Source organism: Rhea pennata, chromosome 3, assembly GCF_028389875.1.
Source record: "Rhea pennata isolate bPtePen1 chromosome 3, bPtePen1.pri, whole genome shotgun sequence".
NCBI lineage: Eukaryota > Metazoa > Chordata > Aves > Rheiformes > Rheidae > Rhea > Rhea pennata.
In genome coordinates, this window is record NC_084665.1 from 90,280,240 (window position 1) to 90,341,187 (window position 60,948).

At 43.2% G+C, this 60,948-nt stretch overlaps 1 protein-coding gene across 1 annotated transcript; it reads right to left on the bottom strand.

Annotated features, from left to right (window-relative positions):
* Positions 1-51,511: 51,511 nt before the first annotated feature.
* Positions 51,512-55,798, bottom strand: LOC134138895 (T-cell activation Rho GTPase-activating protein-like). Its single transcript, XM_062573088.1, has 10 exons — positions 55,530-55,798; positions 55,213-55,389; positions 54,330-54,564; positions 54,060-54,126; positions 53,622-53,797; positions 53,268-53,429; positions 52,851-52,960; positions 52,558-52,753; positions 52,250-52,352; positions 51,512-51,957 (listed from the first exon to the last, which is right to left on the bottom strand). The coding sequence occupies exons 1-10, from the start codon at positions 55,796-55,798 to the stop codon at positions 51,512-51,514; spliced, it is 1,941 nt and encodes a 646-aa protein (XP_062429072.1).
* Between the last annotated feature and the right edge of the window lie 5,150 nt (positions 55,799-60,948).

Consider the following 60,948-nt stretch of genomic DNA (forward strand, 5'->3'; position numbering starts at 1 on the left):
TAGAAAATGCTTTTCGACTTTTACCATGGAAAGAGATAAAACGCAGTTCTGATTAATACATTTTAACAGATATTCCTTTGGGCCTGAAATAACTCTTGAGAGGTCACTTCTGGTTCCAAGATATTCGCTCCTTCAGGAAAACAACTGAACATTTGGAGTAATTTAGCACCTACAAAAAATATTGCTGGTGCAACCTAAATGGTTTGCAAACACTTACTGGAATTATTATAAGTGTGCAAACACTTTTTGGAATTATTAGTAATCTTCAACACATTGATTCATTCCAGTTTGGACTCCTTAGATGTGAAAGAACTACATAAAATTCAATCACTCGGTAATGAAGAAAGATGACAAAAAAGTAAAAGCATTTGGGGCCAAGTTCTGCTCTAAGTTAGCATTACTACCTCACTGGTAAGAGACAGCGTTGGGCTTCTACCACTCTTAGTGAGCCCAGCATTTGTAGCAAAAAAAAATGAAGTTCAAATAAAGTATATTCCCACTTCTAATAAACAGATAACTGCAGCTATGCTGAACTTTGCCAAAGGCTTCCCTTGGTACAATGTTTATTTTTTATTCCACCTTCCAGCAGTAGCTGGGGTCTCTAAATCCCACAGTGCTGTAAAAACAAGACTTCTGGAGTTAATGTCACAATATCATCTCCTTGTAGGATGATCATATTCCCAGAGAAAGACTTTCTCCTTTCATTTCTTGATGCCTTCCAATCTGCTTTTCCTTCTTCACTGAAATTAAGATAACAGTTTTTTTGTCATTCAGCTATAAGAGCTTAGACCAATGTTATTATTTAAATAAAAAACCTCTATACTTTTATTTGTATGTCAGGGAGCCCTTTCTTAAAAAAAAAGTTCGAAAAATGATGCTATTCTTCATACGCCTGTACAAATTCCGTTATTTTTAGGACAGTGTGTTCAAAGACTACATATATTTTTTCCCCTGGTTCTTTGTAAAGCCAGTTCTGTTGGAATGAAAGATTCTTTCTGTAGTTAGTCTGAAATGAAAATCAGTTTTTCAGTAATTACTTTTCTTCTTCTTTTTCTTAATACACAAACAAGGAATATATAATGAAACTGCTAGGCAGCAAAAAGTGAGCCCATAAAAAGAGAAAAGCTCCTGGTCCTGGTCTCACAGCACTGGTCTGATAGGACAGCTCCTGTTTTCTAAGACACTTTCAGGGCAGTGTCAGAAACCCCCTACTACCTACCTCCTCCTTTGTATCAAGCCCTTTCCTCCCTCCTTCTCTCTCTCTCTCAGATCTTCTTGGCTATTTCTCAGTCTTCCTGAGTCCTAACATTTTGTTCCCTGGATCAGCAGGTTCCTGGCGAAAGAAGGGTCCATTCGTGAACTACAGTCATGTCACATCTAGTTTCTCTGCCTAACATGGGTCCCAGACCCATACCCAGAAGGTAGAAAACCCAGCATAAGTAGGGCTCCATCTCTCCCAGGCACAGTTCCGTGTTTGCATATCCTCAGAGTGAGGACTGGAGCTTGTCTCAAAAAAACAAAAACAAAAACAAAACCCCAAAGCTTAAAGTTAAAGCTGAGTGTGAGTATCCCATCTGGTGCCTGCTCTGACCAGGGTGCCTTCAGGGTGCGTTGGTCCCAGCAATGGAGAGAATAAGTGAAGGACAGAAAAAAAGTAGGAGGAAATATGAGATGCTGAGGAGAAAAACAGAACTGCCAGTGAAAGAAAACGAAAGAAGAAAAGACAGAAGGAAAAGAAGAAGGGAAAAGAGAACACAAAGGAAATGTGCTAAAAAAAGGAAAGCAAGAATGCAGAATAAGAGGTCTGTGAAGCAAAAGACTTCAAAGGCAGCTGGTAACCACAGGACGGAGAGAAACAACTTCCAGACACCCCTCACTCACTTTTAAGACATCAAAATCCACAAATGTTAAAGTTGGTTTCTGAATTACCAAGTGCTTTTTCCCTTGGTAATTTTGCCTATTTTTGTCTAGAATTGAAAAATCACTGTCTTGACAATTTTATTTAGATATGTTTCCTGCTTACTTAGACACACGCAGGTATGCACATATGAAACTATGTGCCAGCAAAGGCAAGAAAAATTATTCACTTACTCCGGGAAAAAATGACTTATTTTAATCCCTTTTCTTGCAATTAGTGAGAAGCATCCTGACTCACATGTCTTCCTCCCTTGGTATGCCCTGTCAGCTGTCAGCTTTCCCATAACCAGAAAGAGCCTACTGAGCATGCTGATCTGAATGAACCGGCATTTGTGGATTACTGCACACTGTAACCGAGCCTTTTCTTGGAAGTCCTATGAGAATGTGTAACTTGCAGTCTACATGTGGGCAGATGAACCAGAAAAAGAAGCACACGGTGATTGTTCATACAGAATATACTTTCACATGCATGGTGATTTAACACAACTGCTGTTCTAATATTTTCCAGAGTCGCTATTTAGTATAAAATGTGCAAAGCATTTTCGTGAGCAGATTAATGATCATGCTTTCTGCCTCATTTGAGAGATGCTCCAGTGCTTTAATCATATTTGTGGCCCTTTGCTGGACCAGTATCTGCATGCTCTCTTGTACTGGGGAGTCCAGCACTGGACCCAGCACTCTAGATGTGGCCTCACCAGTGCTGACTAGAGCGAAAGGATCACCTCCCTTGGCCTGCTGGCGATGCTCTTCCTGATGCACCCCAGGATGCCATTTTTTTAATTTGCCACATTGGGCAATTGTGCACAAAGAGCACATTGCTGGCTCATGTTCAGCTCGTTGTCCACCAGGACGTTCTTGGCAGGGATGCTTTCCCACTGGTCAACCCCGAGCCTGTATATGTATTCATCGCTTCCTAAATTCAGACACTGTAGCAAGTAAAACAGCTTCAACACAACTCCTAGCTTCACTCCATTGTCCAAAGCTTTAGTCTTTAGGCCTTTCCAAGATATGAGGCCAAAGGAATACACTTATTCAAGGAGGTAAAAAAGGCCAGGTATAAAAAGGATGAACATTCATTATGATTGGAAAAAATAGGCAATGTGAAAAACAAGTGTCTTTCCCCCACCACTATTGTCATGATATTACTGTAGATTCAGATATTCCAGAAAATAACTGTCTTGTCACATACAGCAATATATCTTTTAAAGAGAAAAGCATAATGTTTCACATGCTATATACTTGTGGTCTTGTTACAAATCACCTATAAAAACACCTTTAATAATACCCTGCATTTGGTAATATGACACCTTTCTTTGAGTCAGCACATATGAAATGCCATTTCTCAGACACTATTCAACATATGGCAAAGTTAAAGGCATATATGCGTGACAAATATGGATTACACAGAGCTACCTGAAATCAGGAGCAAATTACACCCTTGTCTCTACCTTGGCCCTGCTGTGAAATATAATTCAGTACCAAAAACTGTATCAAATAGCTTGCAATAAATCTTTTGTGCTTAGAGATATGCTGGGAAATTATCCTGTCTCTAGTAGTTTCAACGTATTTTCCCAAATTATTTTAACAACTTTTTCTAATATGAAGCACCCTCTATGACAACCAATAAAAAAAAATAAAAAAAAAAAAGCTAGTTCTTTGGGAATGCTATTTTAAATAGGTCTTTCTTAAGCTAAGTAGACAAAAAAGCAACCTTGCATAGGGCTTATGGTGTACAACAGTTCACAGCAGACCACCAGTGACACGGACACTAACAGCAAGGGAGCTGACCTCTGCTAGATTGCTTTAATCTCAGTGATTACTGGACAGCAAATACTATAGCTTCATATCAGTCCAGCACACAGAGCTATCTGGGGCCCCATGCACCCAAAACAAAAGCCCCTTCCTCCTGAACTAGAGTTAAATCTTTGTAAAACTTCAGCATATGAGATCCAAGTAGCAAAAAAGGGGGCAGAAAGGAGCTATTTCTTTCCCACTGAAAGATCTTCCTTGGCTGTTTCCTGTACTAGCCTCCTGGGAGCATCATGTTATAACAGTTTACGGTTAAGATTTATAATACTGACTCTTGAAGAAATACAAAGAGTGCAGGATTTTCACAGCAACTGTAGTCAGTCAGCTGACTGCAGGAAACATTTAAAATGTACAGAAAGCAATATGAGGAGCAAAGAGATGACGCTTTGTATTTTGCCCCAGCTAAAGTGACTTCATTCCAAGTAGGGCAAAACCAGCCTAGCTGGGACCCAGGCCAATAGAGATCTCCTACGTATGAGGAGACATCTTTTGGCCTATATAATTTTCAGTTGTGAAATGTTGCTCTTATCGAAATAAATTTCTTCTGATACAGCAGAGATGCTATATCAAATCAAAATCTTTAAACACAAAGGGCCAAATCTACCCTAGATGCAATTTTAATGATAACATGAGATTTGGATGTTTAGTGCTACAAGATTTCTGCTTTTTATGAATCATGAGTATAGGGCAGAAGCAATTTTGTGTGTGGCCAGCAGTTCAAAGCAGTGTTCAGTAAGTGGCATCCTCTAAAGTAGCTGTTACTGTAATTCACTGTTGGATGACAAAGAGTCCATTGAAAGAAACTTCTATTTCTCCCAATTCGAGTGAATTCTATTAAAAAGAGACAGGAGATGTCTTCTAATCACAGATTTTTATTATGTTCCAACTGCAGCTTCACATCAGCTGGCAATCTAAAACTCTAGACGTGTTATTACATTTCACTGCAGGGCACAACAGAGTTCGGATACTTTTGACTAAGAACAAACTGGTAAAGTTCTCTGGCTATTAATGCAGAAGAAAGAAAACCTCTGTGCATGCACTAACTATTCACTGGCAAAGTATAAAGGAAACTAATTATTCCAAGCCATATCAATTATTTTAGACTGACACAAATAGTTTTTTTATGAGCTTTTTGTACATCACTCAAAAGCTTTATGGCTTAATTACATGAATTTTGGAGAATTAAAGCAGATAATTACTTAACTAAAAATAAACCCAGAGCCTATATATCCTAATGCCATCCAGGACATTAAAATTTGATTGTGATACTTGTAAGGAGTTTGATCCATAGCCCACTGAAGTTAGTGTGAATCCTTTCATCAAATGCAGTGGCCTTGGATCCTGTCCTTGATATATAAACATAGAGTTCAGAAGGAAGATGATCAAACAATGAACTAGTTTGATCTAGGAAAGAATATTTTTAATTTCTTGTATGCTTTTGACAGTGATAGTGAGATAGTGAGAAGTCAGCTCAGAATTACCTCTATGCTATACGACTTAACTATGCACATCATGGAACAGCCACATATTCTGCTCATCATGCAAGTAAGTTCCTTGTCTGCCCATTTGGCATTTTAGTTGTGTTTTTTTTGGTCTCTGAAAGATGGGAACAGAGTAACTTCTTCAAAGTCTGTTCTGCAATTGCTCTCTTCAGTCCTTTCTATACTCCAGCTGGCCACATCCTGCTTCCTTGCAACTGCTCAGAAACTGGTTTTATTACAACCTCCTATCTGTGACCTCCAACATACTTTGTCAGGAACAGATGGAAGCTGTAGAGAAAGTGTCATGACTTCTGATGGCATATTTGGGATTTCTAACACAAAAATATTCTTTTGCATCACTTGAACATCTGAAAATTCATGAGGCCTTGACTACATCACAAATATGAAGCACCTCTATAGGATGATGTCTCATCCATTTATCTTTGTTATATGGAGATGGATAATAATTTTCCTGAAGCTCCACAATTCCTTTCCTCAGAAAGAGGGGAGTAAAGAGGATCTAGTTATTCAAGGGTAAAAAAAAAAAGAGATTATCATGAAGATCCTCTGGAATTAATCTTCTATGAAGAAGTTGAACCTGCAGGGATGCTGAAGCAGCTGTGTCCTATGGCCAGGAGACGTTGCCATGACATTGCTCTCTCCTTCAACATGCAGAAACGTTCTCGGGAATTGCTGAGCTTCCAAGTAGTCTTCTCAGGTCTATTAAACTTGGTGTAGTCTTCTTCTGTGCTCTTACTTGGGATCATGTTGTCAAGAGGGCAGGTTAAGTATGTCTGAGTAGGTGCAAGTGTGTTTGTGCGTGTACACAAATCACAGAATCACAGAACAGCTGAGGTTGGAAGAGACCTCTGGAGATCATCTAGTCCAACCCCCCTGCTCAGGCAGGGTCACCTAGAGCATGTTAGACAGGATCGTGTCCAGCTGGGTTTTGTCTATCTCCAGAGAAGGAGACTCCACAACCTCTCTGGGCAACCTGTGCCAGTGCTCCATCACTCTCAAAGTAAAGAAGTTTTTCCTCATATTCAGATGGAACTTCCTCTGGTTCAATTTCTACCCATTGCCTCTTGTCCTCTCACTGGGAACCACTGAAGAGTCTGGTTCCATCCCCTTGACACCCTCCCTTCAGGTACTTGTACACATTGATAAGATCCCCCCTCAGTCTTCTCTTTCCCAGGCTGAAGAGGCCCAGCTCTCGCAGCCTTTCCTCATAGGGCAGGTGCTCCAGCCCTCTGATCATCTTCGTAGCCCTACACTGGCCTCTCTCCAGTAGCTCCATGTCTCTCTTGTCCTGGGGAGCCCAGTACTGGACACAGTACTCCAGATGAGGCCTCCCCAGGGCTGAGTAGAGGGACAGGATCACCTCCCTTGACCTGCTGGCAACACTCTTCCTAATGCAGCCCAGGATACCATTGGCCTTCTTAGCCACAAGGGCGCATTGCTGGCTCATGGTTAACTTGCCCACCAGGATTCCCAGGTCCTTCTCCACTGAGCTGTTTTTCCAGCAGGTCAGTCCGCGGCTTGTACTGCTGCATGGGGTTATTCCTCCCTAGGTGCAGGATTTTACATTTGCCCTTGTTGAACTTCATGAGGATCCTCTCTGCCCTAGGGTGTGCACCCTTCCAAATTTGTATGGTGTGTTAGTGATGCCTCTTGCAGCCTCCAGCCCTTGGGGATGATTTGATTCATGCCTTAAATAGTAGAAGGCCCTTCTGTCTCTTCCTGCATATTTGTTTAAGAAACAAACACTTGGGCTGTAATTGCAAAGCATTCTGTATATGTACTTGTGATAGATGCATGTTCTTGCCTCTGCTAATAGTATGTTTGACTGAGGAGATGTGATAACTTCTGTCTTTAGAGAAACTGAAGAGAGACAAGTGATTTGTAGACTACTTGTCTTCTTTGAAAGGTGGAGGCTTCTGAGATACATGAGAGAGTATATTATGATAAGCAGAATACAGATGATCTTGTCCTTCCTTCATTAGGTAATGTAGAGGGAGAAGGGACAGGTCCAATGGCATAGACTCAGAGGATGTATCATGACATCTCTTCTTGGTATCCCATATAGCCTTCTTGCACAGAGCTAATGAAAATTGCTATCTTGTTTTGCCAAGCTTTCATTTTTGGATCTTTTATGGTGTTCCTAACCACAGCAGTGAAAACTAACTTTCCATGTGGCCAGGATGCAGCCTTCTCCTAACTCTGACACTTGTTATGTGTGTAACTCAGAACAGGAAATGCGGTTCAGTGCCTTTGGATTGTTTGCTGCCATATAATTACAATATTATAGAAGTTGCCTATGTGCATCGCACAATTGTCCCAAGGCTTGGCATGACCTAAACTTTACAAGCTGACTTGACTACTGACTTGATCCTTCTTGTTTTCCTGACAAATTTACTCACAGTACTAGGACTCTTGTCTCAGTTCTTTCACTTGCCTTAAGCAGAAAACACTAATGGTTTATTGTTGCTGACTCCAGAGCTAAATGAGCTTTTTCTGTAGCATGTCTGGTTGATTTAATGTTATAGTAATATCTTAAGCATGGGCTTTAACCTCTGAAATGTTGTAACGCTAGAATAGTTTTATTGTTTTTCAATTTCAATAGTTTAAATTTGCTTTAAACTTCTAATCATTCTTCCAATATTACAAGCTAAATGCAAAGCTACTGCTCTCTAAAGAGCTATATGCAAGAAATTTGGACTGGAGTTCAAAAGGAAGGTTCCTATTTTTCAGTAATATTTTTGAAGACTTGGAGTGCTATTTGTATAGAAGCTATTTATGACAAGATAGTGCAGAGCGGGCTATTAAAAAGAACTAAGGAATTTTGAGTGAGCTTCATAGATGTCTGGAAGCTGTGCGCGCTATTAATGGAGTGGTCTTCACAGAGCATAACCGTGGGAAGGACTCAGTGTTTAGATCTTCTTCCCTAAAAATACTGTAACGGTGTTGTCTTTCAGAAGCTGGGAAGATGTAAATAGTAAAAACAGGCTTTGAAATCAGAGTATGTTGCATTAACATGATGACGAACATCCTCTCTAAAAGTGTGGCTTCCTTGCTCTGTAGCCAGTAGCTCTAAGCAACAAAGTAGATCCTAATGTTTCAGTAAATGGGAAGTAATGGACTGGGAAAGCATTAAACTGGGTAAATATCAAGAGAAATGTTTTGCTTGTCTGTTCATTTAGCCATCATATCTTTTAAAAAGACTGTATTATCACCTCTCTCTTTTGTTTTTCCTTTTTATGAATTTCTGTTTAAATTTGCCTTTTCTTTTTATATTTTACCAAATTATTAGTATTTCTCAGTGTTTCTACGGAAGACTCATACATTTTTAAGAGAAGTGGTTGCAGACAACAGTAGCGACTGCACTTATTGCACGCTTTATCGCTACGATTTCTAAACACAAATAATACTGTTTTCCTGGGGAAACAGCTGCAAAGCCCTGCAAGTGCAGCTGCTGCTATAGGTGTGGTTATACTGGCTCAGTACTGTATTTCATGGGGAAGAGGAGGAACCTGGAATAAACTAACAGCCCAAGAGCATCTTTGCTGGGGTGAGCTACACTCATTGTGAGTGCTTTGCTTGACAAGCTCTATGTGCTGTATCGGGAAACCTATAATGACAGTGCTTCCTTGAGCAGGCTTGAGCTACAGGAGACCGGAATCTGATTCACTGCTTTTGCAGAAACACTGGGCTCCAAGCACTGTAACCTTTCTCCGATATCATGGTTCAGGATCAGTAGGCAGAGATGGAGGTGTAACAAAGCATGCCACACTATTAATGAAACTCATCAAAAGGAGATCACAAAATCCTTGAGCTGCATAAATCTCTAGAGGCTATCTACAACTAATTTTCTCAGCTGTGTTGTTTCTCCAAGCTCCCTACAATAATGAAACAGCACTTATACCTTTTAAACAACATATTGTATAAATTATAAGTGACACATAACTCTGCCAGCAAACCGAGGAAAATGACAGCATTGAATTCCCAACAGCTATCAGACTATATTAACAATTTTAGAAGAAAATTACTTTTGAGAAGACAAATTTTAAATGAATAAACATGAATATAGAAGGTTTCATCAGAGCATGGGATTCATCTTCAACATTTTGCTTCTGGGTCACATAACTCCCTCCAAAGCAAAGCAAAACCAGTCTTGATTTGAAAGATACTCATGGTTACAAGGAACTAATCTCAGCTCTGATCACAAATTTGTCACAGCTCAGAAGAAATTTTTGTTTGAGTGAGACTGAAGAACTTATCAGCCCCTGTCACAGAAAGCAGCCCCCTTCGCAGCCGCAGAGGGAGAGGTAGGTAATTGAGGCACAGCTTTGGCAGGTTTGGGTGCAGTATCTCTTCAATTGCTGCTCCGTCCTGTGCGCTCTACCTGTCAGTGTTATGACATGACTTCCAAGTGAGCAGCTTTGCTACAGTAATAGTCTAAGTCACATGCATCAGTCTGTTTGGGTCTTAAGCCTGGCAAAGAAACAGCACTAAATAACCAGGCGACTAAGAGACAGCGGGCCACCGAGCCTGCAGTGGTGAGCCAACGCGGAGGAAGGCTGCGCATTTGTGACTACCTGCTCAGTTCCCGCTGGGAGCAACGCTGATGCTCTGCATTGCTTTTCGGCTTCAGTAGCTGATAGTTGACTCTGTGTCTGCTTTTGTTACTAGTGAAGGTGGCTGGGGAGTTTTACACTATACTGTAGAGGGGCTTGTGGCCACTCATTTTTGTTGTCTAGGTGATGTGAGTTCTAGGCTCCGTCTGCCAGAAACACGCAGTGACGAGCACTTTCTGAGGAAGGTGCCACACCACTTACACTGGCCTCTCAGTAATATACACAGGGCTCAAGGCTAAGGCTAAAAACTGCACTCCTGTACGCACCTCCCAGGTATGGTATAGGCAATACATGGAGCAACTCAAAGGGTCACTTTGGAAAGACTTGAATGTAGAACAACCTTTGGGCTGCAAGAACAGTTGAATTTCAGGAGGGCACTGATGATGTTTAAGGCCAGCTTAGGTCCCTTAGCCCTGCACTCTCAATCTAACATCATGTCTCTGCATTGCTCTGAATATGTCCCTACAGCTTTTGCACAACGCAGCAAGGGAAGCCTGCTGAATCAGCAGCTCTGGAAGAGCAGAGTTAGGCTGAAAAGGTTTCAGGGCACCAAAATTCCTTACAAGCAGTGGCACAGCATGGAAAATAGAAAGTGCTCAGCAGTAAGGTGCAGGTAGCAGGCTGGAAGGCATTGCAGATTACAAGTCAGTCTTGTACAGGAGCAAAAGGTATGTGTAAACTGCCAGAAAAGTCAAAAGTGCCATAACATGGAAACAATGCAAATAGGTCCCCTGTGAAAGTGCGTTTTCTATGCAAAGCGGCAGATAAGAAGTGAGGTGATCCAGTCACTATTCATGAATAGAGCAAAACATGCTCATGGGAGTCCGTACAATTGATAGACAGACTAAGCAGAGACCAAGGTCATTGCTGTGCAACTGATACTTGTATCAAAACAAGTATGTTGCAGAACAGCAGATATTTACATAAGCAATGAAAAGCTGTATGACCCAGACTGGTGTTAAGAAATATTCAGAGCTCAATTATTTAAAACCTATAATATGAAATTGAGAGATCGAAATACTTAGCACAGTCTGACATACTCAGCACAGTTTGAAATATAAGAGCAAGAAATTTTAGTGTGCTGGGATTAAAGAAGAAGCTGCAAATGCAGACTACGCAGATTCCAGGGAAACACAATGCTGAAGAGATAGAAACTCAGATGTTCAAATGGATGCATAACTCATTGTAACGGAATACAAGTTGGCCAGAGCTCTGAAGTGGATCTTCCCAAAATAAACTCTCCAAAGGAGAGTAGAAAGCTTTTAAACTCAGGAAACTCAGATTTCATTAGACTATAAACTCAATTTCTTAAATTCTTCAGCAAAGAAAACCCATGGGATTAAATCAGGCTGAAGAGAAATTAAAATAATAATAATAATAATAATAATAATAATAATAATAATAATAAAGGATATAAGAGACTCTTCTCTCTCACCCATTGTGTCTTTGCAAGGCAGACACCTGTTTCTAGGCTTTTTTTTTTTCAGTCAGTTCTGGAGAAATCTCCCTCTTTCTCCCAGAGGGTGATGCCTGACCCAGCAACTATCTCTTAGAGATATTCGAAATCTCTGATAAACCAGTTAGGGAGGTTATTTATGCATCTGATTTTTTTAAAGCAGGAAATAGAAAGGGGCCAGTGAGTGAAATCCAAGCTTAATTAGATTAAACTAGAGATATGCACTTTAAACTCCATACTCTTGAATGTCAGGGTAGTAAGCCTCAGTGATAATGTCATTATGAAATCGCTGGAAGACAGCAAATGAAAACAGTCTGCCAAAAATCATAAGAGAGGTAGAAAATGTAGTATCAGAAAAGCAACAGTGGTCACAGGACTTCACATCAATAAAGTTAGGTCCAAAGTCATATTTGTATACTATTGAGTAGACCAGTATAAGCATACCTAGCAGCTAATAGGCATAAATATCTGCAAGACATGCACTGTAAGTTCTTAATAGCATTCATTACTGTTAATAGCTTGATGAAGAGAGAAATCCTGCTGTCTCCCAACAACTCCAAAGATTTATGAGGATCATTATAAGACCTGTGAATATACAGCATTTGAAAGTAATAACTGTAAAAATATTAAGAAAGCAGAATGTGACAGATGAATACCTCTGAAAATGAAGAATTTCTGGCAACCTTCAGAGAAAAAGATACGTGGGAAAATGTTTTAATAATCATCCAACAGATTTTTCACCAAAAGTTCTCAAATAAACAAAGTTGCTATTGGATAAGAAGAAACAGCCTCACATAGATGAAGAACTAGTTAAAAGAGAGGAAATGTAGTTGATATGAACAGTCAGTTTTCATAGCAGGGGGTGATAGTAAATGAAGCCCTACAAGGATCTCTGCTGAGGCTTGTGCTGTTCAATATCTTCAAAAATTATCTTGAGAAGAGGGTGAACAGGGAAGTGAAAGCATTTGCTGATGGTATTAAGCTTGCAGGATAGTTCAGATGAAGCCTGATTGTGAAGAACTGCAGAAGGACCTTGTGGTACTGGGCAATAAACGTGAGTTAAAATTCCATAAAGGTACACACAAAGTGATTTAAAGGATTGTAAACAAACCCAGCTTCACATGCAACACAATAGGCTCTAACTTAACAATTATCTCTTAGACAGATCTCAGAGTTATAGTAGGTATTATGAAAACATCACTTCCACACACACTGTTGGTATAAATCAAGCGTTAAGGATTGTTAGGGAAGGAAAAGAGAACAGAAGACTGCCACTATGCAAGTCCTTCTGCACTCGTATCTTCAATGTTGTAATTTGTCTTCCTCATATCAACTCAAAACATAAGTGGAAGAAGGTGCAGAGAACAAAGATGATCATGCTTCAGTATAAGAAAGTATTGAATACATGAGGAGCCCTCAGCTTAGAAAAGAGATGACTGAGGAAGACAAGACAGACGTCCACAAGGTCTCGAGTGGCAGGGTGGAAATGGCTACACAGTGGCTGCATTTCCAATGAGGAACTAAGATGCTTGGAATGAAACCAGCAGAGCAAGTGCTTTGCATGATGGATAAGCCATGGAATTCCTGGCAGCTCCTGGCTTATGTCCAGGCTTATTCCATGCAGGGCCTCTCTGTGTCTACTCCTACCTCTTGCTTTAACACCTTGGCCAAGGATCCCTTACGTGTCCCCTGGGGAGTCCAGCTGGCATAGCAGGCATAGAAAAGAACAGAAATATCCTAATGTATGCCAATGACAAGTCCCGCTTCGTGACAGAAATGGTATGAAGAGTTGCTGGCATCTACTCCTTTTGCTGAACAGAGCATTTCTCAAGATTTGGATTTGAAAGTTAAGTGGCAGGTGCCCAAAGAATGGAATGATCAAAACAATCCCAAAGGGGCACGTAAGAACCTATATATCACAGCAGGTAGCAGTGTGTACCTCACATTCATTATCCTCTTGTCATTCCTTCTCTCATAATGACCGTGGGTAGTATCTTCTCTCACCACTTCACACTGCTCAAGTGGCTGACGCCTGCAATGCATTGCTCATCGAGCCGCAAACCCTTAGCCTGCTGCTGGCATGCTGCTCCTGGCAACGTGGAAAAAAAGACTGTTCTGCACAATGGCATTTTTCCACTGGTGCAAAGTGCATTTAGTAGCAGTCAGGATGTGAGCTGAAGTTTTTAAACTAGCTGTTTATTTGGAAAGTACACAAAATGAAAGGCACATCCATCCTTTCAAGCGCTCGGCATTCAACTCAAGGAACATGAGAAGCTATAATCCACCGACTGTTGCTTTGAGGATGTTCGTTCTTACATCCCCACTTTCTTTTAATGTATCATTCTTTAGCAAAGCCAAGCTCTTTCATCAATTTCCAGGTTCTGCATTCATGTTTCAGCAGCACCAACCTGCAGATGCTATTTATGTCTGGCAATGACAGAACATTTGAAACCGATGGCACATTTACCAAATATTTAAAACCGCCATCTTTCCCCAGGGTAGCCAAGGAATACCTGAGGTAGCCCATGCAGTTTGGATTGTTTGGACCGGTATAATGCCATAGTCTCACTGAAGTCAGTGGTGTTACGTTAGCGGTGGATACACTTTTGAGGCAGTAATTCAGAAAAAACACTTAAATATTTGCTTAGCTCTTGTACTGTTTGGCCTGAAGCCAAAGCTAATTTTGTATATGAAGATACCCTGGAACAGAAATACATGAAATTACAGCTAACATTGTGGCTCAGCTTACAGGTGGAATCAGTTTCAGGTTATTCTGCCACAAAATTAGCCCTGCTCAAAGCAAAGCACAGACCAGAGTGCTTCAGTGAAAAGGAATAAATTATGGAATTGATGCCTTAAAATTCTACTCTTGCCTTTACAATAGTAAATACAGGAAATACTCAGTTAATGCAATAAATAGCTATGTAGCCGTGCTAGTCACATTGGATTTAGAAATATTTCATTTTTAAATAAGCAAATAGTGTTGGAAACAGACATTAATTGGGGTAGTTCAGAAAGGACGTATTAATTTATCAAAGATCTTGGAAAAGCTCCCATTATTTAATTAAGTGATAAAGCAATTATAGCAACAATAGGCCACACATGCCTGTAAATGTAGTACTGTATTATTTGGGGTAAACCACAGATGTCATACATACTATGGTGCATACATGCATGAGCTGACAATTTTTAACTCCAGATCCTAGAATTCTTGTATTTGTAAATTAGAAAAAGAATGAAATAAAACGTAAAACATTCATGGAGTATCACTGTTAAAGTTTTACCTATTAAATTGCTTGTTTAAATTCTATGGAATTATGTGGCTTTATATGAGTGCCAGACAGATCCTCAAAAATACCTCAGCAGTTTCTTTTCAAGGACATCTATAAAATGTTGTTTTTTCCCCATTTATTGCCAAAAAAGTTTTAAAGCATCTCTGATCCTAGCACCTCAAGCAATGACCCCTATTAGAGCTGCAGGGTATAAGTGATATCAGATGTTACGCTTCATTGCCTATGGAACAAGAAAGCAGAATACTGAAGCCAGGCACATGCTAATACTGGTAGCTAATACTAAAGGGAGCTGTTTCATAAAACCTGAAGAAACATAACCTTGAGTGATAAATGTGTGATTTGCATATGGTAGGAGTGTGCTGAAGACTGCCAGCATAGCAAAATAAAAAGTTTGCAGCAGTGTCATATGGCTTATCTGCTATGTAGAAGGCTGGACAATTTTGCTGAGTGAAACTTAAAATTACTGTAGTTTTACTGCAAGTCCTGTTAGGAAAAATTACCTGTGCTACACCGAGTTCTTACTATAAAAATAGTATGAGTTTCATTTAGCACAGTAAAATTTTAAAAATTGACAAGTAAAAATCACAGTGGAAATCATTATAGAGATACAGGCAGATATTCAAAAGTAAATTCATCAGCAGGACACTATTAAACTCATGCAAAACTTTCACTCAGACAGGGCTTCGGCTATATGTTTTGTTATAAGTCTGACATTCAACTCAAGTCTATAGTGCACCATTAGAGCAGTTTGAGAGGAGAGACCAACTTAGTATTTTGTGGCAAATGAATATGAAGAAAAAGAACATTGTATGGAAAAAAAAATGGGGGAAGACTGATGTGCAAAAGTACTTCCACCAAGGAGGTGCTTCTGAGTACAGAAGAAATGCTTCATTCCTGGAGCATCTGCCAGGCTTTTGGTTATATATATGCATGTCTCTTCCTTTCTGAGATTAGGGCACAACAAAGTCACGCAAAAATCCTTGTGGCTTAAAGCAATAGTGTGCCTCAAATTTCATCTGACTTTTAAGATTAATCAGTGAGAGGGTTCTCGCACATAAATCCTTAATGTGATGTGATTTATTCCAGTTTCTCCGCAGAGCCCTCCTGTGTTAGTCGCACACATCTCCTCAGACGCACTGCTATTCCTTTCAGGTGCAGTTTCCCTAGTCTTTGCTCATCTGAAGTCTGCTTGACAGCAGCACACTCAGACTAAAACAGGAGCTTCTCTCTTTAAATCACCTTTAATCCCTCTCTGGGAAAATAGTAACAACCAATGCTAGTCTGGCCCAACCAAGGAAGAGCAGCCAGGCCCAACTTATTCCGCAGCCCCAATATGCTCTGGAATATCATGGAAGCAGCCTGCTTGAAGGCCTCAAAAACCCTCAACTCTTGCAGCATCCTCCAGTGCTGCAGCAACATCCCATTGCCAAACTTTTGCATTTCATGACATTGGCTGAATTAATGGAGCTGCTCCCCCTGCAAAAGGGGTGCAGTAGGTGCCCCCTCTGCCCTGCTGAGCCCCGTGCTGCGAACAGTGTAAAGAGCTCTGATTGCAAAAGCCTTCAGATCCAGCTCTCACAATAGGCTGTGCTAAAATAGAGGATCCAGTGCATGCCTGGTGCTCTCATGGGCATAGCTGGCTGATTCAAGCATCAGCCACAATATTTGGTGGGGTTGAGAAGAAGCAGAACATGGTAGATGCCCCTGTGATTTACATTACCTGTCAAAGCTGGTACCAGATGGTCAAAGCTACTTCAGATGGTAACTGGGGAGAGACTGTCTCAGAAGCTCTCCTGAGCCTACTAGTCTGGGTGAAACTTCTGTGCCAAAACTGCAATATCCCTTTCTTTTTTTTTTCTTTTTCTTTTTCTTTTTCTTTTCTTTTCTTTTCTTTTCTTTTCTTTTCTTTTCTTTTCTTTTCTTTTCTTTTCTTTTCTTTTCTTTTCTTTTCTTTTCTTTTCTTTTCTTTTCTTTTCTTTTCTTTTCTTTTCTTTTTTTCTTTTTCTTTCTTTTTCTTTTTCTTTTTCTTCTTTTTCTCTTTTTCTTTTTCTTTTTCTTTTTCTTTTTCTTTTTTCTTTTTCTTCCTTTTCCTTTTCCTTTTCTTCTTTTTCCTTTCTTTTTATTTTTTTTCCTTTTGTCTATTCCGCTTGTTAGCATGGCAAGGTGAAGGCTTTTTTTCATCTTGGGAAAACAGAGAAGTGAGCAGATCTGTGAACAAAGGCATTTTTATGCAATTGCAATCTCTGGCAACTTCTGATATACAAACAGCAGTAAGAAAAAGTCACAATATCTCTATATCTCTAGATGACTGTATATTCCACACCCTGTGCATCTCCTTACCACCGATGCTGAAATGAGGGACTACTCTGCTGAAGTAAGGAATTGCTCTGAGGCAGTTTAAGCATTATGGAAGAAAAGACTACCATCTAGCAATGGAAAAATGTATCTACTTAAAAAAATAAAAATATAAATACAGATGATTCATCAATGTCAATAATACTTTGCCTTCAACTAATACGTTTGTAAATATTCTGGGTAGGAACAAAACTCTGATTCAAGATTTCACATACAAGACTTAATGTTACATCAAATGACAGCATAGAGCACTAGAGAGATCCAGCTTTATGTACTAGAGAGATCCAGCGTGCACTGTACTGAGCCTTCTTGCCTACTCTCCTTGATTTCTTTCTCAGACACTAAGTCGAAATCTGACAGTGAAAGGACTGCGTTAACTTTCAAATATTTGGTATCTCAGTTCTCACTCAGCAGCTAAGAAGACTACGTGATAAAGAGGGCAGTTGGGTTTAATAAATCTGTACTTGTGGTCATAGATCTGAACAACACAACAACTTTGGGAAGCAAATACACAGAGGTACTCAGCTTTAGAATGAACACAATTTATAAAATACAAAGACTATTAAGTTTGTGTTTTCAAAAATCCTATTAAAAATTTTTGTATTATCCACATATCAAATTCTGCTTCTGCGTGACTTACATAATTATGGAAGTCAGTGTATCTGTTCCCATGAAAAAGAGAGAATAATTCAGCTTTTTTTTTTTTTTTTTTTTTTTTTTTTCCTCAAAATACAGTTTCTTGATGGTAATGTAATGCCAGGACACTGTTTATTACACTGCCAGTGATGCTGCTTTGCCACATTTGTTTGATCTGTCTGAAGTGCTGCATTTGATTTACTACATTATGTAGTCTTCAATGGATTCAATTTCAAATCAGATCCAAAGCATACCATGCCTGCTTCTGGTACTGAGTTGAATTTACCTGGTAGAAATTTGGTTCTTTATGCAACTCTAAAGAGTGGATTCAACTGGCACATTGGACGATGTGCAGAACAGTATATTATGCCATCCATTTCCATGGGAATTCACTTCGGTAATTTTTTTTAAGGGATTACAGTACTTAGGAGCTTCCAAATACTTGCACATTGCACCGCTCTTGAAGTTAATCATGTGTATAAGCATTGCCAAGTCTGAGCTCTGTACATGAAATACTAACGGATTCAATTATGAACTGATCTAGTAACCTCTGACATCAATAGACAGATTCCTACTGTCTCCAAAAGGTATCAGATAATGTGGCAGGAATTCAAATACAGAAAGAAAATCCAGCTTCCTGTTTCAAGGGTATAACCAGCGGGTTGTGAAGACTGAAATGAAATTCATCATCTCCAAAACAAAGAACCATTTAGAATCAGCATTACAAAAGATCCATCTCCTTCTAGAGTATCAAAAATTCACCAATGTCAAAGCCAGATCAGTCATCCAATCTAATTTAGCAAATTACCCAGATTAATAGTTTGATTTTAACAAGATAGTTCCCATAAACTGGTTATTCCTGGTATGAGACATTTAGTTAAAAATCAAAGAACTCAAAGTCACAAACAGTCTCTATAATTCATCCCACTGTACCTGGGTTTTTGAAGCCGACATTGTTCCACAATGCTAGCTTTACAGTCAGTTTGATCAGTCCCTATTTTAGTAATGTAAAACTTTACCTCTGAAGATTACTAACTTTATGATCAATGGAGGCTACATGAGTCCAGGGCTTTTAAACTTCTTCCCTGAATTATTACAGTATATTCTAAAACTATTAAAAAAAAAAAAAAAAAAAAAAAAAGACCCCAAACCCTGCCTGAATCTGAACTCTAAACTACACAAGGGTCCCTTAAATAAAGAAATCTTGACTTGATCCCCAATATAGCAGCTAGAAGGGCTACAGTGGCAAAAAGGAGCCCTAACTACCCTGGAGAGAATTGACCTGCATAGGTTAGGGTAGATGCTGTAAATTAAACAAGTCCTGCTTATCTAAACTGCAATGGGGTTACAATGGTAAACTAATGTAGCCCGGAAACTGGAGATCATCCCAAGACATCTGTGGTTATCCCTTTGCACCATATCCACTGCCTATGATCTCGTCTGCTCTTCTCAGAGCCACCCCACAAAAGCCTGTGCTGCAGCAATAGGCCTGTGTGATAAACAGGCTCAGATCCTGACAGTTCTGGGTTAAAAGATGTCATACGACCTGTAATAGAAATCCAGCACTTCTGAAAGGCGTCATTCTCCCATAAGGACCTACAAGGAAGCTTATCTGAATGTTAATTTTCCCCATAGACTAGAGTTGCTTCAGAGGAAATTGTTAAAATAAATGCAATTAGTACTTAAAAAGCTAATTTTTGATCTAATAGCCAAATAAAAATTCCCATTTGAGTCTAACATTTAATTATCACATACCAGACATACATTTATGTTGTGCAGGCCCATGTCATCAAGTTAGCAGTCAAACTGAACATCAGCCTTCCAGTGAACCAAGCTTAATGTACTAATGCCAGTAGCTCCTTAGATATAATCCTGGTGTTGACATTGAGTTGCTCTGTTTTAAACAGCTTGCTTTGCCTCTGCATTCATTCTCCCCCTCTCAAATTCAGAGTTGTTAAAAATAGACCTGTTGACTAATTGTTGATATGGACTAGTGAAGTACTCTGGATACTTAGAAAAATAACTAGTATTGCCATTACCAAGACTGATTCCAGGTACAGACAAAGAAGGCGGATGTCTACAGCAGTTGCTGCTTAGAGGACAAAACAAGTCAGGTTCTCCTCCCTTTTTTGTCCATGCCAGGGTGAAGATGTGTGAGAGAGTGGGTATGATGGTGGCAGTTCCAGGCAGGCAGAGGGCAAACCTCTCCCTCAGGCATCCATCACTGCTCCGTTGTTCCCAGTCGCTCAGGCATGACAGGCATAGCAAAATGAGCTCTTCAGACTTATTCTCCAGCTCCCTTTGCTACCAGCCTCCTCCAGTTCTGGACTGCAGCAGTTTAGTTACGTGCCATTGGGGCAGCAAAACTCAGTATTGCATACACTTTTGGCTACCTTCAGATACTGCAAAGTATGTGTTTATATGTCAATTAATGAGCCACACTTGAAATAAGTGTGTGATTTGGATAATTAATGGTGTTTCAAGATTAATCAAAATCTTCTCTTTGACTGAATATCCACTCCCTTCACTTGTGTAATCTGCTCGTGATATTTTTCCACTCCGCTTCAAAATGGTTCACACAGATGGCTTGTTTTCCCAAGCGTGCTCAGCTCTTTCTGCACACCTTGTAAAATGTCAGTGAGTTACTATTCAAAGTCATGTTACAAGGTCTTCATTCCTTTTTTTTCTTGGAATTTTTCTGTTCTGGAGATCTATTTTGCTATAAAGCATGTCTCTACTCTGTGCACTACTGCTGGGACAGCAATACTACCAGCTGCCAGAAAAATAACAGGGAAGAGTTCAAGATGCTCTTCTAACTTATTTCAGACACACAATCCTCAGGTACTGTAAGAAAGAGAAAAGGGTAGGTATTAGTGCTATTTCTCATAAAGGGAACCAGATGTACTAGGATAAACATGCTGATGGCACAGTCAACAATCAGGAAAGGCTAATTACACCATGATGCTGCATCACACACATGCACATCCAGCTTGCCACTCCTTGGTGGCAGCTATCAGACAAGCAGCAGACTCTGCCACATGGCTGTGTCCTGCCAGAAGATCCTTCAGTGACCAGATACCAGCAACTTTTCCAATTCTCCTTATCTGAAAAGCTCAAAGGAAGGGCTTTCTTAGCAATTTTTGCAAGGCCTGGTGCCCAGTCTGCCCCATCTGGCAGCAGATGAGGATCATCTACTGAGGATCCATCATCATGAGGATTTCACTGTCTCTGTGGGATGAGACACTGGTCTCCTTTGCTTTCATGGTGGTAATGAAGTGCTAATGAACAGGGTGGGACAGATCTACAGATAGATGGTAGAATCCCATTAAACATTCAGGTCATCATCTACGAAGAGGAACAAAGACTATAATGGTACACAGACCATGGATCTGTGCTATTATAAACTAGGATTCAACCTTTAGTTTTCAATATTGGCATTTTTTAAAGGCATCTATCTAAATAAGCTGTGAATGCTGTTAATAAGCTGTTTCAGCTCAGAGAAGCTCTCCCTTGAGCAATATTACAGATAGTATTTTTCCCTATTCCTTTTCTTCTTCTTTTATTAAAGGAATATAAATGATGTATTAATTATTTTAAATGCCAAGCAATTAAAAGGAAAGATGAGATTCAAATGTAATGATCTACGGGTCTTAATACTCAGGATTTGTGCATTGCTTAATAACAAGAATCAGAGAGTTTGTTTCAAGATATTTTCTACTGTCAGATATGTTTGGCAGTGTTAGGTGCTGGATATTTCTGCAGTTTCTGCTACTGGAGTCAAAATGCACATCAAAGTACTTCAGCCTTTACTTGTTGGCTGAAAGGCCAGTAAGTAAATTTGCTTTCATGAATCTTTCTGAATCTCCCTGTCAAGGGCATAGAGATTCTTCCACTTTGGTCTCTTTACGCTGCTGTATGACTGGATTTTCAGAACAGACAAGTATTTAACATCAGCTTTGAAAATTCTTAGTCATATTTTCAGAGAATGACGATGCACTTATCTATTTTCTTAACCACAGTGTGCCTAAGTTTCTGAAATATTAATTGCACACTTATTTAGAGTATCCTCTAGTGAATGGCATTCTTGTCCTTTTAGATATGGAACAAATAAAACTCCTGGTTTCTGAAGAATCTGAGCTCTGAATATGTATATTATTATGACTTCATTTATTTATATTATTTTTACAACATTAATCCAACAAGAAAAAAATAATTCTTATATTACCCTTGGAAACATACAAAGCACTTAAAGAAGTATAAAGAAGTATAGAAATACGAAGCACTTTCAGCTAAAAAGATAAGAAAAAATTAAAAGGGCTCAGAGCTTTGAAATGTAAACCGGTTAACATAGTGACATTGCAAGGTTATTATTGGTTCTTTTGCAAATCGTTTCTGAAATCAGCACCGTTAACTCATCTGAGATGATTAACAAATTTTCTTCCACTAACAGGAGGGCCATCCCATAGCAGGAACACCTGTGATAGCAGTCCCTACAGCACTCTTCTCCCAGGGAGTTCGGGGAGGCCTCAGAAAAAGAATTTTAATCAGATGTAGCTGTTTGTTGTCCTCCGGTTGCTTACGGACACCGAAGCACAGAGAGATGACGTGGTTTCCCAGGGGCAGGCAGCTGTCAGTCTAAGAATAGAGAAATGTCCTTGCACTACCTGCGTGCCAGTCCAGTGCCCTAGCCATGAGCTCATGCTACCCTTTAAGACCCTCATGCAAGTAGAAGTAGTAGCAGCGCAAACATTAGGGACTTGTTCGTGGTAATGCATTTCTTCTATCCTTTAGGCAGAGAGCAGAAAAAGCAACACAGAAGAAATGTCAGCTGATATCCCCAAGAGCCTGACTGGCTGCCCATGCTGAACAGACCCTGTTCTGGAAAGGAGAAATTTCAGAGAGCTTTCTTTGACCTTCTGCAGCACTGAAAACGGTGGATGTATCCCTGAGAGCACAGTACCCCTTCTGTGCTTTAATAGTCCAAGCAGGCCCTTGCAAAAGTTTTACGGACTAGCAGCCACAGAAACCAATTTTAGCTCGTTCAGGCCCTTTAAATAGAAATAAATCCTTCAACATCTGCTATCAAAGGTAATCTTTCCTTACAAGTCGATATGTCATGTAAGCATATAGCTTGTGTTAAATTGCCCCCTAGAGGAGACAAAACGGATGCAACAGAATAAATAAATGGAAATACATTTTAACAATTTTTTGAAAGAGCAGGAATGATAATGCGGTAGAGCCTTTCTTTCAATAAATCAAGAAAGAAATCTCATTGTGTAATAATGCTTTTTTCCATTTTGCTTCAAGGGAATAAAAATCACATATTGTAAAATGAAATTATTTCATAGTTTCAAGATTAGAAGGCAAATCTTCATTGATCGAAGATAGAGATCTGCTTTTCAGATAGGGAGTTGCACTGTTCACTTGTAATTACTTTTAAGGAGCACAGGACAAGGTTTTGATTAGAAATATATTGTTACTGGTCAGACTCAACTCTTTCTGTAGTTATACATCCATTCAATTTGAAGATAGTACTTAAAGCTTTAGTGTGTCCTCTAACCATGCTTAATTGATAGATGGCTTTTGCAAAAAGAATGTCCTAGAAAACAAAGTTTTCTGTTTTACAAAAAGTTTTCTTTGAATTTTAAATAATGGCTATGATCCTTACATAGACCTTTCACTGTTACCAAGCCTGCCTGCCTGTGTCAAAAAAAGAAACTAATAGTATTATGCACCTTAGGGTAAAATATGTGCTGTCAATTGTGATACGGGCCATCTGTTTTTGTTAAAAAAATGAAGTAGCAAATCAAAATATTCTAGTCTTTTGTAACCCCCTGAGAAATACATTTGTATTAATCTAATTGATATCAATGTTGTCTGCGTAGCACTAGTTGAGTGGAAATACAACATGCAAAAGCAAGGAGGATTTGGATAAATGATTTGGATAAATTGAGGTAGAAGAAATAAAGAAGAGAATTCATTCATGAGTGGGTGGGTATCTGGGGGAAAATTCATCCCTGCTGAAAGCTTACTGTGATGAATTTACATCAGGGTTGAATTTGGTTCCTTTTCTGGGAAACCACAAAGATGTACATTGTCACATAACCTAAAACAAAATATCGGTCATATCTCCTTACAGGCAGTTAGGAAACTCATTAATCCTTTAATGCAGTATTCTAGAGAAAAAGGAAACAATTCTGGTTGCTATAGATGTCAACACTCATGAACCACGGCTATTTTACCAAAATACAACAGCAACATTACTGCAGACTGCAAACGACCAGACTCTTAAAAAGAACAGGGGAAGCTGGAGATCCTAAGGTCTCTGATAGATAAATGGCAACATAATAAACTAACCGGCTGTCCTGGCTACCTCCCCCAGACGTCTGCTCTGCCCCTCTGATGGATTTTGCTACCCACCGAGGCAGGGAAATCTGATAGACTATTAATTAGTCCCCAAATTACTGGCAGTTTTCATATTCAAGAAAGATGATTCTTTTTTCAATATACCTTAATATAATGGGCTCTAGCATTCCACGAAAATCCTCATGAAGGGATTGGATGCCCCTTGTACAGGGATGGAGCACCTGATAGGGATTTTATAAGTTTCTTCTGTGTTGAATTTTAAAACCAGAATTTACAAAGTTAATTACATTATTTACTTGTGTGTTCACCTACCAGCCTTTTAACATTATTTTCTAATGTTAGTAGTTGTTTCAACAAAATTACACTGTTGCTGTATTTGAGAACAAAGACCTGTTCTAAATTGCCCCCCTTCATTCATCTATGGGAACAGGGGACACATCATTTTGAAATTTAAAATAATAATTCTAAATATAGCTCTGGAGCCCACAGTCTATTCTGTAATATTTTTTTTTAATTACTTCAGTCCTAGCACCTATGGTAACATAGGGCAATTCGCATTCTTCAGAACCATACCCAAATACAAGCATTTCTAAATGCTTGACAGAACATGAATATAGAAAGAGCAACATAACAAAGAATGTCATCTCATAAATCTGATGCAGAAAACACATCACCATTCTTATAATCCATGAGAACTAACGGCATAATATTTTGATGGGAACATTTCTAGAACTGTACGTGGTATCTCTCGCTTGCCTCTACACATGGCAGTTACGGAGACTTTATTATTGTGGTAATGAGAAAAATGAGTTAAGGAGTACATTTCGCAAAGCATTAAAATAGAACCATAACATCAAATTGGTGTGAGCTGCTGTAGAAAATGCATTACAGAATGCCATCAATTTAGCTTTAGCCACAACTTTGCTGTGAAGTTATCTCACATTTCCACACAGGCTAATTTGAGTTGAGCTTTATTTGAGAGATTTAATCCAGTCTTCTCCTTTTAGTAATATACTTTCTGGTTGCTACCACTCAGCAATATGAGCACTCTTTGAAATCTTTCACAAACTACTCTGGGAAATGCTGCCTATTCTTTCCAGGAACTAGAGTGGAAATCATTGTAGCACAGCAACTCATTACCATTCTCCATGCTCTAGTGAGGTTCTTAATCATCATTTAATGTACCAAATATTGACATTCATTAAATTCTCCCCACTAACTAAACAAAAGAGTATCACTATCTTCACAAAGTGAGAAAACAGCTGAAATGCCATCAGGCAACATGTCAGCTAGGACAGTCTACGATGCCATTGCACTTCTCAAGTCAAATTAGGCAGCTCTAGGATGCACACCACTCCTGCCTTACCAGTGGGAGGTAATATAAGTTATCTAGGAGCATGTACACTCCATAACAGTTTTATTTTGTGCTGCAGAATGGGATTTCAAAATCAAAGGTTTAAATCTGGGGAGTGGTGGCATAAGGAAATGCAGGTAGAGCAATACAGACGACTAGTCAGCTGTTGGCCTTCCTCTCCTCCCTCCTCCCATGGATGAACATTGGTGGTTGAGTACAGGAGGGAGACATCCTGCTAAGGATGCTGGAGACAGCTCAGCCCTTACTCTTTTGGAGAGATCTTGGCCAGCAAGTCAGTATCATGTATGCCACTCTAAAAAAAACAGCGTAAATATTGCCTTCTCCCAAGACAGACAATATGGGGATAGCAAAAAGACAGAAGCTAGAGATACTGTGGAGAGGTTTAGGGACTATAGGCAGGAATGAGAAGTTTGCTGTGGGAGGGAATATGAGGGATCTGAGTTACTGTAATGAGAAGGAACAGAATTTGCAAGATAAAAATTTGTAGAAAAGCAGGCTTCAGCTCCTCTGGCTGCAATGGGTTTCTATCTCCTATAGTGTATTATTTTTTTTGGTCAAAATATGAACAGGACATAATAGGTACATCTGTCTGCTGGTGTAGTCCCATGACCATGGCTATATGGTTGAAGACCACACTCACACTGAATGGGCACCCCTTGCTCCAGCTGTTCACTTCTGCCACGCCAGGCTCAGCAATCACGATATTGCAGGGCAAGCTGGGTCTGCCTGTTGACCTGGCTGGGAACTAGCTTCATCAAAGAAAAGAGCTGGCTGACCTGTGCTAGCACTAGAGCTGAGAAAAGAAAGGTAATAGGGACATGCAAGCAGATAGGACAACGCATAACATCCTCCTGCTAGACTGACTTCAGTTAATCAGGAAGCTGCTGGGCCGATATACACCGAGAAAAGCAACAGCTCTAAGAACTGAACTGCTACATTGCTCTCGTTCAGGAACTAGGGATATGGACTTGGTTTATTCACAGCTGCTTCACCTCTTCTGGATTTCCCCACAAGGGGGAACTCTTGGAATTAAAATATCATCATTCCTGCACAGCTCTGAGCCAAGCACCAGAGGTGAAGCTCAGCTTACTGCTTGCAAATAGCACAGACAGCTGAGATAACCAGCGATGAGAACTACATATTGTCAACAATGATCTGTGTAAATTAACTACGTGCAATTCTTTCTCTGACACAAATCTGAGGATAATATTACTACAGTGAGTGGACACTCTAAGAGCTACATGAAATACAAGCACAGGAGAAATCAGAATCTGAGACCTGCCATACATATTAGTGCTTTTTCGGATGCTGGTCAAATCTAGTGAGGAGCCAGCATGGACTGTGCGCACCAACAATGTGAAAGGCTGTGTCTTGAGTAGGACAACCTGCCTGTTACTGTGGCACAGCAGGCTAACAAACTAGCCAGCAACGGTAACTCAGGAATGCTGGGAATGCCTACATTTATCGAATTTTGATGTTAGAGATAAGCCACATTACATCACTTTTGCCTTTCCCTGAGGGAAATCATAAAGAGCAATAACAGGCAATATTTGTTTATAGAAACGTCTCTGAAACAGATGTTGAAGGCCTGCTAACAGACAACACACATAGCACACTTCATAAACAATCCACAGATTTGCATACGAAGCTAACATATCATCGCTTGTAAACCTATATATACGCTTAGCTTACACAGAGTAAGTGTGAAGTACTAAATATAGCCTTTTCATCAACTCACACCCACTGCTTTCTCCCAGTGGCACGAACACAAATACGAAGTTGCGTGCTCCCGCGCTCTACTGGTGCTACGGGTAGTATGCCCGAATCATTGCATGATCTTCACAGCGAGTTTGAAATGACCTTGAGACTTGAGGTATTTCCTCTGACCTGAACATCACCAGACACCCCCGGTAGGGCTGAATTAATTGATCCTGTGCTCAGTGTCCTACCTGGAGACCACGGAGGTGGCCTGCATGGCCTTTTCCTCATTCCTAGGGCAACTCTGCACTGACCATGTCTGAAGCCCTGTGAGAGGCTCCCTGGCCCTCAGACATACTGTCCCCAAGGAGAATATAATGTTCCCAGCATGTAAATCAGAAGACTAACCCTCTGCAACCCAATAGCTTCTGTCAATCTCTGCCAGGCCCCAAGGGTCCCTCTGGCCCTGCTTATCCTTTTTTCCCAGTGCCGAGTCTGCATTTCTTCAGCTGGCCATTACAGAGCTGTTTATAGCTGTGGGGTCTCCAGGGCCAGGCCTGTGCCCCAGCCCTTACCATCCCATCCTCTGCGCTGCTGCCTCTGCTTCGCCAGGGTATCGTACCGGGCCCGCATTTCTCTACACTGAATCATTGTGTTAAGAGTCATAAATATCTCATTCTACATCAAATAACTGCCTGTCACCTCTATCTATATAGAACTACAGTTGTACCACATAAACATAAGTAAAACAAATTAGCCATAGATGCATAGTCAATTAGTGAAAATGTTATCACAGCTAAACCAAGTGAAACAAAGTCACAGGCAAGTTAAGAGAAGTTCAGACAAAGCAAGCCTGATAAATTTGTCCTGATGCCTTGCAAACTCAGTACAAAGCTTATGGTCTGTTACTGAGAATAGCAGTACTGTATTACCAAGCTACAGGTATATGACTAAAAACAGGCTCCATTTCCTAGATCTGTGATTCTGTGATTCCGTAATCCTATTTTTCTCTTTTCTGTCTGAAAAAAAAAAAAAAAAAATACTTCCTTCTCTAGCTCACCAGATCATCACCAGCAGTTAACTTCTTCTCACTGTCTGACAGTAATTCATCCTGCCCCATGGGAGTTTGCCTGTATCTTCACCAACCAGTCCAACCATCTACAAAATGAGAAAATAATCCTGATGGGATCATCACCCATCTGTAGCCAGGAAGAATCTTCTACAGCAAGCCAATGTGTCTTCACACTGAATCATTCCTGAGATTAACGACAATTGATTTTATGACGGATATGAGACTCATTAAATATTCTTTTGTTCATGTACAGTTGGATTTTTTACTGGCAATTCTGCTTTTAAAAAATCAATATTGTTTGAATTTATAACTAGAAGCGAAGGACAGCTTTCTGGTCTCAGAGCCCCTCACAAGGAATCTGCTCCCACAGGACTGTGCAATGGGTTCTTCCTCCCTACTTGCACAGTCACTGAGCATAAAGCCCGTACTAGAGCATTTGAATTCCCTGCTTGAATATTCAGTGCCTCACATAGATCTAACAACTATGGAGGAGGAAAAGGGTGTTTCTGAACAATGGTCCACAATTTAGTTCTTTGCCATTTGGAATATGAAGCCACAATTTTTCTGTTTTGATTCAGGTATACTAAAAGTCATTAAAATATTCAGCTAGAATGGCAAAATATATGCAAACTTGTGAATATGTTTCTGCCCTCAGATGGCTCACCTTTTTCTTTCCCATAATTCCCCACTTACCATTGTTTTACCAGAGAAGAAATTACCTGCTCGCTTTAATAGCTGTATCACCCATAAGCAGGCTAATTAATAACTCTGAGCTGCTATTACCAGTTCAACAGTCTAATATACTAGTCCAAACTAGGAAGTCTATCTCCTGGCTTTCTCAGTTTGCTTACTTACAAAGCACCACATGAAGACACTAGATGCACACATATTACACCCATTCCGTAATATCACAGAGATTGTCGACATGTGACAAGATACAGTTTTTGGAGTCATCATACAACATTTGATTTAGCAATGCAACACTTTCATGTATTTTTGTTTCTGAAGTACTGCTGTTATGGCAACCAGGGCCCACTTGGTATGCTAGGGTCACTGATGAATAAGCAACCAGATTGAATTTATCTCTGTACCCAGGTATTAAGAAGAGAACACACCTCTTTCTCTGTGCAGCGAAATCTTAATTTGTTTTGCATGTCAAAATGTCTACATTAAAAAAAAGAGAGAGAAATGTACTTCCCTTCTTTTCAGACTGCATGGTTTTGGAAGACAAGGCTTGGACTAGAGATTTTCTGAAGTAAAAAAATTGTCACATAAAAAACTGCTAGAACATGTAAGACCATATGTTAAGAGTTTCGAATGACAGACCAACAGAGTCCAACAGACACTGAACAATAACTGGTAAAGGTTATCTCCCTGCCCTGCTCACAAACTTTTGCTTTGGATTAAGTCACTGTGGAATTACACTGATATACTTGGACTAATAGTAAAACAGGGGAAACTAACTCATGTGAACAAGCTCCTGCATTTGGCCACCTTTACACATTTGGTTGTCCTCATGCCCCAAAGGAGATGCCCCCTTTGAAAATACCTTCTGCTGCCAGGGATCTCAAGGCGCTCACTGAGGACTAACTGATTTTTCTGTATGCATAGCTGGCTGCTGGCTGTCAGAGGGAGCCAGGAGAACCTGACAGGTTCGCCAGCTATCTTGTAACCTAGGCCTGAGGAAGGACTAATAACAATTTGTTACAGATAGGTCAGTAAAGGTGGATAAAGGGCCTTGCCATGGGAAACTTGCAAGCCAAGTTTAAAACTTAAATGAATTAACTGACTGGATGCAAGAGTATTTTTTTGCAAATGTTATATTTTTCTGTCAATCAAAATTGCCTAACCTTTCCAAGTATATTTTAAGGCTGTAATAAGATATCTATAAAAACAGTAATAAATTGTAATGCATTTTAATTGTTTGGTAAGTTTGATAAGTATCACAGTTAAAATGCCTAGTATTTAAAACATCAGAGGCAACAGCAACAATGTAGTAAAATTCCTCGGGCATGAAAAAGCACATCTACATTATGGATCTACTGAAGTTAATAGGAGTTTTGGCTTAGTAGCAACAGAGTAAAGACTGCAGCCATAATTATTTATATGAAGAATTTTAATCTTTGCTATTTCTGATAATAACAGAATGACAGAAAGCCTGATATATGTACTTTGAAAGTTGATTGCACCTGTGAATATTTTAAGCCTGAAATAGAACAATAAAAAAGATAAAGAGCTGGGCCTCCTCTGAACCTGCTTGTTCTGGAGTAACTGTTAAAATCTGTTAAGTTTCTTTGAATCAAATCTCCCGATCAATATCAGAATCTTATTTAATCTGGCGTCTCTCCTTTACCTTCTGAATTGGTAAGGCAAATGTTATGATCAACAATGAAGTCAAATCAACTTCTGCTCCAAATTCTCTGTACTGCTCTGAGAGCTTGGGTGCTGAAATGGTCGATAATCAATATCCATCAAACCCTAGCGAAGATGCATGGAGATCTCAGGCCATAGTTTCATCTTGCACTGCCTTCCCCACAGTCCTGGCACAGAGCAGGACAGTGAGGAAAGACAGGGAGGAGCTGCCAGTTTGTAATGAATTCCAGCAAACAACTGAAGGTCATTATAAAGCAGTAACTGCTAAAGTGCTCTGGATGTAGATTACGTAGCACATACTTATACAACATACAAATATAATATACAGATCTCTACAGACAAAGATATACATATAAAAAGATAAATCCTGACCAACTTCCTGTTGAAGACAGATTTAAAAAGCAAGGACATCTTTAAAGGGTGAGGATATGAATAGAACAAGTGGCCAAGGCACTTTAAGACAGTCTACTTTTGAGTGAAATTTCTCTCCTGCAGCACTTTGGGCATGCATCATTTAGAATTGCTGGAGGATTAACTCAGGAACTTTTCAGATATTTTTCCTTTGCTCCTGATAATCTGTAGCAGATGGCCAGTGTTACCTCTTATTCTTCAGGTTACATATACTCACTCAGATCACTCTGTTTTCTCCATTCTGGTATTTCTCAATGACATTGGTTTTGATTAAAGGTCTACCAAAGTCAGTTGAAGGACTTCCTCTGATGTCAGTAGACCCTAGCATGAATATATTTGTAAATTGGCACATCTCTATGTCTTCTCTTTCCCATATTAAAAAGTCACACAAATCAATTTTTCATTCCATTAATGAGAATTATTGTTCCAGGTTTTGTCTACACCCATTCCTACATAATCTTCCATTTAATTTTGCTTGCTGATTTTCCTTTTTCAGTTGCTCCTTGAGTTTCTGACAGTTACATACACTAATACTCTGCATTATTTGTATACTATTACAAAACAATCCATCTTTGGTCTTCCTTCCTTGCTGGATGATTTCCATGGTGTTTGAGAGATGCTGCTCTGTCCCTAATCATGGCAAGTTTCTCTGGGCAGACAGCCATGGAAGAGACTGGAATTAAACTTGTCTCATGTGCTAGAGTGTAGATGAAATTCAGGACCAGCCCTCTTAGCCTCCAGTTTCAGAAACTTTCTAAGTCAGCACACATGAATGCTATGAGCAAAATATTTTACTTAGTTTAGCTTAAAAATATGACAAACAAATGTTTTGGGGGTTCAACATTTCACAACAATTTTTGTGTGTGTGTGTGTGACTGTTTCCTGTATTGTTTAAACAAAACAGGAAAACATCCAAAATTTAAGTCTAATGCTAGAGAGGGGTTTCAGTACTTATTGCAACAGCTTAGCTGACAAACTGAAGTTACTGAGTCTAAGTCAGGGAGACTGGCTCTCCCTGGACAGCAGTAGCCTCAGAGTTTCCCCCGCACTGTCTCCACTGCTCCAGGAAGGTAAAGGAAGGAGACTGGAGTAGTACTTCCCTGAAGAAAACACAAGCGATACTCATCATCTCATTCTGCAACGCAATCATCAGTCAGTCAATAAGCACAAACCCAGTTCCACACCTGCCAGAGCACATTGCACCTCTCTCAAATAATCAGGAACTGCATTTGTCTGCCAAGGAGAAGGGGGTCTAAGGGCCTTATACTGCAATCTATATTTATCCTCACATTCTACTGATAGAAGTACAATGAATGTTACAAGAATCTCAGACACAACCACATGCACAACTAGCATATATTTTCAAATGGTACTACTTTCTGAGAGTTCCTCCTCCTGTCTAAACCTTGCCAAACATAAGAATGAACACTATAAAAAATACTCTGAGAGGCTCATTAACTTTTCAAATTGATTTCTTGTATTTTAATAGTCACTACTGACCCTTACTGGGGGAACAATTTCCTAGTGTGGGCAGAGATAGTTTTCTATAGAGCAGGAAATGTCTTCAACATGGTTCATTAACATAGCTAAAAGTCAATTTTTGTGATGATCATTTCAGAGAACATCCATACTTGTAAATCACTTGTCATATCTGAAGAGAAGATCACGGTTGGAAATTATATGAGCTTCTTGACCCATGAGAATCTATCACTAGTTCATTCTGTTTTAGGTGAAGTATGCATTTTTTCACCAGATTTCTTTGGAGAGACAACCACTAACAGAAATTCAGTTAGACTCAGTATTTTTCTAAGAAGTTACATTACAAATACTTTATCTGCTTTTAATCTTTTTACACCATACTTAACTGCCTATAAAGCAGTCAGATATGACTTTATGGATTTGCTAGGTCATAAAATAAAAAAGTGGTGTTATTAAAATAAAATGCAATGCAAGACATTATAGTACATAATCACATGCCTTTACTGCCAGCACACAACCACTCTTAATATTTCTTATTTTAGTACTTTTACCTCCCTAGAATTCTCCCAAAAGTGCTCTCAAGTAATTTGCTGTAAATCATGTTGATCTTTCTTCTTTTTGGCATCCTAAATGGAAAATATTGTGAAAGAGAAACATCAATCTATTGACCAAAGGGAGAGTTGTTTAAGAAACTGGTGATTAAGTTCATAATGATCAAAAGACTGGAGATATAGTTTGTCTGCTCCTGTACTCGTTTTCTTTTTGCTATTGAAAATACGGTAACTTAGTGTTGGGACAACAGGAAAAGTAGGGTTGGAAGTTGACAGAGGACAGGAAATTCACGGCTGGGGCTCCATGGTATATATAGATAGAGGAAAAAATGGTAGAATGGGGCAGAGAGGGGTTGGAGTAATAACAAGGGTAGGAAAGGACTGGACAACTCCAGGATAAATTTTGTACTCTTGAGTGCGAAGACAATTGTGCTAGACATTTAGGTGAATTTAAGTAGAATAATAGTCTAGGTTCTGTAGTAAGAGGCTAGAAGAGCCAGCTAGTCTGTGGTAAGAAGTGTGAGGGAAGATCACCAAGCACAGAGGACAGAGATTCACAGGTGAAACTCTCGTAGTCTCCCTTTCAAGATTGCCAGGCCTTCCTCCTCCCATCTGATTTTTTATTACACTGCTGCTATAAAAAAATATGTGGCCTCATATAGAGACTGAAACAGATTTCATAGTGAAGAAACCGCTAAGGGAAAGCCAAAAGTGTTTCGCATTCACACAAAAATGTGATGGAAAAACACCTTACAGAAAAAAGGCGAATAGGCTAAAAGTGCAGTTAAAATTTGTTTCACCATTCAGAAACTTTAGACCATGCAAAATTACTCTCTTGAAGAAAAGAGCTATATTTCACCCAAAATTAAGATTTAAACATGTAACCTGAAAAAAAATAGCATGCTGGATTTTATAATACTAGGTTATTAAAGGTTTATGTTCCTTAAAAAAAAAAGGGTGATTTTTTTTCTGTTTCTGATCTGTAAAATGTGCAGAAAAGCTGCTAAAATCTCTGTATGTGATCATATGAAACTCCAGATCCCAATAGCTGAGTGGCTCTTGGGTAAACTTAAAACTTACTTATGTATCTGATTAGAGTGTGTACAGTATTTATAGTACAACAGAGCAGGCAAACAAGAGCATGTGGAAGGGTAAGTGGAACTTGTGTGAAAGGAGCACTGACATGCTATTTCAAAATATGCACGTGTTGGCAAGCACAACAATTTCAAACCTCACTACTCCTTTTCATAATTCTTCCTAATGAATTTTCTATGACAAACAAAAGAAACAGTCTCTGTTTCCACACGATAATGTACTTGAAATCCTAGAAATCAGTCTTGAATCCTCCAGTTTACGTATTTTTAGTGCAGCTCTGGTTACCATAAAAGCATAAGTATTTTGTTTTTTACTTCAGACATCAAGAATTAATTTCCATTTCTTCTTCGTTTATGCTGTTTTGGAGAAGGGATCAAACTTCTTAAAGATCACATTTCTTAAAATATGATATATAAATGCTTACAAATCCATAGTATTCACTCTATTATCAGAGTGTGCACAGAAGAGTAGCTGCAATTCTATACTATTCCATCAAGAACTCACCTTTTCAAATGTGACAGTCATTTAAAAGTAAGATGGGAGTGCCCTCTTGTGTTTAAATAATAATGATCTGCATGGTCATCCTATTCAAAATTACAAAGTGGGGAAATTACCTATTTCTGTATTGAACATGGGTATCCACTGCTCATTAGAGGTCAGATCTAAATGCCTGATCAGTGTTCCAGCTAGATTGCTTATGAATTCAAACAAGACTTCAGCCTCATGTCTTCTCATGCAGCTTCTTACAGCACACTTCTTCTTCTCTTCTGTTCCAGCCTTCAGAAACTTCACATTGTGTGCAGGCCCACTGTCCCCTCCCACGCAGGGTGTGGAAGAACACGGGCAAGAGCCACAAGCCGCCTCGGTGCATGCTGTTCCCTCCCAGTGCCTCAGAGGTGTGTTGTGCCTCTGTTGCAGAAATGTGAGCTCAAATAAGAACAAGTTATTGCGGATCCAAGTTTGGTCTGCAGTAACTTGAGGTGGGGAGAAGAGCGAAAGGTTGAGCTGGACCCTCAGGCATCCCGGAACAGCAGGACATACGTAATTTCTCAGGCTGCTTCTGCCCACAACCAGTAAGATATGCTAGATAAAGCCTTCCAAAGCTTGGACATCCCTAATATGGTATGTATTAGTTATGGTGAAGCTATCTTGTTTTATCCCTTACTGTATGTGAGAGACTGATCCTACAGACAAGCTGTGTCATGTTCCCATTGCAGTGGAAACTGTTTAATTATGCTAAAATCTGCATGATCTTGAAGCAAAATGAACTAACATTTCCTGAAGAGATCCACTCCTCTCTTCATATCTATACATGCAAGAGTAAGTGTATGCTTGACTAACCCACATATATCACTTATTTTTCAGGAAAAAGAAATGTGACAAAACAGTGGTTATAAATGCTGTGCTGGCACAATGAACTAGCATCATTTCAAGTAGATTATCTAATATTTAAGGTAACACCGCCATCGCATTCTGATGAGCTTCCCACTGCAATAATGATAATGAAGTTTCTTTTCCATTTTTATAAAATAGAATACTATCATCAAAGGATTTTTTTAGTGCAGGTGACAACTTCTGGCATACTGTGGTAACTTCTGAAATCCTCTTAGCTTTTCTGTTGTTTTAGAAAAACAGAAGATTGCTTCACATGTTTTATATCCTCTGTTTCTATTAAATCCAACAGAAAGGCCATATCACACTGAGTCCATGTATCAGTGGCCTTTGTACCACTTGGCCCTGTAGCCAACACATCGAGAAAAAATGGCTGGAGGACTCTCTTCCCTATAGGTATAATATGTAAGGAATTGCCATGGGATAAGTGGGATGCCCACAGTCAGAAGAGGGCACATCAAGATCAAAACACAGAAGGATGCCTACATGAACACCTAGGATGGTATCTCCCATAGATAGTTGGGAGGAATGAGGAGAATGATATGAGAATGTACGTGCTCCTGCCACTGGTAGCAAGTGTCCCATGCACTGTGGTATGGAGTTCTTGACAAGGAAGAAACTTGATCCCCTAGCAAGGGTATGATACCTCTAAGGAGCACAGCAAGTCTCAACATGCCTATATGCAACTGGCCCTTTTCAACTTGAACACAAATCCAGTGTATGGCATCCTGCACTTGCCAGAACCACACAGTCATTCTGGCAACTGTGCCAGCTCCCCACAGGAACGGTCAGCTGCACTGTAGCAAGTATTACTACTTTGCATTGTGCCAGGGACTACCAGGGACATTCTCCATCTGCACATCTGACATCCTGAACTCCTCTAGTCAACACCAGGCTGCCAGCTGGGAGGAGAATGCTTGTCTTTCCCAAGACCAGCTAGTGGCCATGCCTTTTTATATCTGGAAAAATACTGCAGACCTCCACCCAGGTCTTACTACTTGTGCTTCTCCAGACGTGCTTCTGTTCTGAGATCATCAGCAGTCTGTGAAAACTCCTCCAACATTGTTTGCTGAGAAGGAATAGAGAATATCAGCGAGTCTGTCCCCTGGTCATCTATTCTTAACCCCCAAGAGGGGCCTGGCTTGGGGATCCCCAGGGATGCTCATGGGAGCAGAGTGAGCTTGGAGACTCTGGCAACAATTAGAGATTAAGGGGACTCATATCTATAACAGCCTTGAGCTCAAGCTTCACATCACTTCTCTGCTCTGCACAGACCCTGAATTTAGAAAAACTGCTTACTCACAGGACACTGCTTCTGGCCAGGCAATTGCTTCCTTCTCACAGGTATTGAACCACATCACCTAAATCACATCTATCTATTAACTGCATCTTCTGTAGACAGGAAGAGCGTGTTCTCTGAGCTGACAAGGAGTGGCAGAGCGGCACATTTTCTCTACACGATATATGCAGAACTGAGGGTCAGAAAACAGGATGGCCTTGTCCTATTCCATTGACCACAGACTGTGCAACTTTTGAAATGCCCAGGACTTCCTGCTTGTTGCCTAGAGAGCCTCAGTGACTTCCTTTGAAGGAACAACTCTAGTGACTGATTTATGTTTTTTAAGGAATGTTACTATGATAATAGGATTAACTATGCTGCCATCCTTTTTCTGATCTTTGCAAATACCTCCAAACATAAGACAGACTAATCCTACTTATCCTAGGGCAGAGTATCACAATTTTCTTGCTCTTAAGCAGGGCCAGTCAAAGGGCTACTCTTTGTATCAACTGCCCATATCCAAACAATTCAATTGTATTCAGATACTTACAATTTCTCTTTCAGTACAAGAGTAAATAGTAGAACACAGGAGGTAAACATATTCTTAAACCCCAAATATTATTTTGATGGTAGAAATCTTGTATTCAGGCACAGTCAAATAGGTGCTACATTGTGTTTTGGAAGGTGTGAGCGTAAGGCTTCACATCACATTTAAAGCTGCCTAAGTATTAGCTGCTGTCAAGGAGGTCACTCTGCTCAACGCTTCCTCACTCCCTTCACTTCTCTTCCGTTAAATCTAGTGGTTACATGGTCACAATACGAGTCAGTTCAGGTGGCTTACCTGGCTGAAAACTAAAGCTACAAAAAAGTTAATTGTTCTCTATCACACTAGATAGTTGTCATGTAGCAGCATGATCATTAACCCATAGTGGTGACAGGGGAGGAGGGGAGCACAAAGCCACTTTTTTCTGCAGCAACTTATAAGATCTACTTAGCTATAAAGTTAAAATGTGTATTTTTTTCATAGCTCCTTCCTATAGAAGGAGCTTGATCTCTCCCTGTATGTGAAGAACTGAGCTGCTAAGAGCAAAATAACATTCATAAAGCCTGCTAAAACACTATCCTGTTGCTTACTTGTAAGACCAAAACAACCAAGAAATAAAATATCTAGAATAAAAAAAGATTTAAAAAATACTTATGTCTACCCAAGTTACTCCACGGGAAGACCTGTGCATGGTACAAAGTGAAACCAGATGCAAAATTAAACCTATTAAAATTAATATATTAACATTGTAGATAATGCTGATACTTTTTCCTACATCTTTTACTATTTAAAAAAAAATGTATGCACTTTTATATGCATGCTATGGATAGAATAATCTGTATGTATATTTTGTTTTCTGCCTTTATCAAATGAAGCACTCCATCTAGTTAAAGAAGGTTATAGGAAATCTCTGCTTCAAAGACAGTGCCTCTTTCTTACCCAGAGATCTGTGCTTATCATATCCAGATTCAATTCCAGATGCTGGAATGCAGTTTTAAAACCTCTGTTTTGTTGTAACAGTTCACACAGTACTTCATTATTGAAAGTTGAAAATATGTTGTTTTTCCTGATTTTGTATAGGGTGTAATTATATTTTAATTATAACTGTAAGCAAACCTATGAAAAATGCAATCTTAAGAACAGTGTTGGTTAAAAAATCAAATATTCAGCAAGTTTGTCTTCTGTAAGAATGAGATACAGCCTCTTATTAAGGAATGGACAGAAGTTTTTCCTACTTAAAGTGAGTTTGACACTGAACTTCTTAAAGCTATATGAGAGAGAATCCTTTTTTCCCTATTTGGCTTTCTCTTCTTGTTCATAAAATTATAAATTGTTTTAATACAGAGTTTTCTAAGAATATTATTTGAAATTATTTTTTTCCATAAATATCTGCCGTCTTCAACGGTAGATTAAGGACAAGGTAAAGTTGCTTCAATCTAATTAAGGAAAATATGTATAACTGGAAAATCATTTATAGAGAACATTTGCCTATCCTTATGGCCATGCTTACTTAAGACGTTTGTTAGCAAATGTGTTGTGGATAAACATAAGTTTCCTACAGGAAATTTTCAACAACATAGCTACTTAATTGCAGGTCTCAATATCATTGCCACAACAAAATATTTCAGGCACAAATATTTGTATTTGAAAAAGTATGACCTATTCAGCAGATTTTAAGTATTTTCCCTACTTACGACAGTCATCTATCAAATAATTATTAAGAAAAGGTTTGTTGCCTTTTCTGGTACTACTGAAGTTAATTTGAACTTCTGTAAGATGCTGAACAATCTAATAGGCTACCACAGAAAATGCACTATGTCCAAGACATACTTTAAAACACAGAGTTTTATGATGTTCAGGAGCACACAGACTTAACTGTCTTTTTGTATATGCACTACCAAATGGAATATTGTGAGAGAAAGGACTATATGTGAAGATATTACATTAATAAATGAAGTGACTGCAAATGTTATTAAACTTAGCTGTGCCCCTGAACAATGAGAATACTAAATAGCAGAGCTTGCTCTGCTTCCATCTTTTACCAGTACTCCCACTTCAATGCTTTCATTTCATCTGAGCCTGCTCATCCAACCTCTCTAGAATGAGCCAAAAGAAAAAGCATTCCCAAGCATTAACAACGACTCAAATTGAGATTTTCCTCATAAGTATTTTGGGGGATACTGAAATGCTACTGTAGTTCAAGATAACGATAGCTTCTCCTGTTAAACAATAAAATAGTTATGATAATGCATTCCTCGAGAGATCGCAGAAACTTATCCTGGTAAACAGAGAAAAATAGCTAATGTAACTTAAAATTCTTTATATGAATTAGTTTGCTTGTCATAATATGCCAGCTGTAATTGCTTCTTTTAAGTAACTAAAACTACTTCAAGGTTTTTTTGTTGCATGAAACTTAATTAAGCTTTACCATATATAAACTGATTAGATTACGACAATAAACCAAATAGGTCTGTATCAACGACCACTGTATATTTAGATACTCTATCTTTGCAGAAGAAACAAAAAACAAATATCCACCACAGATGTACTCAATCTCAAATAGGGGAGCTGAATAAAAATGAAGATGCTTATTAAAAACGAAACAAAGAAGAACACCTAAGCATTAAATACTCACAAGTAGTATGAAGACAATCTGAGAACACTATCTTGAAGGCATAAAATCACCAGTCAAGAAAGACTTGAAAAATGGCAAAAGGGCCAACAAATGTAAAAACGTTAATACCAGAATAAAGTAAATGCCACTATACAATAATGTATCCCTTTTCAGGGTATAGGAAGCCTGCCAGGGTAGAAAGAAAACAATTACTTGATTATTCATGGCTGGAGAAGAGCTGCAGAAGGAGCTTAAAATTTGAGTGGACATAACAGCAATACATGACATTCAATATGCATCAATATAAAGTATTGCTCATTAAAAAAACAATCATAATGTCAAATACAAAATGAAGGGCTCTGACCTTTATTGTTCAGAAGTGAGATCTTGTGGCTATGATGGATAGTTCTATAGAAATGTCAGCTCCATGCACAGTAATAATCAAAAAAATAAACCAAAGCTTTGGAATGGCTGGGAAACAGAGAAGAAAATAGAGAACATCATTATGTTATTGTATAAACACATATTGTGGTGGCTTCTTGAATACAGGCTGTTTCTTGCATTACTTTAGGACCTTCATCTCATAAAGAAAAGTTTATAGAAGGGCAGTGAGAGTAAGGTCAGAGGTAAGAATTGACTCCCACGTGAGGAACAACTAAGTAAACAAGAATTTTTCAGCCTGGAAGAGACAAGGGTGGGGGGAAAGTTTTCATGGGGATTATAAAATCACTGGTAGAAGGAAATGGCTGCACAGGGATGGACTGTCCACTGTTTCTTCTAAAACTATGCAATAAGCCATTGACAACTGATACAAAGCAAACCAAAGGAGATGTTTTTTCCCACAGTGCCAATTAAGCTGTGGAACTCCTTGCCATGTGCATTGTGGATGATAAAATTTCAGGGTAGCCTTGGCATATTTACCGATGACAAATTAATTGATGGTTGTTACATTCACAAAAACATCTCTAAAAGGTCCCTGAGTTTTATATTCCTGAAGGCTGCGAGAATATTCAGAGGAAGGATCACTACATGCTTGTTCTATTCCTACATCCCTCCCTAGGCGTTCACTTTCAGCTACAGCTGGAGGCAGAATACTGGGGGAGATAGACTTACGGTCTGACCCTGTACAGCCATTCTCATGTTTTTATGATCTCATTTATCATAAACAAAAATGTGTTTGTTTTTCTGTAACACTGAAGTGGCTAAAAATTAGAAAAGATACATTTGAGAGGTATAAGTAAAAGACTCTGGTCTCCATAAAAGTTAAGAATAGGATCGAAACCACAAGCTAAACAAAATTGTTTCACTGTTGATGCGTTCTATGATGCATTTTATGATTTTACAATGAGTATCATCCGTTCTAAGAAGGAAGAAATTAAAGCTGTATACAATAGATTTCCTGCTTGGAAGATGAGATGGGAGGGGAACTCAGCATCCCAAAGGATGCACCAGTAACAACCCCAAACTAAACCAAGAGATGTGAGTCATCAAAGTTTCAATGCCATTGGAGAAGAGACAGGAAGCCAGGTTTAAAATGCGAAGAAAGGCGAAGAGGGAGGAGAGAGAGAGAAAAAAGAGAAAGAGCAGAAGAAGGAAAAAGAACAGGAATAAAAAGAGAAATTTAAAAGGAAAAAAAGAAAGAGAAGAACTTGGAAAGTGTTGCCTGGAGCTGAAAAGTCCTCGAGGCAAACCAAATACCAGCCTTTCCGACTGTGGTTGCTTTACAGTGGTCTAAATTTGTGCAAGCCTCAAAAGAGGCAATCCAGTATCCTCCCAGCATCTTACACCCAGCACTCTTTTCTACCAGCACTTCCACTGTGCATAAACATGCAGCTGTGTGGCAAGCCAAATTACAAAGCAATTCATCTGAAAACTAACAGCAGGTTAGCATGTTGCCTGGTGGCAGCCAGCTTTATGCTTCACACTAGCCTTAGTGAGAACTGTCTCCAGGAAGAGTTTGAGGATGAAGTATTTCTGTATAGGTTACACCCTCACCCTAACACCTGGGACATAGCTTAAAGATGTAGAAGCGTCGAGGCAAAAAAAAAAAAAAAAAAAAAAAAAAAGGCACTGAAAGAACAGTATTTTAAAATACACTCTGGAATGTGGTGCATGTTTTAATTTCCTTTGGTTATTTTTTTTTTTAGCCTTGCAATTCAGGAACTCAGTCTTATTTTCTATCTACAATAAAGCTGTACTTCATTTGACCCACAAGCTTGTCCAGAGCTAGTGGACTTAGGTGATGCTGAGAAATATGAGGCACTTTGGGGCTGAAATGTTTGTGTGCAATGTTCATTCAGGCACGGCTAGTGGACCAGTACCATCAAATCTAGCAGGACTTAGAAGAGGAGAAGTTTCTTTTGCTAAATCACGAAAGCTGTTATGGAGTAGCTTTGCAAGATATAAGATTCCCTTCAGTAAGCGCATGCCCATGTTTCATCTGCGAAGCTCACAATGCTGAGCAGTATCCCCCAACTCTGGACAGGCCCTTAGTCATCTCATTATTTATAGGCTATTCTTATTATCAATAGCTAGCTAAAATAGTTCTAATTTGTGCTTTATATAATATACTTTGGGCTTAAACTATGAGTCTCTTTATTTTCCCCCAGAAAATAAATTGCTTTCTTCAAGAAAGTAACATATTTTAAAGTTCTCACAGAGTGCTGTAGAAAAAGCGTAATTATTTAGCATTTAGGAAAGGAACAGTAAGGAGCTGCCTCCTTTCCTTAAGGACAAACAAGTCATAGTTAAGTGCTGCAATTATTTTGCTTTTCTTTAACCCTGTGGTCACTACGGAAGAGTGGTTTTGTATTTCCCATGCTGTGTGGCAAATGTCAGTTTTGGGACCTTCCTAACCGCCTAAGTACTTTCTTCAGTGCAAGTTCCTCTGCTGAGGCTTACCTAAGGCACTAGCAACTATTCCTTGATGCTTCTAGCTTCACACTCTCCTCTCATACAGAAATAGCAGTTTCAACAAGTGCAGGTGGGAGGCACTTAGACCAAAAGGTAGCACATAGATCATTTTCCTGATGCCCCAGATTAAAGCAGAAGAGGTGGTAGACTGTCTATAGCTTGTACTCTGCCATTTGGACCACTCTGCTCATAGGCAAGAGGATGATCTCAGGTAGAACGGATGTGGAAGAATAAAAGGACAGAGAAAAAGAAGAGTAGCATTTCACTCACCGACCTCAGAAGAAAACAAGTTAGATTTTTTTTTTTGTCAACTATTTAGTTTTCTTGGTAGCATTAATCTTAATAACTTTAGGAATAAAATTACTGGATATGTTACTATTGTAAAACATCATTTCCCAGACTTTCTTTACCTGCTCCGAATGGGTAAGACTCTCTTCTGTTGAAAGGTCATCTGTATTTCTGGACCACCAGTTCTTGTAGTGCTCTTAACAAGTCGTTGCCAATACAATTCTTTGAACTCTTCTTCCCTCTTTTTTTCTCTATTTTCCCCTACTAAATGGAATGATATACTCAATAATTATCTGAAGGGAGGGTGTCAAGGGGACAAGGACAAACTCTTTTCAGTTGTCCCATGTGACAGGACAAGAGGCAATGGGCACAAACTGAGCCACAGGAAGTTCTGCCTGAGCGTGAGGGAGAATTTCTTCCCTGTGAGAGTGACGGAGCCCTGGCACAGGTTGCCCAGAGAGCTTGTGGAGTCTCCTTCTCTGGAGATATTCAAGGCCCGCCTGGATGCAACCCTGTCTAACGTGCTCTAGGTGACCCTGCTGAGCAGGGGGGTTGAACTAAATCTCCAGAGGTCTCTTCCAACCTTACTGATTCTATGATAAAACTCTCAGCCATAAGGTGGGAAATAAAGTTACAGACTCTAAGCAATTACAGAGAACATGCATATAGATTATTGGAATTCAGGATGCAGTTCCACAGCAGTTTAAATGTCGTCTGGGCTGTAGTGATGCTGTCTCTCCTACACAGCCTGGATTCCTGTTCCCATTGCTTTCACTAGCACTTCCACACATGCACAGGAAGCTGATTCAACTGAAAACTAACTGGCTTTCTGTCTGTAACTCTACAGTTGTACAACTTCTAGTAGTGCTGTGATGGCTAAAGATGTGTCAGGATTGGGGCAGCCCACTCCACAGTCTGCTGTGGAACTGTATCCTTAGACTTTTTAGAGTGAAAATAGCAGAAAGAAATAATAAGCATTCAGGAAAGCTTTCTGTCAGCTGTGGGGAAGAGAAAATTTTTCAGCCCTGATGACTTGGAGTATCACAGAGCATTGCATGCTGTTTCCAGAAAGAGAAAGTGCATGCATGTGGCAAAGTTTCAGAAAGATCCAAGTAGAGACAAAGGACAGTTGAAACACTTAGGCAGAGCTATGGAATAAAAAGTTAACAAGTTGGATGCCTAAGAAAGAATATCAAAAGACAGCCATAGCAAACAAGCGTTCAATGAAAAATATTTAAGTTTAGGAGGCAAAGTTGTATTAGGTTCTTGTCTTTACTTGTTAACTATGCATTTTATGAAAAGATCCTTTAATGCAAAATGTGTAAACAGCACCTGGATCAAACACCAGGCTCTAGCGCTCTCTTCTTCCCCTTTAGCCCTCGCACTCCTGCCCCTCACAGGCAGAGCAGCCTGACCCCCCAGCAGCCCTGAGTGTAAACCCCTCAGGCCGAGACAGGCCCGAGTCCAGGCTCTAGGGTGAGGCTAGGCAAGCAGAGGCCTAGGGCAAATTTAATGGCAATTCGTCCGCAGATGCTGAGCTACGCGCTGCCAAGCGAAGCTGAGCAGTGCTGGCCACAGGCTGCGCCCCTTTTTTTCTGGGCACACCGAAAAGCAGTCGCGGCCCTTAGGAGTGGGGAGGGACCCGGAGGAAAACGCGTCAGCGTTCCGGGCCTCACAGGCGGCTCCGCCGCCCCAGGGCCTCCCTCCGCCGCCCAGGGCCGCGCAGCCCCGCCCGGGCGGGGTGCGGTGGGGCGGGGCGGGGCGGGGTAACGGCCGCCCGCCCCGTGCGCGGGCCCGCGCGCGCCGGGTCACGGCGGAGCGCGCCCGGCGGCTCGCGGGGCAACGGGCGCCGAGGGGCGGGGCCAGGCGGGGCGGGGCCAGCCTCGTTCCCAGCCCACCGCCTCCATATAAAGCTAGCGAGCGCCCCGGCGCCCCCACTTTTCCTGCGGAGAGTCGGCGGCGGCCGGTACGTGGCGGCGGCGGCGGGGCCGTGGTTTGCGTCGGTCGCGCAGGCGGCGTGCGAGAGGCGCCCAGCCGTGCTTCTGCAGCCCGGCCGTTTGGGAGGCTCGCCCCCGTTAGCGCGCGCGCTCTTCAGCGGCGCCCGGTAGTAATTGAGGCTGGAGGTGACGCTGAGACTCGCGCCGTCGACGAGGAGGTGGGAGGGGGGTAACAGGCCGTGGCGCGGGGCCGGACCGCCGGCGCAAGCCGCCCCGCAGCATCCGCGACAGGGAGGGTGCGGACTACAAGTCCCGGCATGCCTCGCGCTTCCGCGGGGCGGTGGCAGGAGGGCGGTGCGGGGCGCTGCCCGCCGGAAGCGGTGGTGCGCAGCGCGAGGCATTGTGGGGCGGGTAGTTGCCGTGGCCGCCGCGCTCGTGGCCGTGGGGTACCATTTTGCCCCGGCGCGGGCGGCGCCAGGCGAGGCTCCCTCTGGCCTACGCCATTTTGATAGGTAGTCGGTACTGCCCGCGCAGCGGTGCTCGTTGCGGGCGTATGGGGTAAATGCGTTGGGTGGCTTTTGGGGCTGCACATGCGTGACGGTAGATAAATTATATAAGCAGCTTCCCAGAAAAGCAATGAATATCCAGATCAGTTTGGAGAATTGTAATGGGTATCTATAAGGAGCATCAGATACAAGCTCAATCACTTACAGTGTTGGGGGCCGTTTTAGGTGGAAGAATCCTGTATGTCTCCACTGCCTATTAAAGGAATGCCTGCTTGTTAACGCTACATTGGTGTTCAGGAGTTCTATTTCTGGTTTTGGTAACAGCTTTCTGGCGACCCAGGTGGGACAATTGCTTCTGAGTCTCAACGGATCTGTGGGAGCGCAGGACCTCCTGCTGGTACCAAGGGATTCTTGAGGAGAACCTTCGGTCCCTGGACTGTAGAGCTCTGAACAAGTTCCCTGAAGAGTGAAGGCGCTCTTTTCTTTAAGAGGATCCTGAGATAGGTCGTTGCCTGTCCATAAGAGGTGGTGAAAGCCTTGTAGGATTAGGCTGTAGAGGTACCCAAAGGAAGGGAAGGTAATTCTGACAGGCAGAAGTCTGCAGATTGATTTAAAGATACTGGGGTATCATTGTGCGGCCACGCTGTCTTTTTGTCTTTTCTCTGCTTTTGTTCCTTCTTTTCTCTCCTTTCCTCCACCTCTCCATGCATTGCGTGTTGTTGCATGATGGGCAATGTTCCACTGCCTGAAGGGGGAATTTTAAGGACTTAAATCTTAGGGTGCATTATAAGGTGTTGGTGACAAATGGGAGGTGATCCGCTAACAAAGAAACAGCTGATAGAATATTGCAACTGCTGGTGGTCACTGTATGCTCTGGAAGGCCAGGAAAAGTGGCCAAAGAATGGGATATTGTGATATGATACCATTTTGCGACTTGTTATTTTGCTGCAGGGAAGGGAAGTAGGATGAACTGCCATATGTAGATCTATTCTTTACTTTGCAGAATCTCCTGGAATGGCAGAGAGAATGTGTCTCCTAGAAGGAGACAGCAGGAATTTACAGGGAAGATCCAGAGAAGGTAGCTAAGGTGTTGAAATAATAATTAGGACTCAGGACTCTGACTGGAATGATCTGCAGGTAGTGTTAGATACTCTACTAGATAGTACTGAAGAGAAAATGGTGTTAAATGCAGCCTGAAAACAGGTGGAGGGAGCACATGCAAATGGAGGCTTGCAGGGAACAGTAGATCAAAACTTCTGTGCTACTGATCCAGGATGGGATCCCAATCTGCTGGGATGCTGAGGGCTTTTAACCAGATATCAAAGGTGGATACTATTTGGTATCAGGCATGCTATGCCAAAAGCAATTAACTGGTCCAAATTATATGAAGTAAAAACAGGAACCAAATTAATCCCCATCAGCTTTCATGGAGCTGTTAAAAGTTACTACCAGGAAACACACCAGGAGTATATTTCAAGGAGGGAAATATACTCTTAAGGTGCAACAAAGGTAACATTGTTATTCTTTGGGCTCATTCAAGACAGTTGAAGTGCCAGAAGAGTTGCAGAGAGAACACACCCTGTGCAATGGCTTCAAGAAAACAGTGTTTCACTCCCATCCATCAGGATTAAACCAGGCTGTGTTGAAAGAAGCCGCTGAGAAGACAGCTATCACGTATACATGCAGACTAACAGCAGCCAACACTGGGAGATGAGCAACAAAAACTCACCCTTCCTCTCTGGTTGGAAGGAATTTAATCACCAGACACTATCCTGCTCCACAGAGTTCAAAAGAAGTAGGAGGGGATGCATCAGGCTCTCAAAAATAGCTTGCATCAAAAATAATATCAAAATATTCAGGGTACATAACATATAAGAAAGAGGAAAAGTATTGTGGGATTGTTGCTACACTGCCAGCAAATGAACATCCAGTGTTCATAGGAAAGCAATGCAGCCCAACACAGCATAAAACTCCTCTGACAGTTTTAGCTAAGGATCATCTGCCTGTTTTTCTTCTATAGGCCAAAACTTCTGCAAGTTTGTTAAGATCCATCGACTGAAAAGCAAATTTAGAGCTCAGAAGGGCTGATTTATGTGTTAAGAATCACTGCCTAAAAGTAAACTTAACTAATGATTTGATAAATCGGCTTGAATTTTAGATCATGAAATCTGACCAAATTATTATTTTTTAAATTACAATTTGAAGTGACATTATAATTCCAGAATATTTTGACTAAGCTGATCACTCTCTTTTCAACAGAAATATATGCAGAGTCTAATACGTTAATTTAGTTGAAGATATGATAATTAGTCATTTAATATCCATTGGCATTTTCCTGCTGCTGTAAACTGGTGGCTACAAACCAAGCCTGTCACTTCTTTACTCTCCTCCTCCTCAGAATAACAGCCGATTTTATCTCCTCATTATACAAATTTTGTGCCACTATATCTTCCCTCAGTTCAGTGGAACAGAATAAAAAATGAAGGCATGCGACAGCATAAAAATATTTCAAACTCTTGAAAACTTATAGTTTTCATAGTCTCTCACAGCACTTCGTGCAAGGGAGGGTCGTTTCGCTAGGAGCCCCATAGATTTGTGAGCAGCAATGTAAACTTTGCAAGCATTTAAGGTTTCTGGAGGATGACACTCCTGGTATCATGCAAAGGTTCTCTTCAGCAAATAATGAAAAGGTCTTCTGAGATTACTGAATGAAGGAAAGAGGGACCTCCAAGGCCCGACTGTCCTTATGAGGTTTGCAATTCTTTGGGATCCTAAGGTGTGGGAAGGACGGCTGGCTGCAATTCTGGTCCATGAACCTTGCACCCCAGCTGCCTGCCCGCAGGGCAGTGCTTGTGCAGCTGCGCTTCCCTTGCAGCCTGGGAAGGAATTGCCCTTTCTGCGGCCGCGGGGAGGCAGAGCAGTAGCAGACCGTGGAGAGAAAGCCATGCCCTTTGTACAGGTGTCCAGGCTTTACCCTAAGGCCATCCAGCATAGGCACCTAGAGAGAAGCGGGGACTGCTCTTCTCTTTCACACCCCCAGAGACTTCCCAAACGCCATGACGTCTAGTGCCTGGAACTGCTGGGTTTCTGTGCGTTCGAGCACGGTGTCACGTAATGTCCTGTCTTGCTTGGAGTGCCGGGCTCTGCAGGGGTCATGAATGACCTTGCTCACTGTTCCTTGCTCACCTCCGATGCAGCTGTGCTAGAGAGCTGGTGTGTAAAGCCCAGACACAGGTGGCCAGCTGCGTGTGAGCTGTGAAGCCACAGGTTTCTACAGTAGAGTGAGAGGCAGAGAAAGGAGCCGCGGAGGGCTGAGGGGAAAGCTGAGCAAAGAGAGGCGTCTCCCTCGGGGCGTGGAGGAAGTGCCCAGGGCTGTGCCCTGCGTCCCGAGGGCTGCAATTGCAGAGCCGCAGGCTGTGCAGGGAGCGCTGAGGTGGGAGGCTGTGCAAGGTAGAGCGCCAGGAACAAGTGCTCCCTCCCTTCGGTCCGGCGGCACTGATCTGGCCATTGATGGGCACTGCTGCAGTACCCCTTTGCTGGGGGATTTCCCCCTGGCGCCTGCCCCTTCTCCAGCCCACTTGCCACTTCCCACACTAAGTGGGGATCCCCCCTCAGGGGAATTAAGGGAGTCACCCTTGTGGAGTTGCAGTTTTAGCAGTCCCTCCCCTCTCCCAGCTCTGCCGTTCCTTGAGGAGCAAGGCGGTAAGTGGAAAGCCCGTCATACTCCTTTGGAAGCATGCCCGGTCTGCACATCCTTCCTCTCCAAAGAGGGTCCATGCTCACGTTGTCTTTCTCTGCGCAGGCAAAGCAGAGGTCTGCAAGGAGCAGACCACCGGTGGAGAGCGGCTGCACTTGCTAGACTTGTTGCAGGGCAAGTTCCCCACCTTGCTAACTATTTCTCCTCCCACCAGGAGGTGTTTCCAGCCTCCAGGCATTCACTTGAAGGCACCAGTATCATCTCGCTGCCAGGTGTCCTGCACTAGCCTACCTGTGCTGAGATGGGCAGGCTCTTGTCCTTTGGACGGCTCCTGTCCCAGTGCTTGGCAAGAATGGCATGAGCCTACAGCCTGTCTGGGCAGCGCTTTTGCCTCAGGCCATCGTCTCCTTGCAGCCTCTGGAAATAGCTCCTGACTCCTGTGGTGCCCCAACCATATGTGCCACCGCTTGCCTAGCCCTTCTGCCTCCCAGGTGGGCCACACAGCAACTGTAGCCAAATGATGAGCCATCAGATTGCCCTTTGCCCTTTCCTGCTGGTTGGAGGCACGCACATCGCAGCTGTTGTTTGGTTCAGCCAGGTGCTAACTCTTCCCAGGGTTGCTTCCCCCTGGCGTCTCTACCTTTTCCTTGGCCGTTGTTTTGCACCCACTTGTCTAGCTCCCGGCTGGCAGCGGCCCAGGCAGCGCCTGAGTGTGCGCACACACCAGAGGCCGCTTGCTCCAGCACCATCTGCACAGCTCTGAGCTCCGCCAGCCAGGACGAGCCCTCCATTTACTCCACCCAAGCTTCTCTGGTCGCTACTGCTGCAGCACCAGCTTTGCCTCTCCCTCCTTTCCCTGCTCGCTTGGCGCTCCTGCAAGGTGGCACCTGCAACCCTGCTCTAGTCTGGCCATCCCAGGGCAGCTCCTCACGGACCGCGTGGGAGGCCGGATGGCAACCCTCCACAGGTCCCCTCCCAGTTTGCCCTGCCCTCTCTGAGGAGTTGTTTCCTTTCTTTGACCCATCACTCGTTAACCGCTACTGGAGGGAGAAAGACCCGTTTGCCAGAGGTGTCTTTTGAGCTACCCGCAGCGGCCAAGGCCGGCCATGTCTCAGTAGCTTTCCAGTAGGAACCCGCACACACAACTGCACTTGCTCTCCTGACTTACGGGCTCAGTCCTTAGCAGCCCTTGCGAGGGATGCAGCTAAGAGCACGTTCTGCAAGGGAGGGTCGCTCGTTTGGGAGCCTTGCCGGGGTGTAGAGGCAAAGCAGAGAGGCTCACCCTTCCCACAGGGCACATCTTGTTGCCATAATCCCCACTTACATCCCTGGTCACCTCAGCCTATCTGGAGTAAACGTGCGCGTGGAGGGAGGGAGGGAGAGTGCCAGAGATGAGGCAGGCAACTTTTCCTCTTGGAAAGCATTTAATACTGCCAGGGGGTTTGGTTCACAGTTGCATGCAAAGCTGGTCTTCAGAAATCATGCAGAGCTCTGGCTAGAATACTGACTCCACAGAAGGGTGGTCTCCACAACGCCGAGGTTCCTCACCAAGCTCACAATTGCTTTGGAACCGAAGGGGCAGGAATGTTTGGGACCTCTGCTCATAGACATTCTGGCACCCGTTTCCGGTCTCCTTTCCAACGGGTGCCGCAGATTGTCGCCTCTTGGCAGGACTCTGACAAGTCTCTCGGTGAATAAGCTCCCACAGGGGGTCACTGGGAAACTCACGGGGAAGTTTCTTCCAAGGGGAACCTTGCGGGTTGCACATTCCACCCCCAAAGCCTTCAGGGCAGAAACTCTGTCCCTGAGCAGATGCCTTGGAGATGCCTCTGCTGAGTCCTGCACATGGGTGGTGCATGGGCAGCCTGGCAGAACATCCGGCTTCAACTCTGTGGGTCTCATGGTTGGAAGTGTAGCAGGGAACCTGAGTGGTCAGGTAGGTCTTAGGAGGCTCTTCCTAAGTGAGTGGTCTTCCCGGATTCCTCTGCTACACCCACCTCTCTAAACACTTCCTCTGATGAGCTGGAACAAGACCTTTACTGATACAGCATCAGCAATGGCTTGTTCTCACCAGGCCTCTTCTCCTGGACAGCTCTGCAGGAGAACTGATTGCCTTTGCTTGAGGAGCAGTCTCTCAGAATCCACCTGTCTTCCAGGTCTCCAGAATGTGGGACTTTTTTGAGCGCTTTGCTGTGTTTTGCACAAGAGAACGCCCTGCAGCGCTTCCTGATGTGTGTGCCGGGTGGGCGGCTGTCCTCCTTGGGCTTGATGGGAAAAGCCTGGGCGTTCTTCAGAAAGATTTTTTTTTTGGGGGGGGAGGGGGAGGGCTCGGGAGTGAAACTAGTGAAGAGGTGGTGAAGACCGAGCCATCAGAGGAGAAAAGGAGCTTTGCAGGGAGCAGCCGGAGGATATTGTGGGGAGGGAGTGCCATTTGACAAGCGTGCCTGCAGGATGGCAAGGCGTTGTTTCCAGAGCCCCCTTCTCCACGCTGCACTTTGTCTCCTGACTGGGAAAAGGCTCCTCTCTTTTGGCTGCCTCCGGATCCCATCTCCTGCCTTCCAGGCTGCTGCTCTGGCAGGACAGGTCTGCCTCTGAGAAGCTCCTGGGCATGTTGCTGACCTCCTTCTTCTGACTAGTCAGTGGAGGGGCAGAGAGGCAGGTGGGATAGGTGCTGCTCCCCAAAGCACTTGCTGCTTTGGGCTGCTGCTCCTGGTGGCAGTTCACAGGGCTGCCTTCAGCTGCAGGCTCGGGGCTGTTGCAGGCAGCACTGTTCTGCTGAGCAGCACCTGGGTGTTTTGTGGGGAGAGTGAGCTGTTAGGCACCTTTTAGAGGCCATGGGAAGATGTCAGGGCACTTTCCCTGCAGCATCGTGTCCCCTCCCCGCTGGGGGGGGACGCAAAGGCAAAACCTTTGTTCCTGTGCATGGAAGTACTGGAAAGCCTTCCACTAGGGAAACCCCGCCAGACCCTCCTGAACCCTCTGCACCTCTCGGCATTTCCACAGATGTCTGCTGCTATCCAGTTACACAAAGTGATGCAGCAGCCCTGGCACAGCACAACCAGCCCCCCGTGCTTGTACCTGTGGAGCTGCCTGTGTGCTCCCGTGACTCCTTGGTCGAGGCAACGTCATCCCCAAATACTGCTGCGCAGTTGTGGATGAGGAGCTCCACCAAGAGCGTCACCTGCACACAGAAAGCCCCAGAGTTCAGTGCGAGGCGCTGCAAACGACGTGAGCAGCCTTTTGTGCTCCTGAGGGACGTTTCTGCAGCGGCGGCAGCAACCTTGTGTAGCCGCAGCCAGAGCTCAGAGCCTCGTGCGGCCCGCTATGAGCAAGGCAGCCTCAGCCCCAGCTCAGGGGAGGGGAGCAGGGTGCGGGATTCAACAGACCTTGTCGTTGCTCTCCTTCTGCACGGCCAGCGGGAGCGTGGTGTCCATGTCGGGGCTGAGCATGTTTGGCCCCACGCAGATCGCCAGGTTGCTGGCATCCATCCGGTTGCTCTCTGCACTTTCACTGATGTGGTGGAGCACAGAGAGCAAGCGCCGGAGCAAGAGGCGGTTTGCTGGAGGCAGCAGGCCAGCCACCCTGCGGGAACGCAAACAAACAGGAGGAGGAGTGCAGGCGGCAGGGGCTGCTGCTTCTTGCTTTGAGCCCCAGCGGTGGGACGGGTGGCAAAACTTACTCTCTCAGGCCTGCAATTTTCTCCTGCAGGCTGGGCTTCTCCAGCGCTAGCAGCCACTTGTCATAGAGGTCGGCCACGAGGAGTTTGCAGGGGATGTTCCTCAGGAAGTCCTGCAAGGTCAAGGCACCTACGTGAGGCTCTGGGCACTAGCAGGGAGCAGAGAGGCAGCACGCCCGTGACTTCGGTGACTCCCTGGGAGGCAGCTAGCTTTGAGCTAGCTGCTCTCAAAGGTGCAGCTGCTGGAGCTGACCATCCCCTGGCACAGGAAAATGCCCAAGGGTGCTTAGCCTGAGCCTCGGAGTGTGGTGCCTTTGGGCAAGTTTTAGCACGGAGTCCCTCCTAGGTCGATCGAGGCCCTGGCATGGGCCCACGCAGAGTCGCCCTGGGCTCTCCCAGCTACAAGTCAGCAGAACTCACCTTCAGCACCACTGCCAGCAGGTGCACGGGTTTGCTCGACAGATCAACCTGCGTGCCTCTGTCCAGCTCTTCCCTCAACTCCCTGCGTGCCTTCTCGTTGGCCGCCTTCCGGAAAATGCCCTCGGTGGCCGGGCCTCTCTCATAGAGTAGGTCCAGGAGCTCCTGTCAAACAGACAGCCTTGGATTCGTCGCTGCACTCTGCTTGGCTCGGCTTACCATGCCGTTCTTGCTCCACGCAGAGTCCCCTGGCAGTACCCTCGCTGTCTCCTGTGCAGCCTCATGCGGGAATGCTGAACTGCAGGCACTGCAGTGGAGGCATCCCTGCAGGACACCCCTCTCCCCAGGCTTGCTTACCTGGACTGGCTGGGGCAGGGCATCACCTGGCCCGCAGATGAGGGCCAGAGGCTGCCCAAAGAGAGACAGCTGGGGGCCGGAGCCTAGCTGCCCTGGGCAGTCCCCGGTGGCAGAGGTTCCTCTCCAAGCCAGGGGCCATGAGATCGCCACCTTCCGCCCTCCCTTGGCTCCGTCTGCTGCAAGCAAGAGGAAAGCAAACACGGCTTCAGCAAATGGGCCTGAGGCGCCTTTCGCCTGTGCGCAGCGCCACGTGCTGCAGCACGTTTACAGGCACCGAGGTTTTGCATGGCGAGAGAGAGCAAGAGCAGCTGCGGCTGCCCGTGGGGCTCGTGAGCTCCGGCGTGTCACCGCTGGTGGCAGGTCAGGCAGCCCGGCAGAAGCGCCGCTTTGCAAGCAGGATGGAAGAAGGCAGCGCCCCGCTTTGTTTTTCCCACTCACCAGCCGAGCAGCAAAGTGCCTCTTCGACGGCTGAAGGGTCCGCCCGGGGGCACTGCTTGGCTGCAGCCTGCAAGAAAGGGCTTCAGCCAACCGAGCCGCCCCGCAGCAGCGAGGCCGCGAGCGCGCTGCTCCAGCTGGGCGGCATTGCCGCGCTCTGCCCCAGCCCGGGGCCTTGGCTCCCTTTGCACACCCGGGAGAGGCGCCCGCACCGTGCTGAGATACCGCCCGGCCGCAGCCATCGAGGGCCGGGCAAAGGCAGCCGCTGCTCACCTCTGCCAAAATGAGCGCCTCCACGGTCCTGGCCGTCAGCGACGCCTCCTGGGCGAGAGAGCAAGGTGCCTCCGTGAGCAACCCGTTGCGTGGTCGGGTGGGAAAGCCAAGCGGCTCTCGGGGCGGAGCGGAGGCCGTGCGGACACTTACGGGGCCGTAGAAGCCGACCACCTTGGTGAGGAGCCGCAGGGAGGGCAGGCGGGTGACCCTGGCTCCCGGGGCTCCTTGGCTCTGCCTGTGCACAGGGAAGGGCGCGCAAAGAGCTCCGTCAGCCCCGGCCCTGGCTGCTCTCCCTCCCGGCAGCCCCAGCAGCGCGGACAAGGGCCCCGCAGCCTGCGCAGCCTCCAGCAGCGCTGCCTGGCAGCACGAGCCCTGCAACGGCCTCGCTCCTGCTGCCCATGGGCCTCCCCGCCATGGGGACACGCGGCAGCGGCGCGGGGTCCCCATGCCCGCACGGCAGGAGCTGTGCTGGCGGCTCCCGGCGCCTCATGCTCATCTGCAAGCACGAGGCAGAGCAGCTCCCGCTGCTGCGCCAGGAGCTGCGCGTGGCCGTGGGTGCACCTTTCCCCCACCGCTCCTTGGGCACGTCCGCGGGCAGCTCCTTCGGGAGCGCTCCGCGCCCTCCCCCTTGGCCCCAGCGGCAGCTTGAACCCCCAGCAGGGCCGACCTGAGGATGGCGTCGAGCCAGAGCTGCTTCCCCTCCTGCGACCTGCAGCACAGAGCAGAAACAGCCTCAGCCCAGGCTGCTGCTGCCGCTGCTGCTCTGGACCCACACGGGCCCCACGGAGCTCTCGCCCGTGCGGGGAGAGTGCCGGGGAGAGGGCCGGGCCCCGTGGGGCAGGACAGGCAGCCGTGAGGCCCTGGGAGCTGTCCCGCGACTCACCCAAAGGTGACCACGCAGAGGCCGGTGGTCCAGACGAGGATGAGGGTCTGGCTGGTCTTAAGGCCAAAGACCTCCTCGTCGTGCTCTGGGCTGGCCGCCGCCACCGCCTCGTCGCGGCACAGCACCCACAGCTGGCTGAGCAGCACCCGGTGCCTCAGCCGGAGGATGGAGCCGCATCTGCGGGCAGGAAGGGCAGGGAGGGGGCGGTGGGTGCGCGCGGTGGGGGCGGGCGCAGCCGTCCTCGCGCTCCGGGAGCTGCGCTTGCCGGGGCAGAGCCGTGGGGCGGGAGGCGGGAGCGCTGGGCCGCGTCTCCTTACTTGAAGGTGGCGATGGCGATGGCGTGCGGGAACAGCAGGAGGTGCCGGTGGCGCGTGCGCTGGTGCCGGGTCACCTGCACGCGCTGGCGGAGCAGCAGCTCGGGGCTGCTGGAGGACACGAAGGCGCCGAGCGGCGCCGGGGACCGGGAGGCCGCCGTGCCCCAGAGCCCGAGGCGGGCGCCAGGAGCCCCACGGGCGGGGGTCCCGGGCCCTGCCTGCGTGCCGGGAGCGGGAGCGCCCCAGGCACCGCAGCACATCCCCTGCCCCATGGCGCTGGGGCCGGACAGAGCTGCGCGAGGCTGCACGCGTGTGCCTTAGCTGAGCAGTATCGCCGGGCTGAGAGCTGCCTCTGCCCACACTGCCCTGCGGTGGCACGGTGCCGCAATGGGGACACGCCGGTGGTCGTGGCCAAGGTCACTGCGATGCCACCACGGCACATTGTGATGCATCAGTGGGTCAGCCCCAGGGGTGTGGGCCAGCAGATAAGGGCGGGGGGTCTCCTGGCCTCTAGCATCTGCACTGCTGCACCATTTCCATGCCCTTGCTTCTACTTGTGCCCCTTGTCTCATAGGGTGGCAATGTGGATGTGGATGACAACTCTCTTCATGTTGTGCAATCACATCCTTTACAAATAGGTTTTCCAAACTTTTGAGAATTTCAATTTTGTGACATGAGATCTCCTTCACTAATGACAATAACTGAGCTGGTTGCCTCTGCTTTACATTATAAGGAAGAAAATTCATCTGATATACCTTAGCAGTTTTTGTTACACTCTTGGATACTTTGAGTATAATTTTGTAGCAGTTCCTCCCATTGTGAATAAGAGGATCCACTTCTGTACTGCTGCCCAGTAACATCACGTTTGCATTTAGGCAGATCATGCAAGTATCTGATGAGTCCCTTATCCAGTTACTGTAAACTACTAACTACTATTAATTCTGTGCCTTCCATTTCATTTGCTCCAGCACACGTTTACTATTTTCTTATTTTTCATCTCCTCACCTTACCGTAATTCAAGCCCAGATATTCTGCTTTATCTTTTATACAAGCAAAAAAGTATAAAGAAAATTCTCTATTTCTAGATCTATTTTTGCATTCACAACTGTTTCCTTGAGGCTCTTAATCTTAGCTAATCTTTCATTCAGTTCCAAAATATTGTTCTTCCTAGGTATATGTGGTTAACAATTTACTCTTGCTTGGAAAGAAATGTTGGCCCTGCACAACAGAATTGTATCATCACTTGCATAAAGTTTTGACTGATAGCACTTCTGAGGTCCAGAAACAGAGAAACTTCCAGCAAATATTGTGGCCATTTTGAACAGAGAATAGGGAGACACATGGACAGATTTTATAGTGATTTCTTAAAACTGACAAATGAAACCATGACTTCAAATTGTACTGGGAAAGGATGTTGCTGGTCAGAACAACACTGATGTTCTGAATCCTTTGGGATTTGTATTATATGGAGCAAAATGGGTACGGACATTGCAGGGTGTAAATAAGCACTGTAGAGACATATTTTTGCTCTACTAGTGTAAGCTTGCATCTGCCTAAACCATGCTGGAAGTAGCTCTTAACTGTGGAAACTCTAACAGCTCTTTGCATTGTACATGAAATTAATTCCAAGCTGCATGCAAAACAAAAACATCTGCTTATTCATTAGCCTAGGTCAACAAATGTGTATCTCTGGGAGAGAATAGTCTCATTACGGAATCAAGCCAGAGAAATTCCCATAATCAGACAGCCTTGATTCTCCTGGAACTTTTAATTTTACCACTTCTCCTCCTACTGTGCTCATTAAACGTTAAGGGAAAAAAAAAAAATCAAGGAACTAATAAATAGGACCCTCTCTTTTAGGTGGCCATCTGGTTCAGGTGGATAATTATCTTCTGACATCTGTTCAGAGACAAACGTTATATAGCAGTATTTAAACTGATGATCTTAACCCATTTTCTCATGGACAAAAGTATCTGAGGTTGCAACAACATTCTGGTTATCTTCAGGGTAAATAATATGTCTCCTTTGGAAAGCATTCAGATATTTGGATTCAAATGCAGCTAAATACTAATGAACAGACCAAAGCCATTTATTGCCAGTTCAGCTCGTCAAGGGACATGCTCCCTTCAATTATAATCTTGAAAGCATACAGTGAGGGTGTTAAAAGGAAAAAAAATCTATATTCAATACTCCACCCTATTGCCTGCAGCATCCTCATCAACAAAACCCCACAGGGCTTTTATTTCTTTTCTAAAGGCTGCCTGCAAAAATTTGTGCAAAAGCCGTATTAGCATCTGCTTGGTTCTTCCAACCCACCACAATCAAGCCTGCATCAATTGCAACAGTGACCTCCATATGGGGTCACTTATCTTCTCCTGGTACTGTCAGGTGTTCACTGCACTTGAAAAGTCTCTTTTTTTTTTTACCAGGGGTTTTCTTTTTAAATGTTCTCCACTGAAAATCCCAGTTTGATAGTACTGCAAGTGGAATAGGAGAGGGTCTTTCGTGGATAAATATACCCATTTTAGAAAATTTTGGAAGAAAACTTTCAACATGTTTTGCTTTAATAATCTCCTTTTTTTTGGTAGTTCAAATTAGCTTTCAAAATGTGTGTAGTTCATATTCAAAAGAAATAGAGATGATCAAATGTAGAAATGAAAACCTAAACACTTTGAATGATATAATTTGAAACTAGTTTTAGATGACCATTTCATCCCAATTTACAGCAGTGGTATAAGACAGCTGCCTAGGTGACTTCTGCTAAGCAAGTCTGTGATGAGTTTCTGAAGTCATATTGCCTCTGCCTTGGTGCTGTTCTTCAGAGGACATGCTGCGACTTTCAAGCAGCAGCTCTGAAGAAGATGTTGACTTTGGAGATCTAGGTACGGAGTCTCACCAGGCGTCTCCTGAAGTCACTTCATATCTCCCACTCACCAGTCTGGCAGAGAGCAAGGCTGTCTACTGTTCAGAGAGCTTGTATTGCCTGAGAACAGGCTGGTGCATTGGCTCCACATCCTGAGGCTCCTGGGATACCCCTGCAGCAAGCCAAGCGGAGAGAGGTTGAGGATCCTAACATGCCTTCTGCTTCCTTGGAAAGACCATACTCCTTCCTGAGTCAGCAGCAGCTGCCTTTGGAAGGCAGCTTCCCTTTCTCTCTAGTTTCATGTGAGAAACTAGAGGGGAAAGAAAATTTTGAACTATTTGATAGCCAGGAGCTTTTGAGTTCCAGGCACACAGGTGGCAAAGTAATTGTGCTGGGGAGCAGATGGGAGAAAAGCTTCCTGCTGTAAAATGCCTGCTTATGCACCACACTAAAACATATCAGCTCAAACTGAGCTGTCCTCTTGTCAGCCAGAGGTGATCCCCAGGAAGGTATCCCAAGCCTCATAAAAACAGTCCCACTTTGCTGCTGCCTCAGCTGCAGTGAGAAATGGTTCTTACCTCTGCTTTCCCAGTGCTAAACATGACTTTCCTCTACCCAGCAAATGGCAGAAGAGAGTGATCCAGCATGACCGCCACTAAGCCCAGTAGGATGAATCCTAACTTGAAATATGCTTGTCTCCACAGACCTGGGGGACAAGTCAGATCACAGCCAGAAGCATTCATGGAGCAATGGATGTGGAAATGTGATCTTTAACAAGTCCTTCTTTCCCCTTTGGTCAACTCTGTCAGCACATTTGGGATCACTTTCTCCTCAAGAATACGGAAAATGTGACCACCTCTTTCTTTGGTACTTGTAAAACTCCCAAAGCTTCCTGCAAAGTCCAGAGTGACTAAATCTTGCAGTTTGTGGAGCTCTGATTTGGCAGATGGCATCCTGGCAGCCTGTCTGATCACACTCAGGTAGCGCTGCCTACTGTGGTGATCTTTTTATTCTCCACCAAATCAGAAAGGTAGGTTTCTGCTCACTTCCATTTATTCTTCTACAAAAGACTGACACACAGCAAGACATAACCAGCTCATCAAACTCATGTCTTTCTTTCTCACCACAGAAAGTGATCTAGGGGAAGCTGAAGTTAAACTCAGCAGAGGAAGATGTGTTTTGGTTGATAAATAAGTGGCAGAAAATATTTGCAAGTGGTACATATTTTTTGTGTGGAAGAGGATCACCTGATTTTGCATGAAAACAGCTTTGGAATCTATTTTGCCTAGTTGTACAGCTCTTGTTCAAGATCATCTGTCAGGGAGGAGGCAAGAAAACATCATCAATATTCGATCTGCATGTCCATGGCTCCAGGCAGAGTGTCCCTGACAGCCTGACCCATAGCCAGGACATTAGCACCAGTCATTCTAGCGGAGGCTAGAAGATACATTCTTTGACAAATAACAATTATTAAGATGCTGCTATTTTCTCCCAAATCAATTCACTAAATCAAATAGCAGAGCTGAAAATGTAAGGAGATCTATTATCCAGTTGAAAAATGTGATCTGTTACTATTGCCTATTACTATTCTATACTATATCCTGTTACCATTACGTAACATGGCTGCCTTTGCACAGAGTCCATAGAGTATGAGTTAAAGAGTTTGGAGGAAAAGTCTTTCGACAATCAAATAAATGGTTGCTAAATGATTGCTTCTGTAAATGATATAAGCAGCCAGTGGGTCTTTATAGGTCACAAGCTACCCAAATATTGCAATAATTGGTACTACATCGCTTCAGCAATAATTGTCCAGTGTACAACAGGCAACAGACCCTGAAATTTGTTTTCTGTTGAGTGGTATGGGGAAAGGAGAGGCAGGCTCAGAGGTCCAGATGGAGGATGGCAGACCTCAAAGCAATCTTTACTGTTAAACATGAGCTGACTAGGAATGGAAATCAAATGCATGTCTCAAAATTATTTTCTGCTTCAGCTAGTTAGAGCTCTCAGGGAAGTGAGAGCAAGAGAAAGGTGATTTCAAGGAGAAAAGCTGTAGGTCTCATTCAGCAGGCTCCAGCTCACAGAAGCTTAAAATTCTCATTCAGCCTTGAAGAAAGAGAGTTTATAATCCCATATCTGCACCAGGAATTGCACTCAAGGATTGCAACCCTAATCATCCTGCTCCAGGTCCTTGTTAGCTTGCTTCCTTGCTTTTGATTGAACCGCTTCAGTTAATGCTCTCCAGGACAAAGCTTAGGCATGGTCTGTACAGGGACCAGCCCCTGAAGATGGCATAGTATGGAGTTTGCCACCCCTTTTCCTAGCTTATCACCTGGTTTATCTTCTTACTTCACTGTCTATTTTTCCTGCTCCTACATTTTCCCATCATGACCAAAGCAGTGTTACTTAAGCTGGCAAAACCAGCCAGACAGTCCTTAGAGGTCCTCTGAGCTTTGACCACTATAATGTTGCTGGGAAGTCCCACGAGCACCGAGCTGCTGACTTGGGCACCACAACTGCTGAGAAATGCAGTCCTGAGAGCCTTGAGCTGAGCCAGCTCTG

Bases quoted from the DNA above. Each gene is read 5' to 3' on its own strand.
- LOC134138895 (XM_062573088.1), bottom strand. From the start codon at position 55,798: ATGGGGCAGGGGATGTGCTGCGGTGCCTGGGGCGCTCCCGCTCCCGGC. The intron at 54,127-54,329 runs GTGAGCAGCGGC...CCTTTCTTGCAG, and splicing joins AGGCGCTCATTTTGGCAGAG to GCTGCAGCCAAGCAGTGCCC. The intron at 51,958-52,249 runs GTACAAGCACGG...CAAAACACCCAG, and splicing joins GCACACAGGCAGCTCCACAG to GTGCTGCTCAGCAGAACAGT.